Genomic DNA, 60,401 nt, shown 5'->3' with positions numbered 1-60,401 from the left:
AAGTAGGACCTTTTACTATTGTATTTGCAGACTTTGGTAGCTATCTTCATTTTATGCTATCTTAGATCATTGGGAGGCTGGCCATTCGGCCATGCCTAGACCTTGTTCTTATGTATTTTCAACGGTGGAGTTTCTACACACCATAGATAAGGTGTGGAGCTCTGCTGTACCTCGAGTATTAATGCAATTACTATTGTTCTTCCATTCAATTCCGCTTGTTCTTGTTCTAAGATATCACTTGTTCTTCAACTTGATGAATGTGATTGATCCGTGACACTCATCATGATTCTCACCTATGAACGTGTGACTGACAACCACCTCCGTTCTACCTTCGATTGGGTGAATATCTCTTAGATTCCTGATTGCACGATTCATGGTTGATCGCCTGACAACCGAGTGCTCGCCTGACAACCGAGCCAACCATTCCGTGAGATCAGAGTCTTCGTGGTATAGGCTAGAACTAATGGCGGCATTCAAGAGAATCCGGAAGGTCTAACCTTGTCTGTGGTATTCTGAGTAGGATTCAATGATTGAATGACTGTGACGTGCTTCAAACTCCTAGCAGGCGGGGCGTTAGTGACAGACGCAAAAGAATCGCTGGATTCTATCCGGCCTGACGAGAACCGATAGCTGATTAGCCATATGCTGTGACAAAGCATAGGAACATTTTCACTGAGAGGATGGGAGGTAGCCACTGACAACGGTGAAACCCTACATAAGCTTGCATGGAAAGGAGTAAGAAGGATTGGATGAAGACAGTAGGAAAGCAGAGAGACGGAAGGGAGGCATCTTCATGCGCTTATCTGAAGTTCCTACCAATGAATTACATAAGTACCTCTATCTTTATCTTTTTTTTTATGCGTTCATCACCATACCCATTTGAGTTTGCCTGACTAAGATTTACAAGGTGACCATAGCTTGCTTCATACCAACAATATCTGTGGGATCGACCCTTACTCGCGTAAGGTTTATTACTTGGATGACCCAGTACACTTGCTGGTTAGTTGTGCGAAGTTGTGTTTATGCCATGGTATTGAACACCAAGTTTTTGGATTCATTACCGGGATTATTTGAGTTGTGAAAAGTATTGATCACAATTTCGTGCACCACGTACGCATTGATGGCTAAACTTCAAATCCAAATTTCGCGCTTTGTGTAGGCGTTCTTTGGTAACGAACGTAGCGTTCTTGCTGAATGAACGCTGATCCCCATCCACGCGTACGCGTCACTCATGCGTACGTGTGTATTTGCAAAATTGTCATTTGCGCGTGCGCGTCGCTAGAGAGTGTGGTGTTCTGTTTTTGAATGCAGCGTTACTGTGCACTGCCCTTCTTTCTCTCCAATTTTCACCTGAAATCAACCAAACGTACAATCAAAGCCTTGGCATAATCACCAAATCTTGCATCATTCATATTATCAACTAAATCTTGCAAGAATCTAATGAAAATGCATAAAATTACTAATGTTTGATTGAATCAAGACAAGCATGAAATTTTCACTCAAACACTTACTTATTACCTAAAAATGCATGAAAAACCAAGTAAAAACTAATGAAAAAGGCTTGTGAAACTAGTCTAAGATGACTTGTCATCATACCACCCCTCATCCACGAAAGCGCATGACAGCTGTGAAAGGAAACTTCCAGGAAGGCGGGTCTGACCCTGTGGGACCTGCCTTAGATATGGGGTATATAAGGGGAGCGCCCTACCTCTCTCCCAAGGTACGTCACGATTCCCTCACTTTCACTGCCATCTGTACGGATTTCTGACTTGGGCATCGGAGTCCCTTTTGCAGGTAGCTCCCCCCTTTCCAACACCACAGCTCGGGAGGTCCCGAGACTCTAACCACTCCTTACTCATCGACATCTACCCGGAAGGTCCATCCACACGTCAGCAGCGTAGATCCAGGCCCCCTCCAACCATCATACACTCACAGAACTTCCGACCCGTTTGACACCCGACAAGCCGAACAATTGTATAGGGACCCAGCTAAAAAAATTGGTAATGACTCAAAGAAAATAAAAAAATGTGGTAAAACTCAATAAAAAAAAATTGGTTCAATTACTCAATTAAAAGGAAAAAAATATATAGGACCTAATTAAAGATTTTTCGAAACTATAGGGACCAACAGATATTAACCTAATAATATTATAAAAAATATCTTACTAAAAAATATTCTTAATAAATTAAAACAAAATAATATTTTTGTAATACAAATAAAATAATTAAGTAAAAAAGATTATAACTCCTTGAAACTTACTTGATGTGTGGAAACGATCCAACACAAAACTCACCGGCAAGTGTACGGGTCGCATCAAGTAATAATAACTCACATGGAGTGAGGTCCGATCCCACAGGGATTAAAGGATTGAGCAATTTTAGTTTAGTGGTTGATTTAGTCAAGCGAATCAAGTTTTGGTTGAGTGGGTTGAATTTAACAGAAGATAAATTGCTTGAAATGTAAAGGGAGAGGGGAAATTGCAGAAATTAAAAGACAGGAAAGAAAAGACTAATCTAAAGAAACAAAATAAATGACTGAAACTTAAAGTGCAAGAAATGTAAATTGCAGTAACTTAAATGACAGAAATGTAAATTGCTGAATGTAAAAGATTTGAGGACTGGATTGCAGAATCTAACAGAGAGAAAGTAAATTGCAACAATTAAGAGAGCAGAAATTGAATCAGAAGCAATAAGCATTCAAACAGAAAAAGAAATAAAGTGCATAAGGTCACAGAAGAACAAAAGTAAATCGTGGTCTCAGTGTCAAGAGACAGGTAGCAAGCCTAGATCTCATTTGCCTTCCCAATCTGAGTATTCAAAGCAATTGGCAAGAAATTGAAGAAGAAGCAGCAGAAGACAGAAATCAAATTCAATTATGCAAAAAAGGATTTAAAGAGATTTTAGATGGGGAATTGAGACAGAATTTCCTCAATTCACACACCCAAATCTCAAAAAAAAAAACAGAAGAGTAGAATTGCCAAGTAAGAATAGAAGAGATCAATCAAGTCTCCTTTAATCCTCTTGGTCCGGACAAGTCTCTCAAGGAAAGCTCAAAGAAATGCAAATTCAAAGACTAAGCCAAAGTAAGTCAAAGGTAAAAATTCAAAAGAAGGTAAAAAAGTTCCAATTACATCAAACTAGCTTCTATTTAACACTTTCTATTCTTGGATTTGGTTTGGATGGCTTTTGATTTGGTGAAGAATGAATAAAATGGGTTTTAATTGAATTTCGGCCCATGAAATTCACTCCCAGGAGGCTGCCCTGCCCTTGTGAGGGCAGGGCAGAAAATGGTGCTGGTGCATGAGATTGGTGCGGCCTTGGTGCGGCTGGTGCGAGTTTGGTGCGGCTTGGTGTGCCAGGAACGCAAAACGCTGCCCTGCCCGCGCCAAGGGCAGGGCAGAAAATTGTGGTGCGGCCAGATCGAAGAGTTGGTGCGCCAGGTGCTGCCAGGGACGAGCTTGGTGCGCCAGATTTGCTCTTGGTGCGCCACACACAAAATGCTGCCCTGCCCGCGCCAAGGGCAGGGCAGAATTCTCTCCTTGCTTGTCCCGTGTTCGAAACACGGCTGGGACACATCTTCCATTAATTTCCTTGGTTTCTTGCACGGCACTCATCCTTAAGTCCTAGCTTCCTCATGTTCCTTGTTCGAACCTTGTAGCATGCATGGGTGACATTTTTCCCTTGAATTTCTTCCTTAGAGAGCCCGATTCTGCTCCCACAAGGGCAGGGCAAGGTTCTCTTTCTCTTGTCCCAAGGCACATTTTGTGCTCTGCCCTTGTAGTGGGCAGGGCAGATTTGCCTTCCTTGTTTGTTCTCTTATTTTGCCCTCCTAGAGGGCAGTGTGCCCTTGTGGAGGGCAATGTTGCCTCCCCCTTTGCATGCAGCACGCTTCTTCTCTCCTTGGCTACACTTTTCTTTCCTTGGGCTACGCTTCTTGGCCACGCTTTCCTTTTCTTTTCTTTTCTTCACCTATAATAAACCAAAACAACCACTCAAAGTATCACTAAATTCAAGAGGCTTATAAATCAATTAAAATTCAATTAAAATTAGCTAAACCTCATGATTTAACATTAATTTCATGGTGGTTGCTTAATTTAGAGAAGTTATGCATTTTCACTCCAAATCACTTACTTAGGATACAAGAAAGTGCATAAATGCTAACAAAACAGTGAAATTAGCTTGAAAAATGGGTATATGATGACTTGTCATCACAACACCAAACTTAAACCTTGCTGTCCCCAAGCAAGCCTCAAAACTAAGAGTAAATGGAATGAATACGAAAAGGATACCTATCCTTATTATGCAGATAGCAGAACTTGATCTATGGGCATTTATGCAGACAATGACAACTCAAGTTATTGTTCTTGTTACATAATATACATTTTGCATCAAAGGTTTGCTAAACTTGCTGTTATAAGACTCACTTTTTACTCACTCCCTTGCTAACTTTTCTTGGCTTACAATGCTTAACAAGCTTGTTATTCTTTTAGAGGTTGGGTGTCAAATGCTGCAGCATAGCCTTTGGCTTTATTTTCTTTTCTTTTTGCTCACATCTTTCCACCACAGACACATGGCTCGTTAATTCTTCCTAGGATCATTGATGCCCAGCATCTCTTTGGATAACTAAATGTTCTGTATCTAAGTTGCTCTTTATTGTGGATTTTCAATTGGCCATCCCAAATCAGTTGATCTAAGTGACCGGGTTTCAAAATACCCCTTAGAATTTACTCATCCAAGCAGATCTTAGTACAAGAACACCACAGGCATATGTCCTAAGGTCAAGCTATTGGTGTCCAACCTTTATTCTTTGTTTTTCTTGCCATTTTGGCTTTTTCTTTCCCCTTTTCTTTCTGTTTTCGTTACCAAGGGCTTTTTTTCATTATTGAGAAGAGTCTTTGTAACAGCAAGCTAACTCACAATTGAATGAGAATGATATTATGCAACAATTATTTCATGAGTTATGCATTTAATCAAACACATATACCACCACCAACTTCCATTCATACTTATGCAACATTGGATATTTCACTTTTCAATTCAAACCAAACTCTTTTATTTAAGCATATGGGAAACAAAACAATTTTCAAGCTAAGTGATGGATAACAAGCATTATGCAGACTTAGCATTTTTAGCAAACAATTTCACTTGCAACTAGATAAACACTTTAGCAAGACATACAATGGTTTCCAGATTCAAAACATTTCACAGCAGCAAGGATTAAGTTTAGATACAACCTTTGAAGTTGCAGCCCTTTGATTTTTCCTTCTGTTGTGTTCTCTTTGAGTTAAGATGCATAATGTCTTCAATTGTTGACTCATGTCCTGCATAATCCTCAAAGTTGCTTGCTTCTCAGGCTCCTTAATTATATGGTTAGTATGCATAAACTGAGTGTGGTTCCAGGATTGATTTTTGGTGTAGGGACACCAAACTTAATTGTTTGCCACTGCCTCTTATGCAACAATTTTAACCATATGTGAAACCTTGTGTCCTTGCTAAAGGTTATGGAATTAAAGCTAAAAAGCAGTTAAATAGTTGAATAATTTGTCTGATTGCTTGGAGCTAGCATTGTGCAGGAAGTGAGAATGTTCTTTTAAATGAGATTTTGGTGGAACACCAAACTTAGAATCCTTCATTCTCCCTTAAATTGTTTTGGTGTGCAACACCAAACTTAGCTCCTTGCAATACAGACCAATTAGTCAACCTTTTTATTGAAATAGCTATGAAAAGAAACTACATCAGGTTGGGTTGCCTCCCAACAAGCGCTCTTTTAATGTCACTAGCTTGACATTCCTTATTCTTGCTCAACTTCCAAAGTGTTTCAGGATCAAAAGGTGTGGATTCATTGCTCTTTCCTCCTGTCACAAAAGCAGAAACACAAACAGAGCCAGAAACTAAAATAGAGCACTTTGAAACCTGAGTGCAGTTAGAGTTAGTAGAGGCAAAATCTCGAACAGTTAGTGTGTTAGTTTAAAAATAAAGAAAAGTGCTTGATCTAGACCACCACTTCACTTAATCATTGTCAATCTATTTCAATCCCCGGCAACGGCGCCAAAAACTTGATGTGTGGAAAATGATCCAACACAAAACTCACCGGCAAGTGTACCGGGTCGCATCAAGTAATAATAACTCACATGAGTGAGGTCGATCCCACAGGGATTGAAGGATTGAGCAATTTTAGTTTAGTGGTTGATTTAGTCAAGTGAATCAAGTTTTGGTTGAGTGGGTTGAATTTAACAGAAGATAAATTGCTTGAAATGTAAAGGGAGAGGGGAAATTGCAGGAAATTAAAGAATAGGAAAGTAAAATAGACTGAATCTTAAAGAACAAGAAATTAAATGACTGAAACTTAAAGTGCAAGAAATGTAAATTGCAGTAACTTAAATGACAAGAAATGTAAATTGCTTGAATGTAAAAGGGATTTGAGGACTGGGATTGCAGAATCTAAACAGAGAGAAAGTAAATTGCAACAATTAAGAGAGCAGAATTGAATCAGAAGCAATAAGCATTCAAACAGAAAAGAAATAAAGTGCAGCAGAGGTTCACAGAAGAACCAAAAGTAAATCGTGGTCTCAGGTCTCAAGAGACTAGGTAGCAGAGCCTAGATCTCTATTTGCCTTCCCAGATCTGAGTATTCAAAGCAATTGGCAAGAAATTGAAGAAGAAGCAGCAGAAGAACAGAAATCAAATTCAATTATGCAAAAAAGGATTTAAAGAGATTTTAGATGGGAATTGAGACAGAATTTCCTCAATTTCACACACCCAAATCTCAAAAAAAAAACAGAAGAGTAGAATTGCCCAAGTAAGAATGAGGAAGGAGATCAATCAAGTCTCCTTTGATCCTCTTGGTGCTCGGACAAGTCTCTCAAGAAAGCTCAAAGAAAATGCAAATTCAAAGACTAAGCCAAAAGTAAGTCAAAGGTAAAAATTCAAAAGAAGGTAAAAAAGTTCCAATTACATCAAACTAGCTTCTATTTATACACTTTCTATTCTTGGATTTTGGGATTTGGATGGGCTTTTGATTGGTGAAGAAATGAATTAAAATGGGGTTTTAATTTGAATTTTCGGCCCATGAAAATTCACTCCCAGGAGGCTGCCCTGCCCTTGTGGAGGGCAGGGCAGAAATGGTGCTTGGTGCATGAGATTGGTGCGGCCTTGGTGCGGCTGGTGCGAGTTTGGTGCGGCTTGGTGCTGCCAGGAACGCAAAACGCTGCCCTGCCCGCGCCAAGGGCAGGGCAGAAAATTGTGGTGCGGCCAGATCGAAGAGTTGGTGCGCCAGGTGCTGCCAGGGACGAGCTTGGTGCGCCAGATTTGCTTCTTGGTGCGCCACACACAAAATGCTGCCCTGCCCGCGCCAAGGGCAGGGCAGAATTCTCTCCTTGCTTGTCCCGTGTTCGAAACACGGCTGGGACACATCTTCCATTAATTTCCTTGGTTTCTTGGCACGGCACTCATCCTTAAGTCCTAGCTTCCTCATGGTTCCTTGTTCGAACCTTGTAGCATGCATGGGTGACATTTTTCCCTTGAATTTCTTCCTTAGAGAGCCCGATTCTGCTCTCCACAAGGGCAGGGCAAGGTTCTCTTTCTCTTGGTCCCAAGGCACATTTTGTGCTCTGCCCTTGTAGTGGGCAGGGCAGATTTGCCTTCCTTGTTTGGTTCTCTTATTTTGCCCTCCTAGAGGGCAGTGTGCCCTTGTGGAGGGCAATGTTGCCTCCCCCTTTGCATGCGGCACGCTTCTTCTCTCCTTGGCTACACTTTTCTTTCCTTGGGCTACGCTTCTTGGGCCACGCTTTTCCTTTTCTTTTCTTTTCTTCACCTATAATAAACCAAAACAACCACTCAAAGTATCACTAAATTCAAGAGGCTTATAAATCAATTAAAATTCAATTAAAATTAGCTTAAACCTCATGATTTAACATTAATTTCATGGTGGTTGCTTAATTTAGAGAAGTTATGCATTTTCACTCCAAATCACTTACTTAGGATACAAGAAAGTGCATAAATGCTAACAAAACAAGTGAAATTAGCTTGAAAAATGGGTATATGATGACTTGTCATCACAACTCTTTTAAGATTTACTTCTAAACTTTTATTAATTATGTTTTAAACCTCAAACTTTTAATTATTTACTTTTAACCCAATATTTTTAAAAAATACCAATTAGCTCTTTGTTTATTAATATTTACAAAAGTAACTCCGAGTCTTTATAAAAATATCTGTTCATCCCCAAACAATTACTCTTTACTCAAAATACCTCTAAACTTATTTATTTATAAAATCAACCTCAATTTTTATCAAAAGATAATGTTATTCTCAAATTAGTAATATTATCATGGTATTAAATATAGTTCTTTAAACCCAAAATATTTTTTTATAATCAATTCGTAAATATATATATATATATATATATATATATATATATATATATATATACTTTAATCCATTTCTGAGCTTTACGGTTACCGATTCTTCACATCTTTTAATTTAATCTCTTGACCCTTTAGTTACACAAAATTTTACTTGATTTCTAAAATAATCTTATCCCTGAATTCATCAAAATAATCCGGTTCTTGGCTGTACTTAAACCCACTGAACTTCAAAACTTACCACAAATATCAATATATCACAAAAATTCAACATAAATTCAATCAAATCCATCCAACAACCAATCACAACATCAATTCACTTATCCAATACAAATTTAACCGGTGAAAAATTACCAAAATTATACCTCTGTATGAAATCAAGATAACGGAAACTCTAGAGAAGCTTTTTGACCGAACAACTGAAGAGACCACCATATAAACATAGTACCATGAGAAGATCAATTAAACTCTGTCCTTATTATTATCCAAATGAACAAATTATATAATTCAAGATGAGGAGATCCTTTATAATCAATTACTTGTGATTAAATTTTTACGTTACTATACTTGGCTTTACTACAATCTTTAAACTTTGTTCTATCTTACTTCTTTAATATATTCGTATCTTTATACCTTTATTATTATTCTAAACTTTGTTAATCAACTAAAGATCTTGTATAACTCTATTCCATAATCTATTAAAATAAGTGTAATGGTGAAAGCCTTCCATACGTTGGTTAGTCCAGTGAGCACATCTGGTGATAAGTCCTCTTTGAAGGCAATAAAATCATTGGTAAGCTAGGGTGGTCCCGTAGCATAAGTCTTTAAATAGATAATAGCTGAAATTATAAAATCTTTAGCTGAATTAAACAAAAGAAAGAATAATTCGATAATAATACGGAATAATGATACTGAAGTCTCAAGTTCATCCTCAGAATTACAAGTAGCAAAATCAGAAGAAAAGTTTCATAACTGGTCTATACCTTTATAAGCAAAAATGAAGTTTATAAAAGTCAAGCATTTTAAAAACAAAAAGATAATGAAATACATATGTTAGAGTACAGCTACTTAGGAACTAGTAATAATCACATTATAAACATACTAGAGAAAGAAAAACTAAAAGCGCATCAACAAAAAGGTTATAATTTTATTCATATAGGACTTGGTGCACGAAATTGCAATCACACTTTTGCAATCCCGCACAACTAACCAGCAAGTGCACTGGGTCGTCCAAGTAATACCTTACGTGAGTAAGGGTCGATCCCACGGAGATTGTCGGCTTGAAGCAAGCTATAGTTATCTTGTAAATCTTAGTCAGGATATCAATAATTATCAGGGTCGATTGTGAAAAGTAAAAGAACATGAAATAAGTACTTGTTTTGCAGTAATGGAGAATAGGCTGAGGTTTTGGAGATGCTCCATCTTTTGAATCTCTGCTTTCCTACTATCTTCTTCTTCAAACACGCAAGGCTCCTTCCATGGCAAGCTGTATGCAAGGGTTTCACCGTTGTCAGTGGCTACCTCCCATCCTCTCAGTGGAAATGTTCAACGCACCCTGTCACGGCACGGCTATCCATCTGTCGGTTCTCAATCAGGCCGGAATAGAATCCAGTGATTCTTTTGCGTCTGTCACTAACGCCCCACCCTCAGGAGTTTGAAGCTCGTCACAGTCATTCAATCATTGAATCCTACTCAGAATACCACAGACAAGGTTTAGACCTTCCGGATTCTCTTGAATGCCGCCATCAGTTCTAGCTTATACCACGAAGATTCCGATTAAAGAATCCAAGAGATATCTACTCAATCTAAGATAGAACGGAGGTGGTTGTCAGGCACACGTTCATAGTTGAGAATATGATGAGTGTCACGGATCATCACATTCATCCGGTTTAAGCACAAGTAATATCTTAGAATGGAAGCAAGCATGATTGAATAAGAAACAGTAGTAATTGCATTAATCCATCAAGACACAGCAGAGCTCCTCACCCCCAACCATGGGGTTTAGAGACTCATGCTGTGGAAGGTACACAAAGAAACGTGTAAAGTGTCATGAGGTACAGATACAATGTCAAAAGATCCTATTAATAGTAATCTAGTAACCTAGGGTATACAGAAATGAGTAAATGACGTAAAAATCCACTTCTGGGTCCACGTAGTGTGTGCTTGGGCTGAGCATTGAAGCTTTCAAGTGTAGAGACTTTTTCTGGAGTTAAACGCCAGCTTTCATGCCAGTTTGGGCGTTTAACTCCAATTTTTATGCCAGTTCCAGCGTTAAACGCTGGGAATTCTGAGGCTGATTTGCAACGCCAGTTTGGGCCATCAAATCTCGGGCAAAGTATGGACTATTATACATTGCTGGAAAGTCCAGGATGTCTACTTTCCAACGCCGTTGAGAGCGCACCAATTGGGCTTCTGTAGCTCGAGAAAATCCACTTCGAGTGCAGGGAGGTCAGAATCCAACAGCATCTGCAGTCCTTTTCAGTCTCTGAATCAGATTTTTGCTCAGGACCCTCAATTTCAGCCAGAAAATACCTGAAATCACAGAAAAACACACAAACTCATAGTAAAGTCCAGAAAAGTGAATTTTAACTAAAAACTAATAAAAATATACTAAAAACTAACTAGATCATACTAAAAACATACTAAAAACAATGCCAAAAAGCGTATAAATTATCCGCTCATCACAACACCAAACTTAAATTGTTACTTGTCCCCAAGCAACTAAAAATCAAAATAGGATAAAAAGAAGAGAATATACTATAGACTCCAAGATATCAAGGAAACTTAGCTCCAATTAGATGAGCGGACTAGTAGCTTTTTGCTTCCGAACAGTTTTGGCATCTCACTCTATCCTTTGAAGTTCAGAATGATTGGCATCTATAGGAACTCAGAACTCAGATAGTGTTATTGATTCTCCTAGTTAAGTATGATGATTCTTGAATATAGCTACTTTCTGAGTCTTGGCTGTGGCCCAAAGCACTCTGTCTTCCAGTATTACCACCGGATACATACATGCCACAGACACATAATTGGGTGAACCTTTTCAGATTGTGACTCAGCTTTGCTAGAATCCCCAATTAGAGGTGTCCATGGTTCTTAAGCACACTCTTTTTGCCTTGGATCACAACTTTATTTCTTTCTTTTTCTTTTTCTCTTTCTTTTCTTTCTTTTTTTTTCGTTTTTTTTATTCACTGCTTTTTCTTGCTTCAAGAATCAATTTGATGATTTTTCAGATCCTCAATAACAGTTCTCCTTTTCCATCATTCTTTCAAGAGCCAAAAATTTTAACATTCTTAAAACAACAAATTCAAAAGACATATGCACTGTTCAAGCATTCATTCAGAAAACAAAAAGTATTGTCACCACATCAAACTAATTCAACTAGTTTCAAAGATGAATTCAAAATCCTGTACTTCTTGTTCTTTTGTGATTAAAGCATTTTTCATTTAAGAGAGGTGATGGATTCATAGGACATTCATAGCTTTAAGGCATAGACACTAAGATACTAATGATCATGTAATAAGACACAAACATAGATAAACATAAGCATAAAAATTCGAAAAATGGAAAATAAAGAACAAGGAGATTAAGGAACGGGTCCACCTTAGTGATGGCGGCTTGTTCTTCCTCTTGAAGATCTTATGGAGTGCTTGAGCTCCTTAATGTCTCTTCGTATCATTTCTGAGTCCAATGGAATTCATAGGTATAGGAAGAAGCCCTGTCAAATAGAGATCTTTTCTTTCGACCATCTTTCGATTGTTAATACGATATATAAGGACCGCTACTACAAAGAGTACTACATCCTTGATCGTGAAATATCGATTGCTTGTTGAACCCTGTGAATTGCGTGAAAGTAGGATACTCCAAATTCGTGGCCTTTGTTGCTCCTTTCTCATGATTCTTTGATCTTCTTTAGTTTCATGGAGGAGGATGAAATGTTCTTGGTGCTCCACCCTTAGTTGTCCCATGTTGGAACTTAATTCACTTAGGGAGGTGTTGATTTGCTCCCAATAGTTTTGTGGAGGAAAGTGCATCCCTTGAGATGAATCTCTCCATCTCCCATGGCCCGGAGGTGGAAGCTTTTGCCTTCCCTTTCTTCTTTCTAGAGGTCTCTCCGGCCTTAGGTGCCATAAATGGTTATGGAGAAACAAAAAGCAACATTTTACCTCAACACCAAACTTAGAAGGTTTGCTCGTCCTCGAGCAAAAGAAGAAAGAAGAGAGAGAGTGGTGGGGTAGGTGGGGATCCTGTTGGGTCCACAGATCCTGAGGTGGCAAGGATAATTCATCCCTGCACCAAGTGGTGAGCAAAAATGCTCCTTCTGCCAATCCTGGCGTTAAACGCCGGGCTGGTGCCCATTTCTGGCGTTTAATGCCAGCTTGGTGCCCATTCCTGGCGTTTAACGCCAGTCTGGTGCCCCTTTCTGGCGTTAAACGCCCAGAATGGTGCCAGACTGGGCGTTAAACGCCCATTTGCTGCCCTTACTGGCGTTTAAACGCCAGTAAGTTTTCCTCCAAGGTGTGCTATTTTTCTTTCTGTTTTTTCATTCTATTTCTGCTTTTTCAATTGATTTTGTGACTTTCCATGATCATCAACCTATAGAAAACATAAAATAACAAAGGTAAATAATAAATATAATATTGGGTTGCCTCCCAACAAGCGCTTCTTTAATGTCAGTAACTTGACAGTGGGCTCTCATGGAGCCTCACAGATACTCAGAGCCATGTTGGAACCTCCCAACACCAAACTTAGAGTTTGAATGTGGGGGTTCAACACCAAACCTAGAAATTGGTTGTGGCCTCCCAACACCAAACTGAGAGTTTGACTGTGGGGCTCTGTTTGACTCTGTTTTGGGAGAAGCTCTTCATGCTTCCTTTCCATGGTTACAGAAGAGAAACCTTGAGTCTTATAATTTGCACTTTCTGTACGCCACGGAGCTTCCTGAATAGCAAATAATTGCTCATCCGGAAAGGTTTCAGAGATCTCAGTATGAGGGAGGGATGCTCCTGCTACTGGTTCTATCCGGGACAGGTGATCAGCTACTTGATTCTCTGTCCCTTTTCTGTCTCTTATTTCTATATCAAACTCTTGCAGAAGCAACACCCATCTTATGAGCCTGGGTTTTGAATCTTGCTTTGTGAGTAGATATTTAAGAGCAGCATGGTCAGTGTACACAATCACTTTTGATCCTACTAAATAAGATCTGAACTTGTCAATGGCATAAACCACTGCAAGTAACTCCTTTTTTCTGTGGTTGTGTAGTTCTTCTGTGCATCATTTAGAATACGGCTGCCATAATAAATGACGTGCAGAAGCTTACCATGCCTTTGTCCCAATACTGCATCAATGGCATGGTCACTGGCATCACACATTAGTTCAAATGGTAATGCCCAGTCTGGTGCAGAGATGACTGGTGCTGTGACCAGCTTAGCTTTCAGAGTCTCAAACGCCTGCAGACACTCATTATCAAAAATAAATGGAGTGTCAGCAGCTAGCAGATTACTCAGAGGTTTGGCAATTTTTGAAAAATCCTTTATAAACCTTATGTAGAATCCTGCATGTCCCAGAAAGCTTCTGATTGCCTTAACATTGGTAGGTGGTGGTAATTTTTCAATTACTTCAACTTTAGCTTGATCCACCTCTATTCCCTTGTTTGAAATTTTATGCCCAAGGACAATCCCTTCAGTCACCATAAAGTGACATTTTTCCCAGTTTAAAACTAGGTTGGTCTCTTGGCATCTTTTCAGAACAAGTGCTAGATGGTTAAGGCAGGAGCTGAATGAGTCTCCAAATACTGAAAAGTCATCCATGAAGACTTCCAGGAATTTCTCCACCATATCAGAAAAGATGGATAACATGCATCTCTGAAAGGTTGCAGGAGCATTACACAGACCAAAAGGCATCCTCCTGTAGGCAAACACGCCAGAAGGGCAAGTGAATGTTGTTTTCTCTTGGTCCTGAGGATCTACTGCAATTTGGTTGTAACCTGAATAGCCATCCAAAAAGCAGTAGTATTCATGACCTGCTAGTCTCTCTAGCATCTGGTCTATGAATGGTAAAGGAAAATGATCATTTCTAGTGACTGTATTGAGCCTTCTGTAGTCAATACACATGCGCCACCCTGTAACTGTTCTTGTAGAAACCAGTTCATTCTTTTCATTATGAACCACTGTCATGCCTCCCTTCTTGGGGACAACGTGGACAGGGCTCACCCAGGGGCTATCTGAAATAGGATAAATAATCCCAGCCTCTAGTAACTTAGTGACCTCTTTCTGCACCACCTCCTTCATGGCTGGATTTAGCCGCCTTTGTGGTTGAACCACTGGCTTAGCATCATCCTCCAATAGTATCTTGTGCATGCATCTTGCTGGGCTAATGCCCTTAAGATCACTTATGGACCACCCAAGAGCTGTCTTGTGTGTCCTTAGCACTTGAATTAGTGCTTCCTCTTCCTGTGGATTTAAAGCAGAGCTTATGATCACTGGAAAAGTGTCACCTTCTCCCAGAAATGCATATTTCAGGGATGGTGGTAGTGGCTTGAGCTCGGGTTTAGGAGGCTTATCTTCTTCTTGAGGAATTTTCAGAATTTCTTTTATTTCCTTTAGTTCCTCCAGATCAGGCTGAACATCTTTAAAGATGTCATCTAGCTCTGATTCAAGACTTTCAGTCATATTGACCTCCTCCACCAAAGAGTCAATAATATCAGTGCTCATGCAGTCATTTGATGTGTCTGGATGCTGCATAGCTTTGACAACATTCAACTTGAACTCATCCTCATTGACTCTCAGGGTTAATTCCCCTTTTTGGACATCAATGAGGGTCCGTCCAGTTGCTAGGAAAGGTCTTCCTAGAATGAGAGTTGCACTCTTGTGCTCCTCCATTTCCAGCACTACAAAGTCAGTGGGAAAGGCAAATGGCCCAACCTTGACAATCATGTCCTCAATTATGCCTGATGGGTATTTAATGGAGCCATCAGCAAGTTGGAGACATATCCTGGTTGGTTTGACTTCTTCAGTCAAGCCAAGCTTTCTGATAGTGGATGCAGGTATTAGGTTGATACTTGCCCCAAGATCACATAGAGCTTTCTTGGTACAAGTACCCTCTAATGTGCATGGTATCATAAAGCTTCCAGGATCTTTTAGCTTCTCTGGTAAGCTCTTTAATATGATTGCACTGCATTCTTCAGTGAGAAAAACTTTTTCAGTTTCTCTCCAATCCTTCTTATGACTTAAGATCTCTTTCATGAACTTAGCATAAGAAGGTATTTGCTCAAGTGCCTCTGCAAATGGAATCTTTATTTCAAGAGTCCTTAGGTAGTCTGCAAAGCGGGCAAATTGCTTATCCTGCTCCGCTTGGCGGAGTTTCTGAGGATAAGGCATCTTGGCTTTATATTCTTCAACCTTAGTTGCTGCAGGTTTATTCCTTACAGATGTGGTTGGAGAAGCCTGCTTAAGGGGGTTGTTATCAGCACTTGCAAGTGTCTGACCCCTTTGTGGCGTTTGAACGCCAGGATTAGGTGCTTTTTGGGCGTTTAACACCAGATTGCAACCCTTTTCTGGCGTTTGAACGCCAGAAGTGGCTACCCATTGGGCGTTTAACGCCACTTTCTTACCCTTTTCTGGCGTTTGAACGCCAGAATCATTCCTCTCTGGCTCTTACTGTCCTCAGAGGGATTTTGGGTAGTTGGTTGGTCATCCTCTGACAGTTGTTCCTTTCTTAGCTTTCTGCTGCTTTGAGTTGATACATTCAATGTCTTCCCACTCCTTAATTTAACAGCTTGGCATTCTTCTGTTATCTGTTTAGATAGTTGCTGTCTTGTCTGATTCAATTGTGCTTCCATATTCTTGTTAGCAATTTTAGTTTCTTGGAGCATCTCTTTAAATTCTGCTAACTGTTTTGTCATCAGGTGTAATTGCTGATTAAGCTTAACCATCTGTTCTTGAGGATTAGGATCAGTGGCTACTGCCATAACTTCTTCTTTTGTAGAGAACTCATTGCTAGAGTACAAATATTGATTTCTAGCAACAGTATCTATAAGCTCTTGAGCCTTTTCAATCGTCTTCCTCATATGTATAGATCCACCAGATGAATGGTCTAGAGACATCTGAGCTTTTTCTGTAAGCCCATAGTAGAAGATGTCTAACTGTACCCACTCTGAAAACATTTCAGAGGGGCATTTTCTTAGCATACCTCTATACCTCTCCCAGGCATTATAAAGGGATTCATTATCCTCTTGTTTAAAGCCTTGGATGTCCAACCTTAGCTGTGTCATCCTTTTTGGAGGGTAAAATTGATTCAGGAATTTGTCTAATAACTGTTTCCATGTCTTTATGCTTGCTGTAGGTTGGTTATTCAACCACCTCTTGGCTTGATCTTTTACAGCAAATGGAAATAGTAACAGTCTGTAGACATCCTGATCCACCTCTTTATCATGTACTGTGTCAGTAATTTGTAAGAATTGTGCCAGAAACTCAGTAGGTTCTTCCTGTGGAAGACCAGAATACTGGCAATTTTGCTGCACCATGATAATGAGTTGAGGATTTAGCTCAAAGCTGCTTGCTTTAATGGGAGGTATACAGATGCTACTCCCATATGCAGCTGTAATGGGGTTAGCATATGACCCCAGAGTCCTTCTGGACTGTTCAATTCCACTTAGGTCCATGATGGAGAAAGGGACTATGATATGAATTCACAACTAAAGTAAATATTTTTTTTTATTAAAGGTGACCGAAAAAAATATAAAATAAATGGAAAATAAAATAAGATTTCGAAAAATAAAATCAAAGCAAATTGAAAACTAAATTAATTAATTAATTAAAAAGATTTTGGAATTAGCAATTAAAAAGATATGGTTGAGAATTATTTTGAAAAAGATATGATTGAGAAGATATGATTGCAAATAAAAATGATTGAAAAGATATGATTTTGAAAATCTTTGCCTAATTTAATGCAAAATTTCAAAAATTATGAGTAAAACAAGGAAAGGATAATTTTTTTATTTTTAAATTTTAATGAGGAAAGAGAAAAACAACAGAACGACACTAAACTTAGAAATTTTAGATCAAAACAAAGAGAACAAACAAGAAAACTTTGAATGTCAAGATGAACACCAAGAACACTTTGAAGATCAAGATGAACACCAAGAACAAATTTTTGAAAAATTTTTAAGTGAATAAAAGCACAAAAGACACCAAACTTAAAATTTTTAGAAAATCAAACACAAATTTTCGAAAACTTAAAGGAAAACACAAAGAAGACACCAAACTTAAATATAAAACTAAACTCAAATAAAAGACTCTAAACCAACAAAAATAAAATAGTCCTAATCTAAACAACAAGATAAACCGTCAGTTGTCCAAACTCGAACAATCCCCGGCAACGGCGCCAAAAACTTGGTGCACGAAATTGCAATCACACTTTTGCAATCCCGCACAACTAACCAGCAAGTGCACTGGGTCGTCCAAGTAATACCTTACGTGAGTAAGGGTCGATCCCACGGAGATTGTCGGCTTGAAGCAAGCTATAGTTATCTTGTAAATCTTAGTCAAGATATCAATAATTATCAGGGTTGATTGTGAAAAGTAAAAGAACATGAAATAAGTACTTGTTTTGCAGTAATGGAGAATAGGCTGAGGTTTTGGAGATGCTCCATCTTTTGAATCTCTGCTTTCCTACTATCTTCTTCTTCAAACACGCAAGGCTCCTTCCATGGCAAGCTGTATGCAAGGGTTTCACTGTTGTCAGTGGCTACCTCCCATCCTCTCAGTGGAAATGTTCAACGCACCCTGTCACGGCATGGCTATCCATCTGTCGGTTCTCAATCAGGCCGGAATAGAATCCAGTGATTCTTTTGCGTCTGTCACTAACGCCCCGCCCTTAGGAGTTTGAAGCTCGTCACAGTCATTCAATCATTGAATCCTACTCAGAATACCACAGACAAGGTTTAGACCTTCCGGATTCTCTTGAATGCCACCATCAGTTCTAGCTTATACCACGAAGATTCCGATTAAAGAATCCAAGAGATATCTACTCAATCTAAGATAGAACGGAGGTGGTTGTCAGGCATACGTTCATAGTTGAGAATATGATGAGTGTCACGGATCATCACATTCATCCGGTTTAAGCACAAGTAATATCTTAGAATGGAAGCAAGCATGATTGAATAAGAAACAGTAGTAATTGCATTAATCCATCAAGACACAGCAGAGCTCCTCACCCCCAACCATTGGGTTTAGAGACTCATGCTTTGGAAGGTACACAAAGAAACGTGTAAAGTGTCATGAGGTACAGATACAATGTCAAAAGATCCTATTAATAGTAATCTAGTAACCTATGGTATACAGAAATGAGTAAATGACGTAAAAATCCACTTCTGGGTCCACTTAGTGTGTGCTTGGGCTGAGCATTGAAGCTTTCAAGTGTAGAGACTTTTTCTGGAGTTAAACGCCAGCTTTCATGCCAGTTTGGGCGTTTAACTCCAATTTTTATGCCAGTTCCAGCGTTAAACGCTGGGAATTCTGAGGCTGATTTGCAACGCCGGTTTGGGCCATCAAATCTCGGGCAAAGTATGGACTATTATACATTGCTGGAAAGTCCAGGATGTCTACTTTCCAACGCCGTTGAGAGAGCGCCAATTGGGCTTCTGTAGCTCGAGAAAATCCACCTCGAGTGCAGGGAGGTCAGAATCCAACAGCATCTGCAGTCCTTTCAGTCTCTGAATCAGATTTTTGCTCAGGACCCTCAATTTCAGCCAGAAAATACCTGAAATCACAGAAAAACACACAAACTCATAGTAAAGTCCAGAAAAGTGAATTTTAACTAAAAACTAATAAAAATATACTAAAAACTAACTAGATCATACTAAAAACATACTAAAAACAATGCCAAAAAGCGTATAAATTATCCGCTCATCAGGACTCATCCAAGTAGTCGCCAAACTTAACTTTAGACTAGGAATTAACATACCTATCTTAATGGTTTTACGGGATACAAGGTTTAAAAAATTTAGAGACTCACTAATAGTCATATTAGAAAGTAATTGTCATGATGGCTCAGTATTTTTTAATTGTTATCCAAATTTTTCTATGAGTCTTTAAAATGAATACACCTCTGAAACTCTTAAATTATATATTAAAATACCTAAAGACATAATTGATGAAAAATATTATCCTTTTGAAGTAATTTATAGAATATATTATAAAATTAGAAGGGTAAATTATAACTTTAGGCTTAGAAGAGATTCATCAAAAGACGAAACTATTATTATTCATGCTAATTTACGAAGGTCTTTTGTTCAAACACCTAAAAAACTTCAACATGAAAAACTAATGGAAAATATCTCTGAAGAATAGATTTTAGAAGATATAGTAGAAGAAGACAAAATAGAAAATACAGAAATTAGGGACATTATTAGAGAAGGTCCAAATATTAGACTAAGAATGAATAGGTCCCATTCAGTTAGAATACCAAATTACTGGAATAAAGAAAAATTTTCACCTAGACATTCTATAGATAATTCCGTCATAAACGATGAAGTTATAGGAATAAATAACAATAGACCACATATAGTAAGTCCTTTATATGGGACAGAAAATAATTATTCACCAACTACCTCTTAAATCTTAGGGTTATAATAAAATAAGAACCTTTTGAGATTGATAAAAATTAGATTAGTAAAGATTTTTATGCAGAATATAATACAGGATTAAGAAAATGGTATTTTATTAGACATTCTAAAAAGGAAACTATAGAATAAGAAAAGAGTTTTATGATTACTTAATAAAAAATAAAATTAATTTATATTTCTTCTACTAGTTAAAAAATTACTTTCACGATTTCAAAAAAGAATTTTGTCCTTTAACTAAGACAACCACTACTTGAAAAACGAGTACAGGACAAACCATAAAATCCCAATATCCACCAAAAGAAACAATCAAACTACAGGTAGTACACAATTTAGAACTAGAAGCCACCCCATATAAAGATAGTGGAATAGAAGGAAGTGTGGATAAAAGAGACATTAAAAAGTATATCATTAACTTAACTATACCAACACAATCCTAGATATTATGAAAAACCAATTAGAAAGAATTGAACATAAACATAAACAACTTAAGCCCATAGAAACACCTATATATAAGTTTCAAAGTCCTGATGTAATGAAACTCAGAACAAATGTGGAAGCAAACATTGATGAGTTAAAAGAAAAACTTAAGTCTATAAGTCTAGAAAAAATAGCTGTTAATACAATAGAAATTAACAAAATGACATATAAGAATCAGTATTATCCAAAGCTAAGAAATTATTATCCAAAACCAACCCCGGCTGATGTAAGCCTTGAAGAAAGAACACAGCTAGTACAAAATAGTTTTACCGGATCCAAATTAGTAGAATGGAATTTAGATAATTTAAGTGAACAAGCCATTTTAGATCTAATGTGTAGTATGACTATGGCAGCAACTGCTTATAAGGCAAACGAGCTACTGATAGAGAAGTAGCAGCCATGATCACACAAGGGTTCACGTGACAATTATAAGGATGGTGGGATAACTTTTTAACTATACCAGAAAGAGAATTAATCTTAAGTAGTATAAAATTAAAAGACCAATCACAACACACCACAGCAACCTTAATTTTTACATTCATAAAAAACTTTCTAGGAGACCCAAATGTTTTTAAAGATAGAATAGGCACCGAACTAATGAACTTACGATGCCCTATAATGTCTGACTACCGATGGTATAAGGATGTTTTTATTTCTAAAGTTATGATGAAAGATTATGCAGTAGTCCCTTTTTGGAAAGAAAGATTTATAGCTACCCTACCCAAACTCTTTTCAGAAAAAATTTTACAAAAACTACCATCTCTATTCGGTACTCAAATATCATATAAAGGCCTAACTTTTGGCCAAATACATAATATAGTAGTACAAACCAGAGTAGAAATATGCACTGACACAAGATTACAAGAAAAAATGCGAAAAAAATATATGAGCAATAAACGAGTGATGAGCGGATAATTTATACGCTTTTTTGGTATTGTTTTTAGGTAGTTTTTAGTAAGTTCAAGCTATTTTTAGGGATGTTTTCATTATTTTTTATGTTAAATTCACATTTCTAGACTTTACTATGAGTTTGTGTGTTTTTCTGTGATTTCAAGTAATTTCTGGCTGAAATAGAGGGATTTGAGCAAAACTCTGAAAAAGGCTGACAAAATGACTGCTGATGCTGTTGGAATCTGACCTCCCTATACTCGAAATGGATTTTCTGGAGCTACAGAACTCCAATTGGCGTACTCTCAACGGCGTCGGAAAGTAGACATCCAGAGCTTTCCAGAAATATATAATAGTCCATACTTCATTCGGAAATTGATGACGCAACTTGGCGTTGAACGCCAAGTACATGCTGCTGTCTAGAGTTAAACGCCAGAAAAATGTCATGATCCGGAGTTGAACGCCCAAAACACGTTATAACTTGGAGTTCAACTCCAAGAAAAGCCTCAGCTCGTGGATAGATCAAGCTCAGCCCAAACATACACCAAGTGGGCCCCGGAAGTGGATTTATGCATCAAATACTTACTCATGTAAACCCTAGTAGCTAGTCTAGTATAAATAGGATAAGTTACTATTGTATTAGACATCTTTGGTCTCAGTTTTATTTTATTCTTCATCTTAGGAGGCTATTGATCACATTAAGGGGGCTGGCCTCTCGGCCATGCCTGAACCTTTTACTTATGTATTTTCAACAGTGGAGTTTCTACACACCATAGATTAAGGGTGTGGAGCTCTGCTGTACCTCAAGTTTCAATACAATTATTATTACTTTCTATTCAATTCTCTTCTATCCTTATTCCAAGATATATGTTACACTTAACTTTGATGAATGTGATGATCCGTGACACTCATCATCATTCTCACCTATGAACGCGCGTGATTGACAACCACTTCCGTTCTACCTTAGGCCGGACGCATATCTCTTAGATTCCCCAACAGAATCTTCGTGGTATAAGCTAGATAGATGGCGGCATTCATGAGGATCCGGAAAGTCTAAACTTTGTCTATGGTATTCTGAGTAGGATTCTGGGATTGAATGAATGACTGTGACGAGCTTCAAACTCCTGAAGGCTGGGCGTGATGACAAGCGCAAAAGAATCAAGGGATTCTATTCCAACCTGATTGAGAACCGACAGATGATTAGCCGTGCTGTGACAGAGCATAGGAACATTTTCACTGAGAGGATGGGATGTAGCCATTGACAACGGTGATGCCCTATATACAGCTTGCCATGGAAAGGAGTAGGAAGGATTGGATGAATGTAATAAGAAAATAGAGATACGAGAGGAGCACAGCATCTTCACACACTTATCTGAAATTCCCACTATTGATTTACATAAGTATTTCTATCCCTTTTTATTTTCTATTTATTTATTAATTTTCGAACTCACCATAAACCAATTTAATCTGCCTAACTGAGATTTACAAGGTGACCATAGCTTGCTTCATACCAACAATCTCTGTGGGATCGACCCTTACTCACGTAAGGTATTACTTGGATGACCCAGTACACTTGCTGGTTAAGTTGAACGGAGTTGTGTCCACACATAGTTGAAAAAGCAATGAATTTCACAAAATACAATAACAAAGGAATCACAATTTCGTCCACCAAGTTTTTGGCACCGTTGCCGGGGATTGTTCGAGTATGGACAACTGACGGTTCATCTTGTTGCTCAGATTAGGTAATTTTCTTTTCAAAAATCTTTTTCAAAATTTTTCTTTTCTTTTTCGTTTTTCTAACCATGTTTTTCGAAAAAATTAAAATAAAAATACAAAAAAATTAAAAAATCATAAAAATAAAAAATATTTTGTGTATCTTGTTTGAGTCTTGTGTTAATTTTTAAGTTTGGTGTCAATTGCATGCCTTAAAAATTTTTCTTGCATTTTTCGAAAAAATTCATGCATTCATGGTGTTCTTCATGATCTTCAAGTTGTTCTTGGTAAGTCTTCTTGTTTGATCTTGATGATTTCTTGTTTTGTGTCTTTTGTTGTTTTTCATGTGCATTTTTGCATTCATATTTTCCAAGCGTTAAAAATTTCTAAGTTTGGTGTCTTGCATGTTTTCTTTGCATCAATAATTTTTCAAAAATATGTTCTTGATGTTCATCATGATCTTCAAAGTGTTCTTGGTGTTCATCTTGACATTCATAGTGTTCTTGCATGCATCTTGTGTTTTGATCCAAAATTTTCATGTTTTGGGTCATGTTTGTGTTTTTCTCTCTCATAATTAAAAATTCAAAAATCAAAAAAATATCTTTTCCTTATTTCCCTCCAAATTTTCGAAATTTTGGGTTGACTTGGTCAAAAAGTTTTAAAATTAGTTGTTTCTTACAAGTCAAGTCAAATTTTCAATTTTAAAAATCTTATCTTTTCAAAATCTTTTTCAAAAATTATATCTTTTTCATTTTTTTATTTTTTCGAAAATTTCAAAAATCTTTTTCAAAATATTTTCAAAATCTTTTTCTTATCTTTATATCAAATTTTCGAAAATTAGCTAACAATTAATGTGATTGATTCAAAAATTTGAAGTTTGTTACTTTCTTGTTAAGAAAGGTTCAATCTTTAAGTTCTAGAATCTTATCTTGTAGTTTCTTGTTAGTTAAGTCATTTTAAAAATTAGATCTTTTTATCTTTTATCTTATCTTTTTCAAAAATTTTATCTTTTTCAAAATTTGATTTTAAAATATCTTATCTAACTTCTTATCTTCTTATCTTTTTCAAATTTGATTTTAATATCTTTTTCAATCAACTAACTAACTTTTTGTTTGTTTCCTATCTTTTTCAAAACCAACTAACTACTTTTCCCTCTCTAATTTTTGAAAATATCTCCTCTCTTTTTCAAAAAAATTCTTTTTTGTTTTAAATTTTAATTTTAATCTTATCTTATCTCTAATTTTCAAAAATTACTAATCTTTTTTTAAATTATTTTCGAATATTCTCCCCCTCTTTTCTTATTCTATTTATTTATTTAATTACTAACACTTCTCTTCACCCCTCTCCACCTAATATCCGAATCCCCTCTTCTACATTCTTCTCCCCTTCCTTTTTCTACTAACATAAAGGAATCTCTATATTGTGACATAGAGGATTCCTCTTTCTTTTCTTGTTTTCTTCTCTTTCATATGAGCAGGAACAAGGAAAAAGGCACTCTTGTTGAAATTGATCCAGAACCTGAAAGGACTCTGAAGAGAAAATTAAGAGAAGCTAAGTTACAACAATCTAAAGGTAACCTTTCAGAAACATTAGAACAAGAGAAGGAGATGGCAGCCGAAAATAATAATAATGCAAGGAGAATGCTTGGTGGCTTCACAAAGCCAACGTCCAAATTTGATGGAAGAAGCATCTCCATTCCTGCCATTGGAGCCAACAACTTTGAGCTGAAACCTCAGCTAGTTACCTTAATGCAACAAAACTGCAAGTTTTATGGACTTCCATCTGAAGACCCCTACCAGTTTTTAACTGAGTTCTTGTAGATCTGTGAGACTGTAAAGACGAATGGAGTTGATCCTGAAGTCTACAGACTCATGCTTTTCCCTTTTGCTGTAAGAGACAGAGCTAGGATATGGTTGGATTCACAACCTAAGGATAGCCTGGACTCCTGGGATAAGCTGGTCACAGCCTTCTCGGATAAATTTTTTCCTCCTCAAAAGCTGAGCAAGCTGAGAGTGGATGTTCAAACCTTCAAGCAAAAAGATGGTGAATCCCTCTATGAAGCTTGGGAAAGATACAAGCAGCTGACCAAAAGATGTCCATCTGACATGTTTTCAGAATGGATCATATTAGATATATTCTATTATGGTCTATCTGAATTTTCGAAAATGTTATTGGATCATTCTGCAGGTGGATCTATTCACCTAAAGAAAACGCCTGAAGAGGCTCAAGAACTCATTGACATGGTTGCAAACAACCAATTCATGTACACCTCTGAGAGGAATTCCATGAATAATGGGATATCTCAGAAGAAAAGAGTTCTTGAGATTGATGCTCTGAATGCCATATTGGCACAGAACAAAGTGTTGACTCAGCAAGTCAACATGATCTCTCAAAGTCTGAATGGATGGCAAAATGCATCCAACAGTACTAAAAAGGCAGCTTCTGAAGAAGCTTATGATCCTGAGAACCCTGCCATGGCAGAGGTTAATTACATGGGTGAACCTTATGGAAACACCTATAACTCATCATGGAGAAATCATCCAAATTTCTCATGGAAGGATCAACAAAAGCCTCAACAAGGCTTTAACAATGGTGGACGCAATAGGCTGAGCAGTAGCAAGCCATATCCATCATCTTCTCAGCAACAGTTTTGGCATCTTACTTTATCCTTTGAAGTTTAGAATGATTGGCATCTCTAGGAACTTAGAATTTCAGATAGTGTTATTGATTCTCCTAGTTAAGTTTGTTGATTCTTGAACACAGCTACTTTCATGAGTCTTGGCCGTGGCCCTAAGCACTTTGTTTTCCAGTATTACCACCGGATACATAAATGCCACAGACACATGACTGGGTGAACCTTTTCAGATTGTGACTCAGCTTTGCTAAAGTCCCCAGTTAGAGGTGTCCAGAGCTCTTAAGCACACTCTTTTTGCTTTGGATCACGACTTTAACCACTCAGTCTCAAGCTTTTCACTTGGACCTGCATGCCACAAGCACATGGTTAGGGACAGCTTGATTTAGCCGCTTAGGCCTGGATTTTATTTCCTTGGGCCCTCCTATCCATTGATGCTCAAAGCCTTGGATCCTTTTTACCCTTGCCTTTTGGTTTTAAGGGCTATTGGGCTTTTTCTGCTTGCTTTTTCTTTTTCTTTCTATTATTTTTTTTTTGCAAGCTTTTGCTATTCACTGCTTTTTCTTGCTTCAAGAATCAAATTTATGATTTTTCAGATTATCAGTAACATTTCTCTTTGTTCATCATTCCTTCAAGAGCCAACAATTTTAACATTCATAAACAACAAGATAAAAAATATGCACTGTTCAAGCATTCATTTAGAAAACAAAAAGTATTGTCACCACATCAATATAATTAAACTAAATTCAAGGATAAATTCGAAACTCATGTACTTCTTGTTCTTTTGTATTAAAAACATGTTTCATTTAAGAAAGGTGAAGGATTCATGGAATTATTCATAGCTTTAAGACATAGTTACTACATACTAATGATCATGCAATAAAGACACAAACATAGATAACATAAAGCTTAAAAATCGAAAAACAGAGAAATAAGAACAAGGAATGAGTCCACCTTAGTGATGGTGGCACTTTCTTCTTGAAGAACCAATGATGTCCTTGAGCTCTTCTATGTCTCTTTCTTGCCTTTGTTGCTCCTCCCTCATTGCTCTTTGATCTTCTCTAATTTCATGGAGAATGATGGAGTTCTCTTGATGTTCCACCCTTAATTGATCCTATTATAACTCAAGTCTTCTAGAGAAGTGTTGAGTTGTTCCCAATAATTGTTGGGAGGAAAGTGCATCCCTTGAGGCATCTCCGGGATTTCTTGGTGATGAGGTTCCTCATGCATCTCTTGGGATCCATGAGTGGGCTCTCTTGTTTGCTTCATCCTCTTCTTAGTGATGGGCTTATCCTCCTCAATGGGGATGTCTCCTTCTATGATAACTCCAGCTGAGTAACATAGATGGCAAATAAGATGAGGAAAAGCTAGCCTTGCCATGGTGGAGAACTTTTCAGCTATTTTGTAGAATTCAAGGGAGATGACTTCATGAACTTCTACTTCCTCTCCATTCATGATGCTATGAATCATGATGGCTCGATCCATGGTAACTTCGGATCGGTTGCTAGTGGGGATGATGGAGCGTTGGATTAACTCCAACCATCCTCTAGCCACAGGCTTGAGGTCCAATCTTCTTAATTGAACTGGCTTGCCTTTGGAGTCTCTTTTCTATTGAGCTCCTTCAACACATATGTCCATAAGGACTTGGTCCAACCTTTGATCAAAGTTGACCCTTCTTGTGTAGGGGCGTGCATCTCCTTGCATCATGGGCATGTTGAACACCAACCTCACATTTTCCGGACTAAAATCTAAGTATTTCCCCTAAACCATTGTAAGATAATTCTTTGGATTCGGGTTCACATTTTGATTATGGTTCCTAGTGATCCATGCATTGGCATAGAACTCCTGAACCATTAAGATTCCGACTTGTTGAATGGGGTTGGTCAGAACTTCCCAACCTCTTCTTTGGATCTCATGTCGGATCTCCGGATACTTATTTTTCTTGAGTTTGAAAGGGACCTCAGGGATCACCTTCTTCTTGGCCACAATATCATAGAAGTGGTCTTGATGAGATTTCGAGATGAATCTCTCCATCTCCCATGACTCGGAGGTGCCATAGGTTTTTCCGGCCTTAGGTGCCATAGGTGGTTATGGAAAAACAAAAAAAGCTATGCTTTTACCATACCAAACTTAGAATATTGCTCGCCTTTGAGCAAGAGAAGAAAGAATAGATGAAGAAGAAGAAAATATGGAGGAGAGGGAGAGAGGGTTGTGTTTCGGCCAAGGAGGAGAAGAGAAGGTTGTGTTGTGTGAAAATGAAGAAGAATGGAGGGGTTTATATAATGGAGGGAGAGGGAGTAGGTTCGGCTATTTAGGGTGGGTTTGGGTGGGAAAGAGATTTTGAATTTTGAGGGTAGGTGGGGTTTATGGGGAAGAGTGGAAGGATGTGAGTGGTGAAGAGGTGATGGAAAAGAGAGATTGAGGTGATTGGTGAAGGGTTTTGGGGAAGAGTGTTATTGGATTGTGTGAAGAGGAGAGATGGTGAGTTGAGGTAGATGGGGATCCTGTAGGGTCCACAGATCCTGATATGATCCTGTGGGGTCCACAGATCCTGAGGTGTCAAGGATTTACATCCCTGCACCAATGAGGCATGTAAAACGCCCTTTTCATGCAATCCTGGCGTTCAACGCCAGATTGATGCTTGTTTCTGGTGTTGAACGCCAGCTTCATGCTTGTTTTGGGCATTTAACGCCCATTTGCAGCATGTTTCTGGCGTTGAACGCCAGTTCCATGCTTGTTTTTGGCGTTCAGCGCCAGCTCTCCTCAGGGTGTTTTCCTGGCATTTAAACGCCAGGATGTTGCTTGTTTCTGGCGTTCAACGCCAGATCCATGCTCTGTTCTGGCGTTGAACGCCAGCCAGATGCTCCTTACTCGCGTTTAAACGCCAGTAAGCCCTTCCTCCAGGGTGTGTTTTTTCTTCTGCTGTTTTTTATCCTGTTTTTAATTTTAATATTTATTTTGTGACTCCACATGATCGTGAACCTAATAAAACATAAAAGAACAATAAAAAAATAAAATAAGATAAATAAAAATTGGGTTGCCTCCCAATAAGTGCTCCTTTAATGTCACTAGCTTGACAGTGGGCTCTCATGGAGCCTCAAAGGTGATCAGGTCAATGTTGTAGACTCCCAACACCAAACTTAGAGTTTGAATGTGGGGATTCAACACCAAACTTAGAGTTTCTCTGTGGCCACCCAACACCAAACTTAGAGTTTGATTGTGGGGGCTCTGTTTGACTCTGTACTGAGAAAAGCTTTTCATGCTTCCTTTCCATTGTTAAAGAAGAACACCCTTGGGTCTTAAACACAAGGTAGTCCCCATTCAATTGAAGGACTAATTCTCCTCTGTTAACATCTATCACAGCTCCTGCTGTGGCTAGGAAAGGTCTTCCAAGGATGATGCATTCATCCCCCTCCTTCCTAGTGTCTAAGATTATGAAATCAGCAGGGATCTAAAGGCCTTCAACCTTTACCAACACGTCCTCTACCAATTCATAAGCTTGTCTTACTGGCTTGTCTGCCATTTGCAATGAGAATATGGCAGGTTATACCTCAATGATCCCCAGCTTCTCTATTACAGAGAGTGGCATAAGATTTATGCCTGACCCTAGGTCATACAGAGCCTTTTCAAACGTCATGGTGCCTATGGTACAGGGTATTAAGAATTTACCAGGATCTTGTTTCTTTTGAGGTAAAGTTTGCTGAACCCATGTATCTAGTTCACCAATGAGCAAGGGAAGTTCATCTTCCCAAGTCTCATTACCAAACAACTTGGCATTCAGCTTCATGATAGCTCCTAAATATTGAGCAACTTGTTCTCTAGTTACATCTTCATCCTCTTCAGAGGAAGAATAGTTTTTAGAGCTCATGAATGACAAAAGGAGGTTTAATGGGATCTCTATGGTCTCTATATGACCTTCAGATTCCTTTAAGTCCTCAATAAGGAACTCCTTCTTGCTTGAGAGACATCCCCTTAGGTCTTCCTCATTGGGATTCACGCCCTCTCCTTTCTTTCTAGGTTCGGCCATGTTGATTATGTCAATGGCCTTGCACTCTTGATGATTAGATTTTTTTTTTTTGACGGTTTAGAATTTCACAAATGAATTCTCGTTGCAAGTATAGTTTCTAAACCAACAATAATCCTTTCATACAAAAGATTGTTTGTCACAAGTAACAAACCCCTAAAATTAATAACCGAAGTATTCAAACCTCGGGTCATTCTCCCTAGGAATTGTAATGAAGTGTCTTGTTATTGGTTGTGAGTTATTTTGGGGTTTTGATAAGAAACATGAAAGATAAATGGCAAGAAAGTAAACTAATGGCTAAAAAGGTCTTGGCAAGGGGGGTTGGTGGTCAAGGATCTCTATCCTACTCACTAACCACAATATGAGAATTGGCAAGGATTAATCTCATTAAATCATCCTCTAACTAGTAGTAAAGGAAAGTCAAATGAGCTATATCAATCCTAGTCCATAAGTCCTAACTCTCCACTAATTCAATTAGTGAGAACTAGAGTCAATGGATCCCAATCATCAATTACTTGGACATTAGTAACTCAAGAGTTCCTAAGTTACCTTTCCAAGCCAAGAACATAAAACTCTACTCTAAAATCCAACCAAGCATTTCATCAAACACTTGGAAGGCATAAAAGGAAAGCATAGTAAATCAACAACAAGAATAAAATCTAACAACAATAAAATGTAAAGAATTAACAACAACAATCAAGGAAACCACAATTATCATGAATTACCTCAAATTGCATTATTGAAAGAAAACAAAGGAACAACAATCTATCCAAAACAAAATGAAGAATTACAATTATTAAAGCACATAACTAGAAAGAGGAAGAGGAGAAGATTAAGACTTGATGAAGGAAAAGTGAATTGAAGCATGAATTAAACCTAGATCTAAGAAGAGAGATTAATCTAAACCTAATCCTAATTCTAGAGAGAAGAGAGAGCTTCTCTCTCTAAACTAGCTCTAAACTAATCCTAATTATGCTATATGCTAGAATGATGATCCTCCTTCCCCTCAATCCTTGATCCTTTTATTCCCTTCTATCAGCAATTGGTGCCAAAATGGGTTCAGAAACCCTTCCAAATCGCCAGGCACGTGTTGCTTTAATGAAGTCATGTGCGGTCAACGACGCGTGCACGCACGGTACGCGTGCGCGTCCCTGGCCGATTTTGCAATGTGCACGCGGGCGCCTTGTGCGCGGGCGCGTGCTTGGTCGAGATCAATTCTTTGGCTTTTATGCTTCTCTCCACATGCTTCTTCCTTGCTCCTTTGATCCATGTCTAGCCTATTTCAACCTGAGATTACTAGCAAACACATCAAGGCATCTCATAGAATCAAGGATGAATTAAAATTATCAAATTAAAGGCTTAAAAAGCATGTTTTTACACTTAAGCACAAATATGGGAGAGATAACAAAACCATGCTAATTCATAGGTTAAATGTGAGAAAAGGTCATCAAAATACTCTAAATTCAATACAAGATAAACGCTAAAAATGGGGTTTATCAACTCTCTTTTTGGATTCTCTTCAGTATTGATTGGGAAAGTACTAGGAGGAGTTTCAGTGACTTTCTTACTTAGCTGGCCACTTGTGCCTCTAAATTTCTGATGGAGGACCTTGTTTCACTCATGAAGCTTAAAGTGGTCTTAGACAGATCAGAGACTATATTTGCTAAGTTAGAGGTGCTCTGCTCAGAATTCTCTGTCTGTTGCTGAGAAGATGATGGAAAAGGCTTGCTATTGCTAAACCTATTTCTTCCACCATTATTAAAGCCTTGTTGAGGCTTTTGTTGATCCTTCCATGAGAAATTTGGATGATTTCTCCATGAGGGGTTATAGGTGTTGCCAAAGGCTTCCCCGATGTAATTTACCTCTGCCATTGCAGGGTTTTCAGGATCATAAGCGTCTTCTTCAAAAGATACTTCTTTAGTGCTGTTGGATGCATTTTGCCATCCATTCAGACTTTGAGAAATCATGTTAACTTGCTGAGTCAACATTTTGTTCTGAGCCAATATGGCATTCAGAACATCAATTTCAAGAACTCCCTTCCTCTGAGGCGTCCCATTATTCATGGAATTCCTCTCAGAAGTGTACATGAATTGGTTATTTGCAACCATTTCAATAAGTTCCTGAGCTTCTGCAGGTGTTTTCTTTAGGTAAATGGATCCACCTGCAAAATGGTCCAGTGACATCTTAGGGAACTCAGACAGACCATAATAGAATATATCTAACATGGTCCACTCTGAAAACATGTCAGAAGGACACTTTTTGGTCATCTGCTTGTATCTTTCCCAAGCTTCATAGAGGGATTCACCATCTTTTTGCTTGAAGGTCTGAACATCCACTCTAAGCTTGCTCAGCTTTTGAGGAGGAAAGAATTTAACTAAGAAGGCCGTGACCAGCTTATCCCAAGAGTCCAGGCTATCCTTAGGTTGTGAGTCCAACCATGTTCTAACTCTGTCTCTTACAGCAAAAGGGAAAAGCATGAGCCTGTAGACTTCAGGATCTACTCCATTAGTCTTAACAGTCTCACAGATCTGCAGAACTCAGTTAAAAACTGGTAGGGATCTTCTGATAGAAGTCCATGAAACTTGCAGTTTTGTTGCATTAGAGCAACTAGTTGAGGTTTCAGCTCAAAATTGTTTGCTCCAATGACAGGAATTGAGATGCTTCTTCCATCAAACTTGGAAGTAGGTGTAGTATAATCACCAAGTATCCTCCTTGCATTATTGTTGTTGGGTTCGACTGCATATCCTTTTCTTGTTCGAAAAATTTAGTAAGGTTATCCCTGGATTGTTGTAATTTAGCTTCTCTTAGTTTCCTGTTCAGAATCCTTTCAGGTTTAGGATCAGCTTCAACAAGAATGCATTTTTCCTTGTTCCTGCTCATATGAGAAAAAAGAGAACAGAAAAGGAAGAGGAATCCTCTATGTCACAGTATAGAGATTCCTTTATGTTAGTAGAAGAAGAAAGAAATAGAAGAAGGAAAAGGTAAGAATCCAAACACAAGGGTGAAGATAGGTTCAGATTCTTGAGATGAGGAAAAGTGTTAGTAAATAAATAAATAAATAAATAGAAGAAGATGAGAGGGAGAGAATTCGAAAATTAATTTTAAAAAAGGGTTAGTGATTTTCGAAAATTAAAGGAGGAATTAAAATTAAAATTAAAATTTAAAATAATTATTTAATTAAAAAGAATTTTTGAAAAAGAGGGAGGTATTTTCTAAAATTGGAGAGAGAAAAGTTGTTAGGTGATTTTGAAAAGGATAACAAATAAACAAAAAGTCAAATAGTTAGTTGAAAAAGATTTGAAAGTCAATTTGAAAAAATAAGAAGTTAGAAAAGATATTTTGAAATCAAAATTTTGAAAAAAGATAAATTTTTAAAAAAGATATGATATAAAAGATATGATAAAAAGATATAATTTTTAAAATTAAAATTGATTACTTGACTAACAAGAAACTAAAAGATATGATTCTAGAATTTAAAGATTGAACCTTTCTTAACAAGAAAGTAACAAACTTCAAATTTTTGAATCAATCACATTAATTGTTAGTAAAGTTTCGAAAATTATGAATTAAAGATAAGAAAAAGATTTTAAAATTCAAATTAAAAATTTTTGAAAAATAGTAAGAAAAATGAAAAAGAATTTATTTTTGAAAAAGTTTTGAAAAGATAAGATTTTTAAAAATTGAAAATTTGACTTGACTTACAAGAAATAACTAATTTTAAAAAATTTTTTGACTAAGTCAACTCAAATTTTTGAAATTTTGAGAGAAAAAAGGAAAAGATATTTTTTATTTTTAAATTTTTAATGATGAAAGAAAAAAAATAAAACTTCATTTTTGTGTTTTTCTCTTTTCTTTTTGGATCAAAACAAAGAATGCATGCAAGAACACTATGAATGTCAAGATGAACACCAAGAACACTTTGAAGATCATGATGAACATCAAGAACATATTTTTGAAAAAATTTTTATGCAAAGAAAACATGCAAGACACCAAACTTAGAAATCTTTAATGCTTAGACATTATGAATGCCAAAATGCACATGAAAAACAACAAAAGACACAAAGCAAGAAAACATCAAGATCAAACAAGAATACTTACCAAGAACAACTTGAAGATCATTAAGAACATATGCATGAATTTTCAAAAAATGCATAAATTTTAAAAACATGTAATTGACACCAAACTTAAAATTGACTCTAGACTCAAACAAGAAACACAAAATATTTTTTATTTTTATGATTTTATAATTTTTTGGATTTTTGTATATTTTTTTTCGAAAACATATAGGAAAAATAAAATAAGAAATTCAAAATTTTTAATAAGAATTCCAGGAATCTTTCAATGTTAGTCTAAAGCTCCGGTCCAGAAATTGGACATGGCTTAATAGCCAGCCAAGCTTTAGTATACATAGTTCAAGCATGTGAAGAGGAAGCCTCAGTTCAAAAGAATTTAGACATGGCTTTACAGCCAACCAGGCTACAACATGCTTCATGAAACACTAGAATTCATTCTTAAAAATTTAGACTAATTTTTTTTCGAAAATAGAAGTAAAATTTTTTTTTGAAAGATTTTTGAAAATAAAACAAAAAGAAAATTACCTAATCTGAGCAACAAGATGAACCGTCAGTTGTCCAAACTCGAACAATCCCCGGCAACGGCGCCAAAAACTTGGTGCACAAAATTGTGATCTTTAACAATGGCATTCAACTTGGTATGCGCGTTTATAACTCAGCACTTTCTTCACAACTCCACACAAATAACCAGCAAGTGCACTGGGTCGTCCAAGTAATAAACCTTACGTGAGTAAGGGTCGATCCCACGGAGATTATTGGTATGAAGCAAGCTATGGTCATCTTGTAAATTCTCAGTTAGGCAGATAATATATGGTTATTGAGTTTTCGAATAATAATAATAAATAAACAGAAAATAAAGATAGAAATACTTATATAAATCATTGATGGGAATTTCAGATAAGCGTATGAAGATGTTGTGCTCCTTCTAAATTTCTGCATTCCTACTGCCTTCCTTCAATCCTTCTTATTCCTTTCAATGGCAAGCTGCATGTAGGGCATCACCGTTGTCAATGGCTACATCCCATCCTCTCAGTGAAAAAGGTCCAAATGCTCTGTCACAGCACGGCTAATCATCTGTCGGTTCTCGATCATGCCGGAATAGAATCTATTGATTCTTTTGCGTTTGTCATCACGCCCAACAATCGCGAGTTTGAAGCTCGTCACAGTCATTCAATCCCTGAATCCTACTCGGAATACCACATACAAGGTTTAGACTTTCCGGACTCTCATGAATGCCGCCATCAATTCTAGCTTATACCACGAAGATTCTGATTAAGGAATCTAAGAGATATACGTTCGATCTAAGGTAGAACAGAAGTGGTTGTCAGTCACGCGTTCATAGGTGAGAATGATGATGAGTGTCATAGATCATCACATTCGTCATGGTGAAGTGCAACGAATATCTTAGAACCGGAATAAACTGAATTGAATAGAAAATAGTAGTAATTGCATTAAAACTCGAGGTACAACAGAGCTCCACACCCTTAATCTATAGTGTGTAGAAACTCCACCGTTGAAAATACATAAGTGATGGTGGTCCAGGCATGGCCGAATGGCCAGCCCCCAAAACGTGATCACAGGATTAAAAATACAATCCAGGATGTCTAATACAATAATAAAATGTCCTATTTATACTAGACTAGCTACTAGGGTTTACAGAAGTAAGTAATTGATGCAGAAATCCACTTTCGGGGCCCACTTGGTGTGTGCTTAGGCTGAGCTTGAGCTTTACACGTGCAGAGGCTTCTTTTGGAGTTGAACACCAAGTTGTAACGTGTTTCTGGCGTTCAACTCTGGTTCGTGACGTGTTTCTGGCGTTTGACTCCAGAATGCAGCATGGAACTGGCGTTGAGCGCCAGTTTATGTCATCTAATCTCGAATAAAGTATGGACTATTATATATTGCTGGAAAGCTATGGATGTCTACTTTTCAACGTTATTGAGAGCGCGCCATTTGGAGTTCTGTAGCTCCAAAAAATCCATTTCGAGTGCAAGAAAGTCAGGATCCAACAGCATCAGCAGTCCTTTGTTAGCCTTTTATCAGAGTTTTCCTCAAGTCCCTCAATTTCAGCCAGAAAATACCTGAAATCACAGAAAAACACACAAACTCATAGTATAGTCCAGAAATGTGAATTTAGCATAAAAACTAATGAAAACATCCCTAAAAGTAGCTAGATCCTACTAAAAACTACCTAAAAATAATGCCAAAAAGCGTATAAATTATCCGCTCATCAGCGTCCGCACAGAAAAACATTTTCGCAGGATTGTGCGTAGGCTGTGTGTGCGCACATATCAGAAATTCTGAAATTCTGCAACTTTGCAGAATTTCATATTTTTAACACCAACTTTGAATAATCATAACTTCCTCTACAAAAATCCAAATTTTACAAACTTTATATCAAATCGAAGGGTTTTCAATGGACTTTAACTCTAAACAAATTTCTGCAAACATTTGAAAATCGAGGCACAAGTTATGACCCTTCAAAGTTCACTAAAAACCAGTTTTTACCAGAAACCTCAAAACTTCAATTCTAACCAACTTTCCATTCAAAACCAAATCAAAACCTACCTAATCATCATAAACCACTACCACACACAATACCTTACCTCTTCATATCATTGTTCTCAATTTCACTTAAATTACTCAACCATTATACCATATCTCACTACCAAATCCATAATTTCCTACTTAATCATAAATCCACACTCATAATCATAATCAATCAATAACAACCTCAACTACCCAAAACAATTCCTCATAAATTCCAATAGTCATTATTAAACCCTATCCATTATTAATCAAATCCATCATAAAGCTCATCAACACCAATAGCACCCAACAATCCTCAACAACCACAATAACCAACAATCAAAATCATCATCAATATATGTCATCAAACATCATAATCATCAATATCCTTCATTCCAACCCACCCTAAACATTTTACATTAACTCATCACTTTAATTTCTCAAAATTCTCATTATTCATCAATATAAATAATCATCCTCAATACTCATCAACATCAATAATCTCCAACAATTATCATCATCCACAATAATCCCAAACACCAACAATTAACATCAATTTACACATAATTACTCAAACACCCATATCATTCAATCCTATCTTATGGTCAACTAGCCTAAGTTTCAAGAAACATTACATATTACATAAAGGAAACCAAAACCATACATTGGCCAATTCCCAATATGCTCAAACACCAAACTTTATTCCAATCAATCTTTCACCAAGCTCTAAACCATCAAAGCCACACCAAAAGCCACCACCAATTCCAAAAACATGCTTCATACATACAACATAGCCATACATCAACAACTAAAGCTCATACTATACCAAACCACAAGGATAAAGAGGTTTCTTACCTTATCCAACGAGATTACGGGTAAAATCCATCAATTACCTGCTACTAGAGATCACCTAAACAACCAAAACTACAAAATCTACTCAAACCATAACCTTAAAAATGCAGAAATCTAGGGCACGAAACTGAGAAGTGAAACACAGTTTCTTACCTAGTTTGCTTAGATAGAAACGTATAGCTCGACGAGAGCTTCGCGTGGCTGCAAACGGCTCGTCAATCGGATCAAAAGTTATGACTTCCGGAAGGTGGAGGTGAATAGTGCACTCTCTTCCTCCTCTCCTCTCTTCAAAACCGCGCCTCTCTCATCAAAGTGGGGGAGAATGGGCTGAAATGCTCATTAAATGAGCTTATATATGTAGACCTTGGGCCCAGTTTGGGCCCGATCCATCCCGCTAGTGTTTTTAGTCCGTTTGGCCTACTTTCAGCCAAAACCTTTAAGATTAGTGTCCGGTTTTCGATTCTAAATTATTTTTATCCTTTCAAAACAATAAATCAGTTTTCAAAATATTATTTTCCAAAATACGCGGTACTGGACAGTCTAGAGCCGGTACTGCCAGCTTAAGCGCCAATACGCATTTTTACAAAAATCTTTTCGAAAAGGTACATTTTCCAACTCAGAAAAATTCACTGAAATCAAATTTCACATTTTTATTTTCAAATTAAAACTTCTAAATTTTGAATCTATTCCGGGCACTAAAATTATTTTATTAAAATGTTTTTACGTGAAAACACGGGTTCTTACATCCTTCTCTCCTTAAAAAGATTTTCACCTATATAAATTCCCCATGAAGCATCCTACTTTCAACGTTGCTAATCCAACAAGTTGCCAAGGCACCTCGTTCACCATCATCCTACCGTGTCGACGTTCTCTCTCGCCAACTCCTCCATAGAATAGTTCACTCGAATAGGAAGAAAATGAGCGAATTTTGGTTAAGCGAACCACGAGCACCCAAACCGCATCATAGCCCACTTCCACTGAGGAATCTTAAGAGGCTGTATTGTTCCTGACGGCTTCTGATGCTCTATCTTCGCCTTTGGACACGTCAAACACTTGGATGCCACTGTAGCTACATCACCTTTCATCCCTGGCCACCAGAACATCTTCTTTAAGTTAGAATACATCTTCGTGTTTCTTGGATGAACAGAAAATCCATTATAGTGAGCCCCCGACAACAAGTCTTGTCTCAAACTTCCGACATCCTGTGTGCAAACTCTCCCCTTATCTCTCCTCAATCTTTCACGCTCCTTAGTGAATTCTTCATACCTCTTATCACCAACTGGTTGCAACAATTTCTGAAGCTTTAGCTCATCTTGCTGAGCCCTCTGAATCTCCGTCTTAATCGTGCTTGAAATCTGCAACTGATTTAAACAAGTTCTTCTAGCCACCTCACCAATGTCCAGCTTAAGACCCACAAACTTCTCCACCAACTCCTCTTCCTTGATTCTCACCCAAGCGATTGTTAAAGATTTCCGACCCAACACACCTGCGACCACTTTCACCTTTTCATGGTGATAACTCAGTTCAAAATCATAATCCTTTAGTAACTCTATCTGTCTTCTCCAACGCATTTTAAGCTCTTTCTGATCAAGAACATACTTGAGACTCTTATGATCAGAAAAGTCGCTAAACCTCACTCCGCACAGGTGGTGCCTCCAAATCTCCAGTGCAAACACAATTGCCGCTAATTCCAGATCATGAGTTGAATAGTTCACCTCATGCGGTCCTAGCTGACGCGATGCGTAAGCCACCACACTCTGGTGTTGCATCAACACGCAACTTAAACCCTTCAGAGAAGCGTCATAGTATACTTCAAACGGTTCATGCGGTTCCAACAAGATTAAAACAGGTGCTGAAGTTAACTACTACTTCAAAGTCTAAAAATTCTCTGCACACTCCGACATCCAAACAAAAGGCACTTCCTTTCTTGTCAACCTATCCATCGGTAATACAATCCAGGAAAATCCTTCAATGAATCTCCGGTAATATCTGGCTAAACCCAAGAAGCTTCTGACTTTCATCACCGTTGTCGATCTTTCTATTTGAATTCCTTTTGGATACGTTAAAATTTACAAACCGAAATCACAAGTGAACAAAATCTTAGGACTCACTTTTCCTTTTTTAAATAATGTCATTTGATCAAAAGTTCAAATCCTAGTTTCAAAACCAAATCTGTAAACCAAAGCTCCAAACCAAATTTAAAAATCACTCTAAATCTTAAATCAGCAAAAATCATAGTTAAAACCCGTAAGGACGTTAGTTGGTATTTCCGTTGCCACTAGTACTGAACCGCATCCATCGCCCACATAGGGAACTGCCAAGACTTCTAGTCATACCTGGTAACCATTCTGGCACGCCAACTCGGATCGTTCATCATCACAAGTTCGAAATCCTCGGCTACCGCTGCTAGAATCCTCCTTTCCCCAAAGTTTACTCCCAACACAACTCTACGCCTTTGTAATCCTAACGATGACTTGCAAAAAGACAGAACCAAACTACCTCAAGTCCAGGCAATATAAGACTCAAACCATACACTTACCTCTTGTCGGAGGATCCGACCCCATCGCCTCACGTGCCTCCAAAGCAAATACACGGCCTGGTTGCTGACTTTTACCCACACCTCGGTTCCTCCCTCTACGGTAGTCCTTAGCAAGGTGCCCTGGTAATTCGCAAGTGTAGCATCGACCATCTCCCTTTGCCATGTGGAACTGAGCGTTGTTGTTCTTTCTGAAATCCCCTTGACCTCACAGATGTTGAGGAGTGTGTTCATTTCTTTTAAAGTTCTGTCCCCTTGGTCTGAGATGATCGTCACGCTCCCTACTTGTATTTCCTCCAGAAGTCTCCTTTGATGAGGCTACCATTTTCACATATTCTTCAACCACTCTTGCCTTGTTCACCAAATTAAAGAAAATACGAATCTCCATAGGAGCCACAGCAGTCATGATGTCGTCCTTCAAACCCCTTTGATACGTGATACACTTCCAACTCTCATAGGTTTCCGGGGCACCCTGACATGCCCTAGAGAACCTACAAAGTTCCTCAAACTTGCTCGTATAATTTTGTCATAGACAAGGAACCTTGCTTCAACTGCATAAGTTCCATCTCCTTTGCTTTCCTTGCATACTCAGGAAAATACTTCTTGTAGAAGGCCGTTTGGAACACATCCCAAGGAACATCTACATTCTAGAGCTGTAGCAAGCGGCATTCTTCCTACCACCAATGCTGGGCCTCTTCCTGAAGTTAGTAAGTAGCAAACTCTACGTATTGGTTATGTAGGATATGCTGCGCTTGCAGTGCGCGTTCCATAGCTTGGAACCAGTTATCTGCTTCCGTGGGATTAGTTGAACCTCAAAAACTCAGAGGATGAACCTTGAGAAAGGTCGCCAAGGTCATCGGAACACCTCCCGTGTTATCTCTGTTTCCTCCCGCATTCTCATTCGCATTTCCTTCACCATTTCCATTTTCATTTCTGGCCGGTTGGCCTAACTTCTGCACAGCTTGCAGAGTCGAAGTAGCAGTAGCCCCTATGATGTTTGCAAGATTCGCCATTGCCGCCATGAACTCGGCATGGTTATCGGCCGGTCGCTCATTCCTACTTTCTCTTCGTGAATGTGTACGACCTCGTCCGCGAGTAGCCATTAGGGTTCCTTTCTACACCAAATATTTGATATCAAGGTGATCAGTCTCAATATCAAAAGCCTAATGCTTCATTTACCCCAAACAGGCACTCATAAACAAGTATGCTATGAAATATCAAGTAGATAACCTAATAGCATCAAAGAAAAGACACACAGAGTATGTAATGAAGCACAATCAGTCCATCCATCAGGCTCACGAGGACGAACCATTCTGATACCGCTAAATGTAACACCCCAATTACCCTAAGTCTTACCTCTAGTCGTTAATTAGAAGCCGTAAAGCACTCTCTTCCTCCTCTCCTCTCTTCAAAACCGCGGCTCTCTCATCAAAGTGGGAGAGAATGGGCTGAAATGCTCATTAAATGAGCTTATATATGCTGGACCTTGGGCCCGGTTTGGGTCCGGTCCATCACGTTAGTATTTTTGGTCCGTTTGGCCTACTTTGGACCTAAACCTTTAAGATTAGTATCCGATTTTCGATTCTAAATTATTTTTATCCTTTCAAAACAATAAATTACTTTTTAAAATATTATTTTCCAAAATACGCGGCATTAGACAATCTAGAGCCGGTACTGCCAGCTTAAGCACCAGTACGCATTTTTTCAAAATTCTTTTTGAAAAGGTACATTTTCCAACTCAGAAAAATTCACTGAAATCAAATTTCATATTTTTATTTTCCAATTAAAACTTCTAAATTTTTAATCTATTTCGGGCACTAAAATTATTTTATTGAAACGGTTTTACGTGAAAATGCGGGTTCTTACAAGATATCCCTAACCAAATAAAAATGACTTAATTAAAAGAATAAATAAGGCTACTGTATTTTTTAAATTTGATTTAAAATCTGGATACTATCAAATATCAGTAAAAGAAGAAGAGCGATATAAAACAGCTTTTATATTACCCTTTGGACATTATGATTGGAATGTAATGCCCCAAGGATTAAAAAAGGCATCAAGTTATCTATATTTTTTATTCATATCTAAATTTTACCATAGTCTACTTAGACAATGTTCTTGTATACTCTAAAGGAATAAACCAACATATTCAACACCTAGAAAAATTTATTAATGTTATAAAAGAAAATGGCCTTGTCCTATCTGAAAAGAGAATAAAAATATTTATAATAAAAGTAAGATTTCTAGGATATGAAATTTTTCAAGAAACAATTACTCCGATTAAGAGATCTGTTAAATTTACAGAAAAATTTCCAAATGAAATTATCAACGAGAAACAATTACAAAGATTCTTATAATATCTTAATTATGTAGCCGAATTTCTACCAGGAATAAGAACTTTATGTGAACCTTTATATAAAAGGCTAAGATTCCTCCTTTGACAGAAAATATGTCTAAAATAGTTCAAAAAATTTATATTTAGTAAAAGAAATTCCTTATTTGAGTATACTAGACCCTAAGGCGAGTCTAATAGTAGAAACAGATGCTTCAGAATTAGGGTATGGAGGAATACTAAACTCTTCAAAAGAACAAATAGTTAAATATCATTCGAGTGTATTAAATTCAGTCCAAAAAAAATTATGCTACCATTAAAAAAGAAATATTAGCCATTGCCCTATGTGTTTCACGTTTTCAAGAAGATTTGTTCAATAAAATCTTCTTAATCAGAACTGATTGCAAAGCAGCCCCAAGTGTATTAAAGAATGATGTTAAAAATTTAGTTTCTAAACAAATATTTGCTAGATGGCAAACTATATTATCATGCTTTGATTTTTCTATTGAGCATATTAAAGAAGAATCAAATGTATTACCCGATTTTCTAACGAGAGAATTTTTGCAAGGTAAAAATGAGAAAGAAACAAGCAAGCAGTGAAGATTATGGTCAACCTCTTGACCAACCAGCAACTTCAATACAAGCTAAACAATTATTTATTAAACCCCTGACGACAGGTTGTTAAAAGTGAAAAATCATCAGTATAAACTAAAAGCTTATATGAGGTTCCTACAGTTAACAGATATACATTATTGCAGCCATCAAATTTGTTTAAAACTAGACCATTATCTGAAGAACATTCTTACCATGAAAAATCAATACCTATAAAAATAATGGCTTTAGAGAAAGAGTGATTTAAGATGGATAGAAGAACCCTTTATAAAACGATTTTTTTTAAATACTTTTCATTACCCTCCAACAAACATCCAAAAAATCCAAACCTTTTATGAATTTATCTTAGTAGACACAGGATTCATTGAATTAATTCATAATAAAGATTCGACCACAAAAGATACAATATTCTCAAAAATTAAGATTATGAAAGTAATAACATTATCAGAATAGGAATAATCTCCTTTTCATTGTAAAAGTTTTATTAAAAAATTTGAACCACAATACTAATATACTACCCCTACTATGATTATATATATATATATATATATATATATATATATATATATATATATATATAAAAGCCACGTTTTTATTTTTTCTTTTTTTTCCTTAATGGCTTTGGCCAAAGTGTAACGATAATGATTAATGGTGATTTAATGACTAGGTGTCAACCTCTAAAGGTGCTTAAATTATAAATATTTTAAATGAATAATTATAAAAATTTAATATATTAAAACACAAATAATAATATATGTAGGGTTAAATATATGAGTTACTAATATAAATGATATTAGTAACTTATGGATAAAAAATAAGAAATACTGATAATTACTTATTTCGACAAATATCGAATTTGATAATAATAATAATAATAATAATATTATCTAGGCTCTGTTATAATTATAGCATGAAAAATAAATTAATAACATATTAATAAAATTATATTATTTTTTATTTTATTTCAAAACTTGGAATTGATTTATTGAAATAGAACTAATTGTTGAAAAATTTTTTCGAAAAATATCGTATTGACATAAAAATTTGAGATGTTATAAGTCCAATTTAAATTATTAATATTTTTTTATTATTTTTAAAAATTATATTTTTATATTTATAAATACACATATCTTATTTACACGGTAAACGAGATAATTATAAATGTATCTTATTTACATTATAAATAAGATATGTGTATTTTTGAAATTTTATATATCTCGTATACTGTGTAAACGAGATGAGATTATGACGTAATTTTTTAATGATTTTTATAATTATTAGATTCAATAAAAAAAATATTTATTTAAATAAAAAATCTATTTTTTTGGTATTTTAACTGAAAAATACATATCCAAAAAATGCTTTTAACAAAGAAAACGCTAATTAATAAGGCGTTTATTATATAAGAGGTGTTCAAGTAGAACACGAATATCGTAATTTTTTTATATTTGATAAAATCTTTAATATTTAATATAATACCAATAGATATTATTAATTTTAAAATTTATAGTTAAATTAAACATCAAAATAAATTTTATTTTAAAAAATTTATAATTTTATAATAATATTATGAACAAAAATATATAACAGATCAATCATATTATATATAAATAAAAATTAGTTATTAAATTATTATTTTATAAAATATATATTAAAAATAAAGTAAACAATATATATTATATACAAATATATTATACCTAATTTAATGATTGATTTTTGGGTAATATAATATTTGACGAGGATAAAATAGATTTTTCAACAAAATTACAAAGTCGATCGATGATCGCATTCTCTTACCGAATCAGGAGTGGACCAGCTTCCACAACGTTTGGGGAGTAAACGATAAGCTAAGGAGAGGTTCCGGCACTCAGTACTCTTCAGTTGAGCCATGGCATCCTCCTGCTCCTTCTCCTTCCCAAATTCTTCTTCCTTTGTCATGGCACGTGCCCTTTCTCAACCCCTCGCACCATCAATGCCTCTCATTTCTATACCTTCAACAACAAGAACTAGAAGCACCTTGAGGCATCTCGTTTGTGCTTGCCATGGCCAGAAGAACGCATTGGAATATAGGAAGCTTGGTGACTCTGACCTCAACATCAGTGAAATCACTCTTGGAACTGTAAAATTTTATTATTTATGGTTTCTCATTCAAATTCTGAATTTTTGCACAAATGAAGAGGACTTGTTTCATATTCTTTTTCTTTTTCAATTTTGAATTCTGCATTGTGTGATAGTTGATGATTGATTGGTGCAATTGTTTTAGATGACGTTTGGGGAGCAGAACACAGAGAAAGAATCTCATGGCATTCTCAGTTATGCATTTGAGAATGGCATTAATGCTTTGGATACTGCTGAGGCGGTAATTCTTCAAATCATAAAATTGCATTGCTTCCATTTCCATTTGAAAAATTGAAAATTCTGTGCTTACTGCTTAGTTTCAATATGATCGACATGCTTCATATGATGTTTTCGTTTTAGTTTTCTTTATTCCCGTTAGACACAAAAGGTTCACTATTTTATAGCAAATTGTGATAGCTAACTCTTCCAAGTCATAGGTGGTTTAGAAATACACACTTTTGTCCTCATTCTAAGAGAATTTTTTATTGCTGTAGTTTGATTTTGAACTTAAGACTATTATTTGATCTTCTTTCTGCCACTGATGCATATAGTGTTTGGCTCTCTGTATTAAAGAGTACTTGGTCACAGTGGAAGTGGATTGCAACCTAATGCCAGGCAATTTATGTATGCAAATTGTTATTCTAAAGCTTTCAATGCTAATGTCGTAACTTTTGGAAGGGATTTTGCCCAAACACCCCCACTGAGTGAGCAATTGGCCACAGACCAAACTCTTAGCTGTTTGTTGTAGCTTCTTTGATTCTTGTATTGTATTATCTCTCAATATAGAAACTACATGTACTTAATTATCTCTTGGTGGAACCATAGTTATCCTCTTATTGGAGGCAACCCTAATCAACCATTGGAGATTGTATAAGGTGCATGGGTTTGCCCGAAGCATTACTTCGTACCCAGGACTTGAATCTGAATTCTACTCCAACCAACCATTTATCAGTTGAACACTTGAACTAAATTATTTTGAATCAGTATAGTCACTTTTCATTTTTGTAATGGATTTTCTCGGTTTAGCCAACAATTCTATAATGATTAATGAACCTCTCTTTCATCATATCTGGTACTTTGTGCTCAACATGCCATATGGAATTACCTAGTAAGCCTTACACTGCTGATGAAGTTGCTTTTTCTCTCAAACTGTTATCATATTATTGCATTATTATTCACCATTTTACACCATTTGTTGACTAATGTATTGACAATAGCCTTCAAAACTGTTCTTTTTCATTTTCATAAGTTGTTTCTTGTCCCTAACAATTAACAGCAATGTTCCTATGATACACTTCAGTTTCATCTTATGCTGGTATTATGTTGTCAGATGTATTGACAATTAGGTATTGATTTACAGTATCCAATTCCAATGAAGAAAGAGACACAGGGAAGAACTGATCTGTATATTGCTAGTTGGCTGAAGTCTCAATCTCGTGACAAGGTATTGGATGCGTGTTTTATTCTTATTTCTTATTTTAAGAAAGAGAGTAACTGACAATTGGAAGGAAAAATAGAAAAAGAAAAAGAAAGTAAGTATTAGTGCTTGGTTACTTTCATTGAAAAACTATTAAGGTTATACAGTTTTTAAATACTAATTGTCGTTTCTGTTTGCCTGAGGGATTTTCAACAAGTTATTCTTTGCATTCTGTAAAGGTGCTTATTAAACTAAAGTTGAATTTTGGGGAAAATTTCCCCTGTATAACATATTGACCTTGTTTAAGATTGAGATTCACTTTTATCTGTATTTCCGAAGAATTTTGCCATGTTCCTTATTTAACTAGGATTGTATACCACTTTTCTCGACAGATTATTTTAGCAACAAAAGTATGTGGTTATTCCGAGAGGTCAAGTTACCTACGTGACAATGCAAAAGTTTTGCGGGTAGATGCTGCAAATATAAAGGAAAGTGTAGAGAAAAGTCTTAAGCGCCTTGGCACTGATTATATTGATCTGTTACAAATTCACTGGTGAGTCTACAGAGTTTAAACATCCATGTATTGCCTTTTTTTTCTGCATTATTTTATGGGTGAAAACTGAAGTATTTGGCATTAGTTTTTGGTTTAATTATTCTGTCGGTTCCTATAGTTTCACTGAATTTTTAATTAGATCCCTATATTTTTTTTTTTTCGATTGAGTCTCTATACCATATTAGATTTTGTAATTAAGTCCCTGCTGTGACAAACGTTGGAATTAACAGAATATTCTGTAAACAAAACGAATATACCTAATGTTTGACTGAATATTTTGTATAGTTTAATAGAATATTCCGTTAATTGCAATGCTTTCGGTAGGGACTTAATTACAAAATCTAATATGGTATAAGGACCCAATTGAAAATAAAAAATGTATAGGGACCGACAAAGTAATTAAACCTTAGTTTTTTTATCATTAAGGATAAATTTCCTAGGCATCTGCGAGTGTATGAGAAGGGACTGAGGGGCCACTATAGTCCCGTGCATTTTCCTTCTGTTTAGTTAATTCTCATCTTCATCAGTATGCTGAGATTCAGCTTCACTGCGTGTTAATAATACATATACTCCTACCCTTCTATTATTCTGTGTGTGTGGTTCCTAACAGAATGTGGTAAATGTATTATTCAACATGTGTGAACTGTTCCTTGTAAAAATCCGGGAACTTAGAACTCATACAGTTTTTGGAATCTTAAGACATAATATTTGTTGAACTAAGCATGTAACAGTCCACCACCTAAAGGTATAACGTGTAGCCAGATGCAAATTTGTTTACTATCGTTGAATTGCATCAAACTTAATTGTCAACACCCATTATAGGCACCCTGCTCAGAATGTTAAGCACATAAAATATAGTCAATACATGAGGCTGGATTTGTGTTGAACAGACAGTTGCACTTGACCTTGGTTATTAGTAGAAATTGCAGTATTAATATAATGATTTTGCTATACTATACTCGTTATATTATTAAGACTATTGTCTTTTCTATCCTTATCAATATGCATAGTATGTAACTGGTTCACATGCCATTTATCCACTAAAAATAAACTGGTATGGAAAATCAAAGCAATGTATTCAATTCAAGAATAACTGAAGATCGACCTGATAAAAGAAGCTGAAACTACAAGATATATAGAGGGTATAAGGACCCAATTGAAAATAAAAAATGTATAGGGACCGACAAAGTAATTAAACCTTAGTTTTTTTATCATTAAGGATAAATTTCCTAGGCATCTGCGAGTGTATGAGAAGGGACTGAGGGGCCACTATAGTCCCGTGCATTTTCCTTCTGTTTAGTTAATTCTCATCTTCATCAGTATGCTGAGATTCAGCTTCACTGCGTGTTAATAATACATATACTCCTACCCTTCTATTATTCTGTGTGTGTGGTTCCTAACAGAATGTGGTAAATGTATTATTCAACATGTGTGAACTGTTCCTTGTAAAAATCCGGGAACTTAGAACTCATACAGTTTTTGGAATCTTAAGACATAATATTTGTTGAACTAAGCATGTAACAGTCCACCACCTAAAGGTATAACGTGTAGCCAGATGCAAATTTGTTTACTATCGTTGAATTGCATCAAACTTAATTGTCAACACCCATTATAGGCACCCTGCTCAGAATGTTAAGCACATAAAATATAGTCAATACATGAGGCTGGATTTGTGTTGAACAGACAGTTGCACTTGACCTTGGTTATTAGTAGAAATTGCAGTATTAATATAATGATTTTGCTATACTATACTCGTTATATTATTAAGACTATTGTCTTTTCTATCCTTATCAATATGCATAGTATGTAACTGGTTCACATGCCATTTATCCACTAAAAATAAACTGGTATGGAAAATCAAAGCAATGTATTCAATTCAAGAATAACTGAAGATCGACCTGATAAAAGAAGCTGAAACTACAAGATATATAGAGGGTATTTGAGGGACATGCAACTCTCCTATTCCCTTCCTACTGAGTGTTTAACTGCCTCACTCTCTTCCCGCCCAACTTTTATATTTTAGCTAATTACTACCTAATCAAATGCCTGATCTGTGTCACTTTCATCCTTTCTTAGTTTCTAGTTATATTATTTAGGCACATAGTCTTATTGGGGTAAGGTTGGATGCATATGCCTTTCTGAGGTCCAAGCTTGTGGGAGTCTTTTGCAATGCGGTGCCTCTTTTTTCAATTACAAAAAATGTTTACTAGATGCAGCCAGTCATGAGGAAAATGTTATCCTGTTTGCCTCTTTAGTCATAAAGCTGAACTATAATCTGTTTGAGCTATTGTTTTTTGAATAACTTTTTCTCTGTTTTATTTTAGGCCAGATCGCTATGTTCCACTGTTTGGTGCTTATTCCTATGATCCTTCACAATGGAGGCTGAGTGTCCCGTTCGTTGAACAGTTGCAAGCTTTTCAAGAACTTATCAATGAAGGAAAGGTAATTGAGTTCTATCATTTTACTGTATGGTCCTATGAATGCTAGTTGTGCCTTACAGGTGGTGGAACTTCTTTTTATTTTTCACTCTTTTTTTTTTCGTAGGTTCAAACTGATATTGTAATTTTCTTTGCTTAATTTTAGTGCCATATTTGTTGGAGAAAAGGTACTGTTACATGGACTAGTTTTTTGGGTAACCAAATCCAACCAAATTGGTTAAATAACTTATTGGCACAACAAAATCACCCACACAAACGTGCACGTAAAATCACACTTTTTTTCTGCTGATATTGTTGCTTCTTCTTGCTCTGCTATTGTGTCTTTTTTTTCCTTTATTTTTATTTTTTAGTTTCTTCTTTTTCTTCTCTTTTTCATGTTTTACCATTGATGCAAAATAATTTCTGTCTTTTTTATATTTTTTCTTCAAAAATGGAAGATTTTACTTAAACAATAAGTTTTTAAGTTGAATTATACATAAACATAACAAAGAAAAACAAAAAATTTATTTTGAATTGTGTTGATGCTTTAGTTAAAGGATAAAGAAGAATAACACAAAAATTTTAGTTAAAAACACATAAACTTTAGTTGAATAACACTAAAATGTAAATTGAATTGTGCAAATATTTTAGTTGAATAACACTTAAATACAACTTGAATAACACAAAAATTAATTTCTGTATTTATTACCACAAAATTTTTGTGTTTATTGTTAATAAATTTATGTGTTGTCTTTCTATGTTTTTCTTCAAAGAGTTGTATTTACCTTCAAAAAATTTGTGTGTCTATAATCACAGAATTTGTGTGTTTATCATCAATAAATTTCTGTGTTTTCTTCATTTGTTTCTCTTTAGAATGTTGTGTTTAACTTCAAAAAATTTATGTCTTTATTGTTGTTAAATTTATGTGCATTCTTACAATATATTTTTGTTATGTTTCTCTTTAAAAAGTTGTGTTTACATTTAAATTTTTTTGTATTTATCATTAATAAATTTCTGTATTTTCTTCCTATGTTTATCTTCAAAAAGTTTTTTACCTTCAAAAGTATCCGTGATCATGATAACCAAATTTCTATGTTTATCAACAATAAGCTTCTGTGTTTTCTTTGTTTGTTTCTCTTTAAAAGCTTGTGTATTTACTTTAGAAAAGCCTGTTTTTATCATAACAAATTTATGCGTTTTACCTTTTCTTCAAAAAAGGTTGTTTCCTTTAAAAAAAATTCTTTGTTTATCGTCAAATTTTTTTCTGCTTTTTCTCAATAAATTTCTTTGTTTTCTTCCTATATTTCTCTTCAAAAATTTGTGTTTACGTTAAAAAAAATTCTGCATTTATCACACAATTTCTGTCATCAATAAATTTTTATATTTTCTTCCTTTGTTTCTATTCAAAATGTTGTGTTTACCTTAAAAATTGGTGTTTATGAGCATAAAATTTCTCCGTTTTCTCTCAATACCTTAAAATTTTTTTGTATGTTTATCATCACCAAAATTCTGTGTTTATCGTTAATAAATTTGTGTTTTCTTTGTGTGTTTCTCTTAAAGATATTGTGTATTTACTTTACCTTCAAAATATTTCATTGTTTAACATAACAAAATTTCTTTGTTTTTCTTCAATAAATTTGTGTTTTCTTTCTATTTTCCATTCAAAAAGTTGTGTTGACCTTAAAAAAATGTGTTCCACAAACTTTCCGTGCTTATGATCCATAAATTTCTGTTTCTTCCTGTATTTCTCTTCAAAAAGTTTGTTTATCGTCAATATCTTTCTCTTTAAAAGATTGTGTTTTCCTTCAAAATATTTTTGTGTTTATCGTTGTAAAATTTCTGTAAATTTCTTCAATATATTTCTATATTTTCTTTCTGTGTCTCTTCAAAATGTTACGTTTAACTTTTAAAAATTTATTTGTTTATCATCACCACATTTCTGTGTTTTGTTTAATGAATTTCTGTGTTTTGTCACATGCATTTTTCTTTTTTCTTCTTATTCTTTATAAAATTTTTAAAAATACACAAAGAATCAAATAGAGAAGGAAGATACATAAGGAAAATGAGAAAAATAGAAGAATAGAAGAGAAGTATAAGAAGACGACTGTTACAAAATTGAATTGGTCGCCCAATATCTTTTATATAAAAAATCATTTTTAGTTGGATGATGGGTGGAACGGCTGTAACACATACTTCCGTTGCTACTTTCTTGTGCTGTCACTGTGTGGCACATGGCACATATTCTAGGGGATGACAAGTTCCTAAATGAAGATGAACTATAATAACCAATATGGGATTCACTACCTCTACTCTTTCCTTTTCTGTATACCATGTGCTGATTCTATTGTAAAATTCTTACATTGATCATGATACCATGTCCATTTTCTCATGCTTGTTTTGGGATTAAGAGACTTTTGTATGGTTTAGGTACGCTACATAGGTGTATCTAACGAGACTTCTTATGGAGTGATGGAGTTTGTACATGCAGCTAAAGTTGAAGGACTTCCCAAGATTGTTAGTATTCAAAACAGCTATAGCTTCCTCGCTAGATTGCGGTTTGAAAGTAAGTGTCTCACGGGCAGAACTCATTTTACTTAATATTATCATGCTTTGTGAAGCAAAGCTGCTACTCTTTTGTTCTGATGATTTGAAACTTGTGTCAAATTGCTTTGTTAAATTTTATTGTACAACTCATAGCAAATTCAGAAATAAATAATGCATTCTTGCTAAACATTCCGAAATGAAAGTAATGTTTGCATCTGAATTTTTGAACAGCTGTTTGCTCTTGTTAACAGTTGTATATGTTACATTATATATAGTACCTTCGTTACCTTGACTCTTTCTACTTTGGGGAAAATTCCTGCCAAGGATTTCTTCTCTATTCATGGTCCTTAGAAATTTGGCTGCTTTTAACTCAACAAAGGTTAGAGTGATAGAGAGGCAAGTGATTTTATTTCGATTCTCTCTAAGTCCTTACACGAGTTTGGAATCTGGATTCTAAGTTCTTCTCGGTTGTTCTCTGTCAATCCCTGTTTCAGCATTTATTCCGTTTCAGCACCATTATAGATTCATCTGGCCAACTTACCTGGAAATCTGAAACTTGATCTTGCCCTCACATTACTGTTTTTCCCATCATGTTACCACATTCTATACTGGCATATTAACAGCACAACTATACATGTTTGCGGTACAGCCATTTTTCTTCCGTTAATACCTTTTCAGAACTTTCTATAAGCACTGGCTATGCCTTCTATTTTATAGCAGCAATTTTTTTATGTTTGTTTAAATACATTTGGGTAAAGCTGCTTAAATTATATGGCTATTTATTAACTTTGCTGTTATACGGTGCATTTAGCTGGTGCAGACTGCAAAGGCACACATCTTTAAAGGATTTCGATTGGCCTATATATTATGTCCTTTGAATCTCTCTGGTGTTCGGCTCGTGATTGTTTTGAGAATATCGCGTCAGCATTGGTTTATTTATATGTCTTGATTGCAGTTCCGAGAATTAGTAATATATCTCAATATAATTCAGAAATTATTCTTTACGTCACATTACTTAATGCTCAAATTGGGACCTACACAGCATTCTATGGTTCAGTTTTCATTTTTCAAATTTTAACCTTCAGGTTCTTTGTTGGTTTTATTTATTGCAGTTGATCTTGTGGAAGTTTGCCATCCAAACAACTGTAACATTGGGTTGCTATCCTACTCCCCACTTGGAGGTGGATCACTCACTGGAAAATATATAGATATAAATTCTGAAGCTGCAAAAAAGGGAAGGTTGAACCTCTTCCCTGGCTATATGGAAAGATATAACAAATCAATTGCACGGGTATGCCAGAATGCTAGTTCTTGTATTTAATTTACATTTCATAGCACAGTAAAAGCCACCACTTAAGGATTTTCGTTTCTCTTTTATTTAGATAAATTTATGAGATTCAGAGCAGCTTGTTGACAGTAAAGTTTAAGGTAGGGGAAGTTTGTTTTAGGATTTAAAAAGAGTATCTCATCTGAATTCTTTAGGGAGCTCATTAAGTTTAAAAGAATATTCTATCATTTTAAAAAGGTTTAGTTAGGTTCAACATTGATCAATCCACTAAGGTTAGGGTCATGCCGCTAAACTCAAACGACCATTCATAGTAGCTGGGAGGAATTTTTTTTTTTCCGTCTATAACCACATCAAAATTCAAGACAATAACTCAGAGTATCTAGGAGGACTTGAACCTCTGTTATTGTAGGATGCTTTCTTTAGCTTTTTTTTTTTTAATAACCTCAAAATTAAATCTTATATAGACATTTTAAAACTTGTATTCATAGATGTCTTAAAAAATGTTTTTTTTTTCTAGTTACATTTTCTTTCTTCTCTTTTGTTAGAAGAAAGCAATTGAAACAAACTCAGCCTAAACTATTATAGTACTACCAAATGTGCACTTATAAATGAAATATTACGCATACTCGCCTGTTCGTTTGTTTATATGTTTGATGTTGAGCATGTGGCTGAATTTCAGGAAGCAACTGTACAATATCTTGAATTGGCCAAAAGACATGCTCTAACTCCTGTTGAGCTTGCCCTTGGATTCGTAAGAGACCGTCCATTCATGACAAGCTCAATCATTGGTGCTACCTCTCTGGACCAACTCAAAGAAGACATTGATGCTTTCACAAAAACTGAGCGCCCCTTACCAGCAGAAGTTATGGCTGACATTGAAGACATTTTCAAGAGATACAAAGATCCTTCCATTCTGTAATTCATGTATTTATAAATCAGTGCTATTTCTTTGACATATTATTCCCCATTCCTCTCTAATTTTTGTTGTGATTAAAATTAGATCATGACAAATCATGGTGGATTACAAAGACATGATTTAGCACTTTCTTAAGTTTCCTGATGAGCGGATAATTGATGGTGTAGAATTTCACTAATAAAATCTCGTTGCAAGTATAGTTTCTAAACCAATAATTATCCTTTCATACAAAAATTTGGTTGTCACTAAAACAAACCCCAATGAAAATAACCGAAATATTCAAACCCCGGGTTGTTCTCCTTAGAAATTGCAATAAAGTGTTCTTGTTATTGGTTAGAGGTACGTTTTGGGGTTTTTGGAATAAGGGACAAGAATTGTAAATTGCAAAGGAAATAAACTAATAACTATGAAAGGCTCATGGCAAGGTATGAGAACTAGAAGTTCTATCCTAGTTATTCTTATTAATTGTGATGAGAATTGTTCATTGCTCCCACTTAGTTAACCTCTACTATGAAGGAAAGTCAAGTGGATGAATTAACTTGATTCCATAAGTCCTAGTCTAATCCTAAGGAGAGACTAGCTTTAGTGGCATTTAAATCAATTAGTAACTTCTAATTATCAATCAACAAATGAGGTTAATAACTCAAGAATCACTAATTACACAACCAAAGCCAAGAGGAACAAAATCTACCTCATAAGTAAAAGAAGCATTTCAACAAACACATAGAAGGCAATAAAAGTAAACATCACAAATTGCAAGAATTAAAGGAACTACAACTAATCAAGGCAAGAGATCAACAATAGAAAACTAAAGCAAACATAAAAAGGTAAGGAAATCATAAATTGCATTGAAAGGAAAAGGAGATCTACAAAAGAGTGCATCAATAACAAAGTAAAGAATTACAAGAAGTAAATCACTAATCTAGAGAGAGGGAGAGTAGAAGAATAAGAATAGATAAAGGAAAAGTGAATCAAAGTATGAATTAAACCTAGATCTAAAAAATCCTAATTTAGATCTAAACCTAATCCTAATTCTAAAGAGAAAAGAGAGCTTCTCTCTCTAGAAACTAACTCTATAACTAAACTAAAACTAAACTATGAATAATTGTCTCATCCCTCTTCAATCCTTGGGTTAAATAGCATCAGAAATGAGTTGGATTAGGCCCAAAATGTTTTAGAAATCGCTGGCCACGAGTTGCCTTTAGTGAGTCACGTGCAAGCATCAACGCGTACGTGTACGCGTCCTTAAACGCCAGAAACTATGATAAATTTTATATCATCTTGAAGCTCCGGATGTTAGCTTTCCAACGCAACTGGAACCGCCTCATTTGGACCTCTGTAGCTCAAGTTATGATCGATTAAGTGTAAAGAGGTCGGGATTGACAGCTTTGCGATTCCTTTGTTTCTTCATGAGTTCTCCATTTCTACATGCTTTTCCTTCATTCCCTCAATCCAATCTTTGCCTCCTAAACCTAAAATCATTTAAAAAACATATTAAGGCATCTAATGGAATCAAGGTGAATTAAATTTAGCTATTTTAAGACCCAAAAAGCATATTTTCACTCTTAAGCACAATTAAAGGAGAATTTACAAAATCATGCTATTTTAGTGAATAAATGGGAGACAAGTTGACAAAACCCTCTAAATTCAATACAAGATAAACCCTAAAAATGGGATTTATCAATCTCCCCACACTTAAACAATAGCATGTCGTCATGCTAAACCAAGACGGACAAAAAAAGGGGTATACAACCTATCTATATGCATCCTATCTAAATGAATGCAACTGAATGCAAAATGATTCTACCTACTTGGTTAAAAATAAATCAATCTTCCAAGACATGCATGCACAAGTAGGGCCAAGATCATATAACGATTCATGAATCCTACCAATTCAAATATCAAAATGAATTTCAAGTAGACTTGCAAGAAGAAAGCGCATGAAAATTGAGAACAATAAATTGAGCATCGAACCCTCACCAGAAGTGTTTGCACTCTAGTCGCTCGGTGTGTATAGGGTCGATTCTCTCAATTCTCCCCTAATCATGCTTTCCAAGATTTGTTTTTCATCTAATAATCAACAATTATTCAATGCATGCGTACATTCATCATGAGGTCTTTTCATAGGTTGTAATGGGGTTAGGGTCAAGGTAGGATTGTATATGGTTAGGTGGACTAGAATTTGAATCTTTGATCAACTTAAGCTTCCCACCTAACCTATGACAACCTATATAATTTCAAAACTAACCTAATTACCCATTCTTCACTTTTTCACATACTCGTGCATTTTCTTTTCATTTCACAACACCTATGCATTGATCTTTATTGAGCTTTACTTTGGGACTTTTTGTCCCCTTTTTATTGTTTTTCTTTTTCTTTCTTCTTTTTTTTCTTTTCTTTTTCTATATTTTTTTTCCTTTTATTCATATATATATATATATATATATATATATATATATATATATATATATATATATATTTTCTTTTTTCTTTATCATTTTTTCTTTTATTTTTCACAATAAGGTATATACGAAGGCATCAATGCATATGATTTTACATATAATTAATACATGAGCATGTGCCCAATTCCCTAAATTTCTGATAGAAATACAAAATATCCTTTTATCCCAACCAATGTCCCAAGTTTCTCCACACTTGAATGATACTCACACTCACTAGCCTAAGCTAATCAAAGATTCAATTAAGGGTATTTATTGTTTTTTGCTTTAAGGCTTGTAATGTGCTAAATTAAAGAACAAAGTGGGTTAATCGTAGGCTCAAAGTTGGCTAACAATGGTAGGTAAAAGGTAGGCTATTTATGTAAGTGAGCTAAATGAAACAATGGCCTCAATCATATAAATGCATGAATACACGTTATAGTGGACATAAAGAATCAAACAAATCAAATATTACAATCATAGAAAGAGAACAATTGCACACAAGAAGGAAAAATAAGTGGTTATAAGATGTAACCACACCATTAGGCTCAAATCTCACAAGCTTGTGTTCTTAGCTCAAAAACCATGTTCCAAAATAAATTCTTTCAAGCAAGTTCAACAAAATTTTTTGATTTATTGGTAGGGTGCCCTAAAACAGTTTCTTGGAAAAGAAATCATCACCCTAACCAAGTAGTCCTAATAAGAAAGAAGTGGTAAAAATATGTACAAATTTTAACTAACATGCAACCTATCATGCAATGCAACAACTAGCTAACATTGGTGTTGAAAAAGGAAATTGTTACCCGTGGAGATTGGTCATCGACCGAACCTCCCCACACTTGAAGATTGCACCGTCCTCGGTGCATGTAAAGAAGAGCAAGGCGGATAGGTTGCTACAACTGATGAGTTTCTTCAAAAGATTGTGCGGATGACTTGTTTGTTGCTCCATTTAGAAACTTTTCCTTTTTCCCTTTTTTGGTGGCCAACCTAAAAGGAAAGGAAAAGAAAGAAAATTAAGCCTACAACACAGACATCAAAGCAATAGAACATAGGCGGGGGCTAATGCCAAATACGAGTAAGGTTCTCACGACATGTTAGCTATGCATGTAAGTGAGAAAACAATATACGCTAAGGCATATCATTAAACTTGATGCAAGAGTAAAGTCAAAGCATAAGGAGCACTCAAAATCATCAAGTTCAAACAAGAAATAATGGGTCATGAAAGACAATATGAGGTCATATCAATGCACAAAGACACAAGAGTCATACAAGATTAAGCATTGATTTAAAATTTTTATCACCCAACCATATCAAACAAGTCAAGAGGCACCAAAATAACCAAAAAATTCTCAACAATTGAGTAGAAAAAGTCAACACCATTATTAAAATAAGAAACTTAGAAAAGAAGATAAGAACAAGCTAAAAAATAAAATTAAAATGCAGTGAGTAAAAGTATCCAAATGCAATGAACAAAAGAAAATGAAAGATGAGCAAAAAAACTCTTTTTTTTTTAAATGTAAAAGAATAAAGTAAGAGAGGAAGAGGAGAGAAGAAGAAAGGTAGAAAGAAAGAAGAAGGAAAGAAGGAAGAAGAAAGAAAAGAAGAGAAGAAGGGGGAAAAGGGAACAAGGCAATCCACGCGTACGCATCCATCGACCCTTGAAGTATCAACCATAATGAGCCTTGATTTGCAACGCCAACCACGAAACATCTTTCTGTTACGCTTCATCTCGCAAAGCATCCTAAGTTGACCATCCGTTTCAAGCAAGCCATATTCAAGTGGGACAATAAAGCTAATAGAAATGAATTTCACCCACTCAAATAAAGGGGTAGATGACAACTTAGGTAAAGAAGCTTCCAAGGGTCTTGACAAAGCGTATCCCGTCCTTATTTTCCTAAGCACCTCTACCTCCTCACAAGATCTCTTAATCTCAATCCTTTGTTCAACAATTTTATCTAACTCTTTTCCCTTACTTAAATCATAAATGGGAGGATGAGAGAATTTTACCTCCACATTACTTTCTATCTCATTGGAGAAGGTTCTTCAAGTTCAAAGGATTCATCACCACTAGGATTTGAGGATTGATCTTCAATTCCAAGGAAACTCAATTCTTGCTCTATCCCATCTAATTCTTCATATGGAATATGCCTTGGAGGTTGTGCACATTCCTCCTTAGCATCAAGTTCAATCTTCTTGGAGGGGTTTTCTTCAACTCTATGTTCTCATGGGAGTTCCGCATCTCCTAAGTCCTTAACCACTTCTTCCTTGTCTTCATCAATTATAGGTTCCTCCAATTGTTCCAACACATAGCAACATTCCTCATGTTCCACCAGAGTTTCCAATCTCTCCTTCATGCTATGCTCTTCCTTGGATTCTTCACATGTAGTCATGGGAGTTCCTTGAGTATTCAAGCATTGGGATGCTAACCGGTTTACCACCTCATCATCCAAGGCGGCCGCAGAGTTTTGTACATCCCTTTTCATCTCCTCTTGTCCTTGAAGTAGTAAAGCGAGAGAATCATCACCCATTGGGGCTTGGGGTGGATAGGAGAGTTCATTATTTTGGAGGAAGGGTTCATAGTAGGAAGGTGGTTCTTCTTGGTAGTTTTGTGGTGGTTCAACACTCTCCACTTTTTCCACTTGTTGCACAACACGCTCAATGGTTGCTTGAATTTGATTCAATGCTTCCTTGAGATGATCCCTTGACTCTTGTTCCGCTTGAATAACATGATTAGGATCATATGGCTCTTGGATCAATGGACATGAATATTCTCCTATGGAAGGTTGTGGTGGAAGGTAGAATTCATATTGTGGTTGAAAATTTTTATACATTGGAGGTGGTTCATGTTGGTAATAGTATAAAGGGGGTGGTTCTTGAAAATGGTGATGTTGGAATGGTGGTGGCTCTATATGTGGTTCATATGGCTCATATGGTTGTTGGTGTGGGGAATATGGATTAGGGTCATATGAAGGTGGTTGGTGAAAAGGGGCTTGTGAGTATGGTTGAGGGTTATGTTGAGGGTATGGATCATAGGCATATGGTGGTGGTTCTTGAAAGTCACAAGGGAATTCACCATAACCATTAGATTGATATGCATCATGGAGTGGCTCTTGTTCATGGTGTATTGGTGGAGGTTGTTGCCATAAAGATTGAGCATCTGTATATGGCTCCTCCTACCTTTGATTATCCCATCCTTGATGCATATCTTCATTGTAGTTCGCATCTCCTACAACATAGTTAGAACCAAACTCATAGCCAAAGTGAGAATTCATGGTAGCAAGAGAAAATAAAAACAAAAACTAGTAACAAATAAAGGGAACAAACTCCTACAACTACCAAAAACTAACAAAGAAGCAAAAGGAAAACATATTCACAATATTCACATATATACAATAACCAATAACACAACACCATTGCAATTTTCCCGGCAACGGCGCCATTTTGATGAGAGAGATTTTTATGCCGGTATAGAAATTAGCAATAAATCCAATCGTGAGTATAGTCTAACCAACATGCAAATTTCACATCAAACAAATCTAAAAATGGGGTTTATCATTTCCCTTAGCGAAACAATTTGGATTATAAATTCTTTTAAGAGTAAAGTAACAATTAGGTTTCTAAAGATTTTGACTTCAGACAAACTAATGTCTAAAGAAAAAAAAGTACCAATTTAGTCTTTTAAGATAGCAAACGGTGGACACATGATGTCTTTTTATCAATTCATCAATTAAAACCTAACGATGATGTTTATATATACTGTTAATTACTTTGACATGTCTATCTATGAAAGATAGTAATGTAATAACAATTTTTGGAGTGAAATTTCACTTATTTTGATAGTATTTGTGATAAATAGAGAGCAATTAATAAAAGATATATGAAAACTCAAAAGATAATAAATGCTTCAATGTCCAAAACTACATCATTTTTCTGCTCATGTGATAGTAACGAGACATGCATCACTGTAAATAATGAAATACATAGACAATTCAGTTTCATTTCGTGCTATTTATTGATAGAAGAATATACATGTCCACCGTTTCCTATTTTGGAG

At 36.0% G+C, this 60,401-nt stretch overlaps 1 protein-coding gene and 1 non-coding gene across 2 annotated transcripts; both read left to right on the top strand.

Moving 5' to 3' along the window:
• Positions 1 to 31,963: 31,963 nt before the first annotated feature.
• On the top strand, positions 31,964 to 32,067 carry LOC112764355 (small nucleolar RNA R71). The gene has a single exon (XR_003183123.1). It is a non-coding gene; the product is annotated as a small nucleolar RNA R71 (small nucleolar RNA).
• A 12,293-nt stretch (positions 32,068 to 44,360) lies between these two features.
• On the top strand, positions 44,361 to 54,121 carry LOC112742971 (uncharacterized). Its single transcript, XM_025792211.3, has 8 exons — positions 44,361 to 44,775; positions 44,920 to 45,015; positions 46,135 to 46,218; positions 46,584 to 46,744; positions 49,069 to 49,186; positions 51,589 to 51,724; positions 52,818 to 52,996; positions 53,673 to 54,121. The coding sequence occupies exons 1-8, from the start codon at positions 44,545 to 44,547 to the stop codon at positions 53,910 to 53,912; spliced, it is 1,245 nt and encodes a 414-aa protein (XP_025647996.1). The 5' UTR covers positions 44,361 to 44,544; the 3' UTR covers positions 53,913 to 54,121.
• The last annotated feature ends 6,280 nt before the right edge of the window (positions 54,122 to 60,401 follow it).

This window comes from Arachis hypogaea, chromosome 2 (genome assembly GCF_003086295.3).
Source record: "Arachis hypogaea cultivar Tifrunner chromosome 2, arahy.Tifrunner.gnm2.J5K5, whole genome shotgun sequence".
Taxonomy (NCBI): Eukaryota; Viridiplantae; Streptophyta; class Magnoliopsida; order Fabales; family Fabaceae; genus Arachis; species Arachis hypogaea.
Note: the sequence above shows the minus strand (reverse complement) of the source record. Positions and strands in the feature narration are given on the sequence as shown.

Excerpts from the sequence above, each read along its gene's own strand:
- LOC112742971 (XM_025792211.3), top strand. The coding sequence starts at position 44,545 with ATGGCATCCTCCTGCTCCTTCTCCTTCCCAAATTCTTCTTCCTTTGTC. Across the intron at positions 45,016-46,134 it reads CTTTGGATACTGCTGAGGCG|TATCCAATTCCAATGAAGAA; the intron begins GTAATTCTTCAA and ends ATTGATTTACAG. Across the intron at positions 49,187-51,588 it reads AACTTATCAATGAAGGAAAG|GTACGCTACATAGGTGTATC; the intron begins GTAATTGAGTTC and ends TGTATGGTTTAG.